The sequence below is a fragment of the Equus quagga genome, chromosome 11, assembly GCF_021613505.1.
Source record: "Equus quagga isolate Etosha38 chromosome 11, UCLA_HA_Equagga_1.0, whole genome shotgun sequence".
NCBI lineage: Eukaryota > Metazoa > Chordata > Mammalia > Perissodactyla > Equidae > Equus > Equus quagga.
Window position 1 is genome coordinate 70,288,092 of NC_060277.1, and position 61,719 is coordinate 70,349,810.

The 61,719-nt window shown below is 38.1% G+C and overlaps 1 protein-coding gene and 1 pseudogene across 1 annotated transcript; both read left to right on the plus strand.

Moving 5' to 3' along the window:
• Window positions 1-16,190: 16,190 nt before the first annotated feature.
• On the plus strand, window positions 16,191-18,532 carry LOC124247207 (olfactory receptor 1A1-like; annotated as a pseudogene).
• A 26,505-nt stretch (window positions 18,533-45,037) lies between these two features.
• Window positions 45,038-45,988, plus strand: LOC124247513 (olfactory receptor 56-like). Its single transcript, XM_046676875.1, has one exon. The coding sequence runs from the start codon at window positions 45,038-45,040 to the stop codon at window positions 45,986-45,988; it is 951 nt and encodes a 316-aa protein (XP_046532831.1).
• Window positions 45,989-61,719: the final 15,731 nt, after the last annotated feature.

Below are 61,719 nucleotides of genomic sequence, written 5' to 3' on the forward strand. Positions count from 1 at the left end.
CCAAATAAATGAAGAAAAAGGAGCAGTATTGAAAATGATGTGGTCATTTTTCTCCAACATAGCCCAGGGAACACGAAGCTTTGATTCAGGATGACCAACCCTGATTATGTATGTGGTTTCCCCAAACAAAGATAGTTAATCCAGCAGGTCACTAAATACCCATTAAGGAACTCCACTACCTAATATTGGATTCTGTTCATGAGAAAATCATAAAACATTTTCAAAACATTAGTAATGTATGTGATTGTACTTAAATATCATATTTCCAAACAGGATCATTTTTTGAAAAGATGGGTTGAATGTATCTTAGAACAGTGTGCAAGTTGTTCTATCATCTACTACTTTTAACTGCCAGTAAAAACATGAAATTTCTGTCTTCTATAGAAAATTCACATTACCAAGAATTTATCCATGGATGTTGGAAGATGACATTATTCACCTTTTAGTGCTTTCTGGGTCTCTAGAACACCAAGGATGAGAACTATCAAAAATATCTTCTTTTTAACCAGAAAGTATTTTATTACAAATGCATGTGAACCTGTGTGAATGAATGTCCAAATCATGGAGGGAATGAAGGTATTTCATTTAGGGAATTTTCAAGTTTGGCCAATGAAAATGTTACATAGATATGTTGTCTGTCTCTCCCCACAAGAATGTGAAGATTTGGCATCCGATTTGTTCACTGTTATATCTTCAGCACTTAGACAATGCTGACGTTAGTAACTACTTAATAAATTTGTATTAAATGAATAAATTAATCCTGCAATATTATGTTTAAATAATGAATGCCACAAGGTTAATTTTGCTGTTATGGGTAAATTCAAGAAGGCCAAATCATATGAGATATGTAAAACATTTCCCATAGTGAAATATTAAGTGTCAAAGAGGATAATATAAAAGAAGAGCAGAGGAGGTAGACTGTTAGGAGAACTCCATACAATGTGACTGCTCTGTCAGTCTCACGTTATTCCTCTGTTTTAATTTAGATGAGGGATATTGACCTCCTCTACTATATTTCCAAAATAATCATAAGAATCTATATGTGTCTGTAACTTTAAATGCAAATAAAAATCATTTCTCCTATATGTCAAGTCTTTGTCTCAGCCATCTCCCTTTGATTCTGTCAAACATGCTGTCCTGGAGTCATTTTAACACCATAACTTAAATTACTTCATGTACCAATGTCCAGGAATTGACTAACCCTGGAAAAGACTCTATAGCTGGAATGCCAGTTTGGGTCAGTAAGGGTCCATTCAGGAGACAGAAATCACATCTAGTATTTTTAAACCAAGAATTAGTACAAGAAAGTAGACACTTAGTGTGTCCTGAAAGAGACTAAAGGAGAAAAAAGGTCGATGCTAAAGTAACTGGAGATTATTAACTTCAGGAAGAAGTTACTTCCCATAGTTAAACAAGGGAATAATGGTGAGATCAGAACCTAGGAGCTCAGAGGAAGTACCCATATCTGATACCCATATCCTGAAGGCAGGTGCCAAACAGCTGCCACTCAGTCTTCACCTGTTGAGGTGACCCAAACTTTCATTCTTGAGGGTTCTGAGTCCTCAATAGTACTGTCTGTTTTCTTTTTTTTTTGGTTGCTGTAGTCATTATTAATCTCTGCCATTGGGCATGGAAACACAAAAAGCATCCCAGGCATAGTTATAGACATCGTCCTCCACGCCCCTCATTGTGTAGTAGCAACACAGTGTCCTTGGTAATTTGATCAGTCACTCCAACCAGTAGAGAAATCCCTCTTTTTCTGAATGGACCACAGAGACCTGCTACAATTTGGCTGAATCTTAACAACATAATAGTAATATCTGAAAAACGTAAGTCCAAAAAGACTATTATTGATACCCTTTTATAAGGTTGTAAACAGCTAAGGCAACCAAAAAAATAAACTTTTAGGGAATAGATATATATGCATTAAAAACAAAAGCAAGGCAAAGATGAACACAGGATTCAGGATGAGAGGAAATTCAAGAGGTGAAGAGTCAAGAGAGTGCAACTGAAGGCGCCATGTAGTCAGATGCAAGCTAATACTGAAGACCTAACTTTCAGGTTGCATGGTGGGTCTAGGGGTGTTTACAATATTACCCACATAGACAGATGATAGATAGATAGATAGATAGATAGATAGATAGATAGATAGATAGATAAAAGCTCTGCATGAAGCAATGATGAGAGTTTGTCTTGCATTAAGATTAGACAGACAAGGAGAAGTAAGGGGGCAGGGAGGAGTGGTAAGACCACGAGTCTAATTAGGCAGCTCTTAGAGAAAGCGAAAGAAACAGTGAAGATATAGATAAAGGAGCTTGAGGCAAAAGTAATGTGGAAATAGAAACAATAGAATGTGGTAATTTTTATGAAAGTAGTAAGCAAGGAGTTGTCTTCAAGGTTTGCTTTTTTTTTTTAAGAAGGTTAGCTCTGAGCTAACATCTCCACCAATCCTCCTCTTTTTTGCTGACATCCGTGCCCATTTTCCTCTATTTCATATGTGAGATATCTGCCACGGCAAGGCTTGACAAGTGGTGCATAGGTCCACACCTGGGATTCAAACCAGCAAACCCTGGGCCACTGAAGCAGAATGTGCTAACTTAACCACTGTGCCACCAGGCTGGCCACTCTTCAAGGTTTTGAGGTTGAGCTACTAAACGGAAAATGATGTTTTTAATGAAAATAGTGAACAAGAGAGTAATTTTAAAAAATTAGTTCTTTTAGAGGCATAATTTCAAGGGTTCCTGTGGGACATTTTCATGGAGGTATTCAACTAAATAAAGAATGAAGACATTAAACTTTGGAGTAAAATTAACAGAGCATGGGTCACTGTGAGATTGATAAGTAAAGTTACAGAAATAGATGAAATCATTTAAGAGTATGAGACTGAGACCCAAGCCTGAGACTCTTGTGTACAAGGTTAACTACATTTCAAGAAAGGGGGCCATGATGCAGAATGAGGACTTCTGTGTGGGAAGTAAGACACTTGTACAATCTAGAGCTGATGTAAAGCTACATGTTTGTCTCATTTTTGTATCAGTCAAAGCACATAGCATAGTGTATCATCACAGTAATTTTGAGTGGGCACTCAATTGAAAAATATTGAAGCAATATCTAACAAATGAATGCTACAAGGGAAATTCAAGACATGCCATGCAGGTTTAGAAAAAGTAGATGTTTCATTAAATATCAAATATACATATATGTGTAGTCATGTGTATTTACCATATTACATACATTATTATCTCTTTTAATTTTCAAGATAGCCCAGTAGCATAGATGGAAATAGCCCTCCTTTACAGATAAGAAAGCCATATCTCTGAAAGGTGAAGTGACTTAGTCAATGTCTTTCAATTAGTAAGATGCAGGTCTAGGGTTTGAGCTCAGTTTTCTCATGACTAATGCTCTTCCTCAACTCCACAGCTGACCCATAGGGGAGATACAAAATACCAAGGGATAACTAAGTCAGTCAGATGTGTGCACTAGCAAGAGACATGGCTAGAACTTTGACAGCAAAAAGCACACTCCGCCCTTAGTAGAACACGAGCTATAGGGCAGAAATGGGAAACATCGACTCATATAGAAGTTATCAAACTCTGAAGCAGAAGAGAGAGATTATCCTTCACTGTTTCCATCCCGACCACCCTAAATCAGTCGATCCAAATTTGTCCAGTGCAGTCTGAAGGAGATGCCGAAGAATTCCACAAGTAACACATGATTGTAACATAAATCACAGCTGTCTTACTCCATTTGTGCTTCTGGTTTTCCAAGAAGTCATGGGAAAATTTAAAATATGTGGCATCAGGCCATGAGTTTAGGCAAAACTCAAAGTAGAGAATGCATTCCTTCTCTAAAATTATGCCTTCCCTATTCCTGAAGAGATAGCAAGACTCAGGTGTCCTCTGAGGACAGTTGCTCATTGTCTGGAGTTAGTAAGGAGCAGTGGGGATGTACTCTCAGATGGTCCCAGAAAGCCTTGAAAGATCTCATGTTGCCTCAACCCCTAGCCCTTCCCTGTCCCAGGGGCTATGAAATAGGCTCCTGTTCCTCAGTGATCCCAACCTTTTCCACACCAGGAACTCACATATTTAACAAAAATACATATAACATTGAGCTGTGTGACAAGCACTTTACAAATGTTAGCTTCCTTTGAGAGTTAATTATTACTGTTATCCTGATTTTACACAGGGAACCTCAGACATGGAGAAGTTACATAGCCTACCCATGGTCACTCAGGTAGTAAGTGGTGATGCTGTGATTCAAACCCTGGTGGTCCGACTCCAGAATCTATGCTCTCAACCGCTATGGTTTGCTGCCTCTCTAGCTCCAACTGAAAGGGAACAGTTGTGGGCTCCCTTATCACCTTCTGGCTGTTCATTTCCCATCATCTGTAGGTACAAATGGAGGCATCAGAGCCAGATCTTTGTGACAAGCATCTCAAACAGACACAAGGAATGAGTAAGATCTGAGTGGTAGGTGGGGCAACAGGTACTTTGAGATGTACATATCCATCTCTCCTCCTACGGTTGTTGTTTAAAAGCAACAACCACAGAAATATGAGATGGTTGTGATTTTTGAGTATTTAGAATCTGTCCACTATCAAAGGGATTATATTTATTCTCTGTAGCTTCAGTGTGCAGATTTATGACTAATTCCACCTCAACCAATATCTCTTTACCTAATATTTGTTTACCTAATATTAGGTACTATGCTCTGCTGTGGAGTTTTCATCCAGGATAGGACCAAGCAAAGGAAGTTAAAGTAGCAGAGACATTGGTTCTGTACATGAAAGAGGAGAGGATTCTAACTATAAATGTGTTGTAAAAGAATAGGCTAGTTCACTGAGTAACAAGTTCACCAGGCAGGGATGTCACAAGAGAATATCTTCTCCAGGCAGGAAAGTATTCTAGAGCCCTGCTATTTAAAGTGTGCTTCACCGTTCATCAGCACCCCATCACCTAGGAGCTTGCTGGAAATGCAGAATCTCAGGCCCCACCCCAGACCTGCTGAACCAGAAGCTGCACTTCCACAAGGTCCCTGGGGGTTGTGTGCACATTACAGTTAGAGAAGCACTATTCCAGGTGACATATGCATCTGCCTCAATTCTAGGATTTTCCTTCTGTAGCCCTACAAAAAGGGGTAGAAAATAGCTCTGCACCAATGAGGCCAAATCCCTGTGTTCAGCTCCCAGTTCTTCCTTTAACCAATTGCAATGTATGACTCTCATTTAATTCTGATTCCAACAGTAAATGTTTTTTTGGAGAGGAAGATTCGCTCTGAGCTAACATCTGTTGCCAATCTTCCTCTTTTTTTTTTCTGATTGAGGAAGATTAGCCCTGAACTAACATCTGTGCCAATCTTCCTCTACTCCATATGTGGGTAGCCACCAAAGCATGGCTTGACACTGGTGTAGGTCCATGCCTTTGATCCAAACCTGCGAACCTGGGCTGCCAAAGCAGAGCACACAGGACTTGAGCACTATACCACGGGGCCCCTACTATAAATTATTTTTAAGTGTATAAGGCAAATGGAGAAATGTGAACCGTAACTGGATATTTAATTATATAAACAAATCAAGGGGTTTTTTAGGTGATATAAAGGTCTGGTGGGATTTCTTTTAAGTCCCTATTTTCACAGGTACACACAGAAATATTTACCAATGAAATCATACAATGTCTGGGATTTGCTTCAAAGTAATGCAAAAGGATGGTTGGGTGGGATGCAGTAGAGGTTGTAGATAAAACAGGCAAGTTTGGTCAAGAGTCACTGACTGTTGGCTCATTCTTTTGTACTTAGCTAAATAAGGATACCCACGAAATTATGGTGCTATTTTTAGGAGTATTTTCTAGTACATGCTTGAATAAATATATCCTTATATAAACAATATATAACTTTAATGTATAAATTATACAATAAAAATATGTGTATTAAAATATAATATATGCATATTCAGTATAAAATATAAATAAAAGAGTTTCATGTAGCGTTCTACTTTTATACATGTGTAAAATATTGTATAAGAAGAAATTCAAATAAATGTTTTAAATTCAGGAGAGAAAGTGGTGGTCTTCCAAAGTAACCAGTAAAATTACTCCTGGACTTTAGGCATCATCCTTGATGCTCTTTGCTCTCCCTCACTCATCTCCATCCAATAAGTCACTAATTTCTGTGGATAAACCTCTTTGTCATTCTTGTATCTTTCTCTATTCTCCATCCTAGTAAATGCAGCCATAATTCAGGCCCTCAACACATACATCAGTTTATCAGCCACGTGGTCCCAGGGCAACTTTTCCAAAACGCATACCTAATCCTGTCTCTCTCCTGCTTAAATTCCATCAAGGTCTCCTCCACAGCTTTCAGAACTCTGCCCTTTCTGCTCCAGCCAAATTGAACCAATTGCAGTTCCCTGATCAGGCAATGCTCAGACTGACCTTGGGCCTTTGTTCATCTTGCCCACCACTGTTTAGCACTCCCTTTTTATCTCTTTTCTTCTCCCATCTCCATCCAAATAATTTGTCCTCCATAATTCAGTTTGGGCATCATCTTCTGAAGAAAGCCACCGATGACGACACATTGTCGGGGGCTTTATTTTCATACCATTAATCATGCTCTCCAGCTGCAGTTTTCCAAGCACAGTTCCCGGATCCATCAGGGTCCCATGACATCAAAACTGTTTTCCAAATAATATCAAGACATTATTTGCTTTTTTCACTGTGTTATATTTGCACCACTGATGCAAAAGCAAGGGTGGGTAAAACTGCTGGTGTCTTTCCATGAAGCAAGGCAGTGGGACCAAACCATACTGGTCATCATTGTATTCTTCACCATCGCACATTTTCAGTAAAAATCTTTTTTTTTAATTTTTAAAGGCCAGTTTCACTTTAAAAGGTCCTTGATGAAGCAGTAAGAATTATTACTTTCGTTAACTCTACGTACACATCATTTGAAATATATATACTTAATGTGAAGTTCACGTAAAGCCCTTCTGCTGCCTGCTGAATACAAAGCTTGTCTCGAGGAAAAGCACTTTTGAGACTGAGTTAGGAGCTAGATGAGCCACGTTTTTCCTGAAATACTATTTTAGTTAAAGAAACAACTGACAGACTATGGTTATTTAGACTTGCGTATTTGACAGATATTTATTAAAAATGAATGCAGTGAGCCTAACCTTCACAGAAAACAACAGTATTTGTGGCCAACAATAAAATTCAAGCTTTCAAGAAAATAAGATTTTTGAAAACTTGTATCTGACACTGTAACCTTGATAGCTTGTGAATAATTAAAGACTTTTGTGATGAGATTGGTGATGATTTTAACAAATGTGATTTTTTTATATTATATAATAAAATGTTTAAACGTTTGGAAGATCTGCGTTAACACAGTGAAACTACATTTTCTATGTGACAAATGCATGATGTGACAAAAGCATGTAAAGTTCAAGATATAGCAATAGAGTTTAATGTAACATTGGATGAAAAGTTTATTGATATGAAGTCGGATTCCACATTGCACTTAACCTTTAAGAAATTATGATTCATTGAGCTTTGGTGTAATGCTGACAAAGAATATCCAAAATTATTTGAAAAGACTATTAAAATACACCTCGCTCTTCCAATTATATGTAAGGCCAGATTGTCTTCACATTTTTCAACCAATCCAAGATAATGCAAGCAGACTGAATGCAGAAGCAGATATGAGAATCCAGCTGTTTTCTATTTCTTCTTTGATCCATGCAGTATTCAGAAGAGTGTTAATTTCCAAATCTTTTGAGTTTACTCAATATCTGATTCTTGATTCCTAATTTACTCCATTGTTGTCAGAGAACATATCTATATAACTCAATTTCTTTTTTTCTTTTCTTTTTTTTTATCATTTTATTGAGGTTGCATTGGTTAATAACACTGTGTAAAATTCAGGTGTATACCATTGTATTTCGGCTTCTATATAGACTGCATCTTGTTCACCACCAATAGTCTGGTTTCCATCCATCACCATACATACAAACCCGTTTATCCCTTTCCCCCTCCTCCCACCTCTCTTTATCCATATGTTTGTTTGTTTGTTTATCTTCCACATATGAGTGAAATCATATGGTTTTTGTCTTTCTCTGTCTGACTCATTTCACTTAGTATAATACCTTCAAGGTTCATCCACATAGTCACAAATGGCACAATGTCATCATTTTTATGGATGAGTAGTATTCTATTGTATATATATACCACATCTTCTTTATCCATTCATCTGCTGATGGGTACTTAGGTTGCTTCCAAGTCATGGCTTTTGTGAATAATGCTGCAATGAACATATGGGTGCATATACCTTTTCAAATTAGTGTTTTCACATTCTTTGGATAAGTACCCAGAAGTGGAATAGCTGGATCATATGGTAGTTCTATTTCTGTTTTTTTGAGAAGTTTCCATACTCTTTTCCATAGTGGATGCAGGAAATTGCATTCCCACCAATAGTGTATAAAGATTCTCTTTTCTCCACATCCTCTCCAACACTTGTTATTTCTTGTCTTTTTAATAATTGCCGTTCCGATGGGTGTGAGGTGCCATCTCATGGTAGTTTTGATTTGCGTTTCCCTAGTAATTAGTGATGTTGAACATGTTTCCATGTGCCTGTTGTCCACCTGTATATCTTCTTCGGAAAAATGTCTGTTCATATCCTCTGCCCATATTTGAATTGGGTTTTTCGGTTTTTTGTTAAGTTGCATGCGTTCTTTAAATATTTTGGAAATTAACCACTTATTGGATGCATGATTTCCAAATATTTTATCCCAGTTGGTGGGTTGTCTTTTTGTTTTGTTCATGGTTTCCTTTGCTATCCAGAAGCCTTTTAGTTTGACGTAGTCCCATTTGTTTATTTTTTCCTGTGTTTCTCTTGCGTGAGGACACATGATATTCAAAAAGATACTGTTAAGACCAGTATCAAAGAGCATACTGCCTATGTTTTCTTCTAGGAATTTCATGGTTTCAGGTCTTACATTCAACTCTTTAATCCATTTTGAGTTCACCTTTGTGCATTGTGTAAGATAATCGTTCTCGGGGGCAGCTCTGTGGCTGAGTGGTTAAGTTCACGTGCTCCGCTGCGGCGGCCCAGGGCTCGGATCCTGGGCAAGGACATGGCACCACTCATCAGGCCACGCTGAGGCTGTGTCTCACATCCCACAACTAGAAGGACATGCAACTAAGATACACAACTGTGTGCGGGGGGGTGGGGGGGGTTGTTGGGGAGGTAAAGCAGAAAAAAAAAAAAAGATAATCGTTCTCATTCATTCTTTCCCACGGGGCTGTCCAGTTTTCCCAATACCATTTATTGAAAAGACTTTCTTTTCTTCATTCTATGTGCTTGGCTCTTTTGTTGAAGATTAGCTGTCCACAGATATATAGTTTGATTTCTGGGTTCCCAATTCTGTTCCATTGATCTGTGTGCCATTTTTGTCAGTACCATGCTGTTTCCATTACTATAGCTTTGTAGTAGTCCTGGACTGTGATGCCTCCAACTTTTTTCTTTTTTCTCAGGACTGCTTTGGCTATTCAGGGTGTCTGGTCATTCCATATAAACTTTAGGATTCTTTGTTGTGTTTCCATGGAAAATGTCATTGGGATTCTGATTGAGATTCCCTGAATCTGTAGATTACTTTAGGTAATGACATTATAACTATGTTTGTTGTTCTTCCAATCCATAAGCATAGAATATCTTTCCATTTCTTCACATCTTCTTTTATTTCTTTCAATGATGTCTTAGAGTTTTCAGAGTGTAGGCCTTTCACCTTCTTGGTTAAGTATATTCCTAGGTAGTTTATTCTTTTTGTTGTGATAGTAGACAGGACTGCATTCTTGATTTCTCTTTCTACTAGTTCATTGTTGGTGTATAGAAAGGCAACTGATTTTTGTATATTGATTTTGTACTCTGCAACTTTACTGTATTTGCTAATTATTTGCAGTAGTTTTTGGTGGATTCTTTAGGGCCTTCTATATATAGAATCATGTCATCTGCAAACAGCAAGAGTTTCACTACTTCCTTACCAATTGGGATACTTTTTTTTTCTTTTTCTTGCCTAATTGCTCTGGTAAAACTTCCAGTACTCTGTTGAATAAGACTGGTGAGTGTGGGCATCCTTGTCTTATTCCTCTTCTCAGGGGAAGGGCTTTCAGTTTTTCTCTGTTGAGTATGATGTTGGCTCTGGGTTTGTCAAATATAGCCTTTATTATGTTGAGGTACTTTCCTTCTATGCCCATTTTGTTTAGAGTTTTTATCAAAAATCGATGTTAGATCTTGTCAAATGCTTTCTCTACATCTCTTGAGATGATCATGTGAATTTTGTTCTTCATTTTGTTAATGTGGTGTATCACACTGGTTGATTTGTGGATTTTGAACCATTCCTGCATCCCTGGAATAAATTCTACTTGATCGTGGTGTATATCGTTTTAGTGTATTGGTGTATTCAATTTGCTAACATTTTGTTGAGCATTTTTACATCTATGCTCATCAAGGATATTGGCCTGTCATTTCCTTCTTTATGTCATCCTTGTCTGGTTTTGGTGTCAGGGAAGTGTGGTCTTATAGAATGAGTTAAACAGCATCCTGTCTTCTTCAATATTTCGGAATAGTTTGATAAGGATAGGTATTAAACCTTCTTTGAGTGTTTGGGAGAATTCACCAGAGAAACCATTTATCTGGTCTTGCACTGTTGTTCTGGGGGAGGTTTTTGATTACTGTTTCAATCTCTTTATTTGTAAATAGCCTATTCATATTCTCTATTTCTTCTTGATTCAGTTTTAGGAGGTTGTATGATTCCAAGAATTTATCCATTTCTTCTATGTTATCCAATTTGGTGGCATATATTTTTTCATAGTATTCTCCTATAATCTTTGGTGTTTCTGGGGTATTCATTCTAATTTCTCCTTTTTTGTTTCTTATTTTATTTATTTGAGACTTCTGTTTTTCTCAGTGTGTCTGGCTAAGGGTTTGTCATTTTTGGTTTCTTTTCAAAGAACCAGCTCTTAGTTTCCTTGATCATTTCATTTTGGGTTTTTTTTTCAGTCTCTATTTTGTTTATTTCTGCTCTGATTTTATTATTTCCTTCCTTCTACTGACTTTGGGCTTTGTTTGTTCTTCTTTATCTAGTTCTTTTAGGTGTAAGTTAAGTTTGTTTATTTGAGATTCTTCTTGTTTGTTGAGGTAAGCCTGTATTGCTATAAGCTTCCCCCTTAGTACCATTTTTGCTGCATGCCATACGTTTTAGTATGTTGTGTTTTCATTTTCATTTGTCTCCAGGTATTTTTTATTCTCCTTTGATTTCTTCTTGATCTAGTGGTTCTTCAGTAGCATGTTGTTTAGTCTCCACATATTTGTGACTTTTCCAGCTTTCTTCTTGTAGTTTCATACCATTGTGGTCAGAAAAGATGCTTGAAATTTATTGAGACTTGCTTTGTTTCCCAATATGTGGTCTATCTTTGATAATGCTCCATGTTACTTGAGAAGAATGTATATTCTGCTGCTTTTAGATGGAAAGTTCTCCATATATCAATTAAGTCCTATTGGTCTAGTGTTTCATTTAAACCACTGTTTCCTTGACTTTCTGTCTGGAAGATCTATCCATAGATGTAGATGTGATGTTAAATTATGTTGCTGTCAATTTATCCCTTTAGGTCTGTTAATAGTTGCTTTATATACTTTGGTGCTCCCATGGTAGGAGTATATACATTAACAAGTGTAATGTCTTCTTGGTGGAATGTTACTTTTAGCATTATACAATGTCCATCTTTGTCTCTTGTTATCTTTTTTGTCTTGAAGTCTATTTTGTATGCTCTGGGTATAGCTGCACCCACTTTCTTTTGGTTGCCATTTGCTTGGAGGATCATCTTCCATCCCTTCACTCTCAGCCTATGTTTGTCTTTAAAGCTGAGATGGGTCTCTTGGAGACAGTATATTATTGGGTCTTGTTTTTTAATCCTTCCAGCCAATCTGTGTCTTTTGATTGAAGAAGTCAGTTCATTTACATGTAGAGTGATTATTGACATATGAAGGGCTAATACTTCCCTTTTATCTTTTGTTTTCTGGTTGTTCCATAGTTTCTTTATTTCTTTTTCCTTGTATTTCTATTGGCCATATCAGTTTAGTGGCTTTTTCTCACATTTTTCTCACTTTTCTCTTTATTTATGATTTGTAACTCTGCTCTGGTTTTTTGTTTTTTGATTACCATGAGGGTTGTATAAAAGATCTCACAGATGAGATAGTCCATTTTATGATAGCCCCTTGTCTCCATTAGTCCACATAAGTTCCATCCTCTTCCTCTTCCCTTTCTATGTTTTTGTTTTCACAAATTATCCTTGCTTGTGTTGTGAGTTTGTGACCAAAGTGAAGTGATTATAGCTATTTTCAATGCTTTCTTTCCCTTTAGATTTTGTGCTATAATTTTATATTACCTATTCTAAATAGAGTTGCAATTTTCTGATTTTTGCCTGTTTATTTATCACTTTGCTTGAAGTTCTATAGTCCTTTGCCTTTTTGTTTCACGTAGGAGGGTTCCTTTCAACATTTCTTATAAGGCAGGCCTAGTGATGATGAACTCTCTCAGTTTTTGTTTTTCTGGAAAAGTCTTAATTTCTCCTTCATATCTGAAAGATGACGTTGCTGAATGGAGTAACCTTAGCTGATGGCTTTTGCCTTTCAGTATTGTCAATTTATCACTCCACTCTCTCCTAGCCTGTAGAGTTTCTGCCAAGAAATATGCTAATAAACTGATGGGGATTTCTTTGTAAACTATTTTTGCCTCTCTGACCACTCTCAATATTCTTTCTTTGTCATTGACTTTTGACAGTTTTAATATAGTATGCCTTGGAGAAGGTTTTTTTGTGATGAGATAATTAGGAGTCCTATTAGCTTCATGTACTTTGTTTTGGAGAAAAAGAAGATTAGCCCTGAGCTAACTGCTGTTAATCCTCCTCTTTTTCCTGAGGAAAGCTGGCCCTGAGGTCACATCCATGCCCATCTTCCTCTACTTTATATGTGAGACGCCTACCATAGCATGGCTTGCCAAGTGGTGCCATGTCCGCACCCGGGAACTGAACCAGCGAACCCTGGGTCACCAAAGCAAAACGTGGGCACTTAACCACTGTGCCACCAGTCCAGCCCCAGCTTCATGTACTTTTATATCCAGTGCCTTCCCCCGATTTGGGAAGTTCTCAGCTATTGTTCCTTTGAATAAGCTCTCTGTTCCTTTCTTTCTCTCTCTTCTCCTTCTTGGATACGTATTATCATGATGTTGCTTTTCCTAACTCAGTTGGATATTTCTCATGGAATTTCTTTATTGTGTTTAAATCTTGGTTCTCTCTCTTCTTCCACCTGAATCATTTCTAGATGTCTATCTTTGAGCTTGCTAATATTCTCTTCCATATGGTCTGCTCTATTTTCAGTGCTTTCTACTTTATTTTTCATCTCTTTAATTGTGTTCTTCATCTCCAAAATTTCTGTTTGGCTTTTTTCTTAGAGTTTCAATCTCTTTGGTGAAGTACTCCTTCCATTAATTCATTTTATTCCTGAGCTTATTGAACTGTCTTTCTGAGTTTTCTTATAACTTGTTGAGTTTCTTCATAATAGCTATTTTGAACTCTCTGTCAGTTAGATTGTAATCATCTGTGACTTCAAGACTGGTTTCTGAAGAGTTGTCATTTTCTTTCTGTTCTGCCATGTTTCAAAGTTCTTAGTGGTTTTTGATGACTTGATCCTCTGCCAGCACATTTGTGGTAGCAAACATCTTTCATATTTGGGTAAGGCTTTGGTTACTTTGGTTCTGAGCTGCTTCTGGTTGTATTTGAAAGCCTGTACTTTTCAACCTCCACTTCCTCTACTAGAGGCATAGTCAGTGCCCTCATTGTGCTGCTTGTGCCTCTGAGATTGCTGGTGTATTTCTGCTTCCAATGTCACTGCAGTCTCAGTTGTTGCCGCTGGGGTCACCAGGCTGCAAGAACTTCTGCTGCTTTTGGGATCACCTGAGACTCATGTTCCCCCATTGGCTCTCTGTAGACTCTCCACAGGCTGAGGTGCTACTGTCCTGTGCATCACCTGTGCATCTGCCTCCTGGGTTAACTGGGTGTACTGGTAGCACTGCTGCCAGGGATGCTGGGTTGACAGGTGTCACTGTCACTGCTTGGGGCCTAGGGTTTTGCATGCAGCCCCCACTGCTGGTAGAGCAGTTTCAGGAGTGCCACCACTGGAAGCTGTGTCACAGGTTCTACTGTGATTACTGAAGCCTCAGGTCGCAGGTGCCACCTGCCACTGCTTCAGGAGGAGCAGGGGGCTAAGCCATGAGTTGCTGGTTCTGTATACTCTGGTCACGGGTGCATACTGTTGTGCTTTTAAAACCTCAAGTCATGGCACCCAGCCCCTGCTGGGAAAATCCACATTGGATGTTGCCCCTCTCCTGCTGGAACGGCCAGCGCCACTGCCAAGGGAAGGGGAGGTGGCTGGGTCACTGGCACTGCTCTGTTGTCTGAAGCCTCTGGACATGTGCACCACCCACAGCTGGAGGGTGGGGGCAACGGCTAAGCTGTGAGTGCTGTGTCTGCCCCTTCAGCCTCTGTTCACCAGTATGCACCAGATGAGAATCCACATTTTGGAGAGCCCCTGCCAGGGGAGCGGGAGGGAGTTGCTCCCCTAGTTCCACTACCTCCTAGGGATCCAGCCCACCCACCTTCAGGTGTATAGATGCATGGAGCTCTCAGGCATTCTGGTGTGCTGTGCAAGTTTCCTTTTGGTCAATGGATGTCCACCTGGTTGTAACTTAGAGAAGAGAGACAAAGGGAACAACTCACTCCACCATGATGCTGGCAGCACTCTCTAATTTCATTTCTTTTAAATTTGTTGATAGGTATTTAATGGCTCACTGTATGCTCTATTTCAGTTAACATGCCATTTTCACTTTAAAAGAAGGTGTATTTGGCAGTTGTTGACTATAGCATTATCTAAACATCAATTAGGTTGGTATTTTTGTAAATCATATATGTGTCTTCACTGTTTTTGTTCTTTGTTTTAGCTGTCCTATAAACTTCTGTGGGGGTGATCTGTAAAAGTCTCCATTGTGGATTTTTCCATTTCTTCCTTTAATTCAGTCACTTTTGCTCAAGGTACTTTGAAGCTTTTTTATTAGGCCCACCCACATTTGTGTGTTGTGACTTCCAGAAGAATTGACTATTTTATCATTATGGAATATCCCTGTTTATAAACTGATCATATTTTTGTCTCCAAGTCCACCTGATATTAATAGAACCATTTGAGCTTTCTTATGCATATAATTTGTATGATATATCTTTTTCCATTCATTTATTCTCAACCTGCCTGCTTCTTTTCATTTAAAATGTTTCACTTGTAGGCAGCATATAATTGGGTCTTGCTTTTTTAACCATTATTTGTTTAGTCAATCACTGTCTGCACTAATTATTTTCGTAGTTGAATTTTGGTCTCCCTTTTATTTATTTGTCTTGTTGACCTCTTTGTTTTCAGTTCGGTTGCGTTCTTTGTTTTCAATGAACCTTTTTCTTGATGGTGAACCTCAAGAGGCCACCATAGCATCTGCTCTGGCTTAGAACCCTTCATTTGAGCTTTCTTTTTATTTCTCATATCTAGGTATTTCTCTTTATTTTATGTTGACTACAAGTATTTTTTGTTTTACTTTTATAATTTTCAGAAAGTCTATGCATTTTAATAAGAATGTGACCTGTCAACATATATTTAGTCAGGCATGTTGCAAAAGCCCTCCTCTTAATCTTATACTTCCTTACCAAATGAGCTAACCATATAGTCTTTGAGGCCTCCAGTTTTACTGAACCTATCAATTCTGAGATATTACGATTCTGTGGCAATATAAGGAAAGGCATTTCAAAAGAGAAAACAAAATTCATTTAGGTGCAAAGATGAAGAATCACATCATATCTAGGGGAAAGATAATTTTACCTGCCTTCCCTTTGGCTGGTATATAATTCCCATGTGTACTGTAAGAGACACTGAGAATTGGTGGTTGAATGAATTACAGATGGAATCAGTTATTGAGCAGAAGTCTCTTTAGAAAAATTAGTGAATTACATAAGATATTCTGGACTACAGTAGCAAATACATGGCAAAATGTGTAACAGTTTAAGAAAAATATGTTTATTTTTCCTCTATGTCCTAATGTGTCTTCTTGGTGTATGGAGACTCCCCTGGATATGAAAAACTTGGAACACAGGCTCATTCCACCATGTGACTCCACTATTCCATTCAGCCTCTTGGCCATTTGTGTTCAGCTGACAATAGAGGAAAGAGAGTGTAGAGGAAGCCCAGAACTGGAACACATGGATGGATTGGCTGAAAATAAGTTACATAACAGCACCTTAGTGCAAGGGAGGCTGGGAAATGTGGTATAGCTGAGTGCCCAAGAAAAGAGTAATGTGGATTTGGGTGAGGAGCTAGTAGTCTCTGCTACAATTATTATGCCTAGATATGGATCAAAGAGGAGGGAACCAGTGGTCAAGTGGTTAAGGGAGCATTATAATATTTGAAGTAGAAAATGATATGATAATGGTCAAAACTAAAGCACTGAGACAATGAGTATAAAAGTTATGTACAAATCATTTTAAATGAAGAATAAACAAGATCAAATATAGAGGTGAGGGATAAACTGGATGAGTGTGCCCATGAGCACCCCAAATATGGGAAACCCATAAAAAATCCTGAATATAATTCAAGAACTGTTGACTGCAAACTTATTGGTGCATGAAATGAACAATATGCCATGATAATCTCTCTGGAAGAGATAAAAATAACAAGATATTGTTCTCATCCTCAAAAAAGGTTGCAGTCTACTTAGGTTGGATGTAGAGAGTATGGGCTTTGGTCAGACATGTTGGTGAGGTGACTGAACATGGAAATACAGGGAAAAGAGATCAAGCCTATAGATAAAGACCTGAAAGTCTACTAAGAAGCAATTGAAGCCATGATGGAGTTGGATGAGTCACCAAAGGAAATCACCTGATGCCAGTGTAGACACATTACCTCATGGGCTCTGGGCTTATTCAGTGTTTGGTCAGAGGACAACTTCTAATTTTCCAGGGTGCTCCTTGCACTGAACATCCTTTGCAGTGGAATGTTTTTTCAAAGACCCCAAAATACTGTCCTTTCCTTTTCATGTGTAATAAAAATTAGTGTGTTATTAAGGCTTCTCCATTAAGTTGTAAGACCCTTGAAAGCAGAGATTATGACATATATGAATAAATGGATGAATAAATTGTATTTTTCACATATTATGATTTGTTCATGAGATATAAGAAAGTATCTAGCATATAGAAGATGAGCTTTTATTATTTGTAAAATGATTAAACCCTAGAAGTTTGGGTAATGATGCTGGGGATAGGGATGAGGAGCACTTGTGATTCACAGATTGCTCAATTCTTAGACGTGAGTGTCAAGGGCTAATAGTCAATTAGTCCTACTCATGAACAGGGATTTTCCCCCCATGTATTGGCTATCTCTGGATTTGGTAAACCCAGGTATAGACACAGCAACCGTGGGAATCAAAAATTATGGTTTAGGATGATCATAACACATAGCACTTCACTAATAATTCTGGTTTCCTGTCCTCTTACATGGATTTCATCATTCTTGGAGTTATTGGTGAGCAAGAACAGGAAGATTTCTTCTTCATCCTCTTCTTATTCATTTACCACATCACATTGATTGGTAACCTGCTCATCATCTTGGTCGTTCACTCTGACATTCGCCTTCACAACCCCGTGTATTTTCTCCTTGCCAAACTCTCCCTGGTTGACATCTTCTCCTCTGTAACCATTCCTAAGATGCTGACAACCATATCTTGGGCACCAAAACCATCTCCTTTGGAGGATGCCTAACACAGATGTGTTTTGTGTTGGCCTTGGGTAACACAGATAACTATATCTTAGCAGCAATGGCATATGATCGTGCTGTGGCCAACAGCTTCCTGCTTCATTGCACAACAATTATGAGTCCACGGTCTTGTGTCCTGCTAGTTGTTGGGTCTTGGGTGATTGGAAATACCAATGCCTTCCCCCATACTCTGCTCACAGCTTGTCTGTCCTTCTGTGGAAACTAGAAAGTGGCCAACTTCTACTGTGACAATTTTCCTTTTCTTAAGCTATCCTGTTGTGACATCCAATTCAATGTGAGGATGATTTATCTAGGGGTTGGTGTTTTCTCAATGCCTTTACTATCCATCGTCATCTCCTATGTTCGAGTCTTTTCCACAGCCTTACGGGTTCCATCCACCAAAGGTGTGCTCAAAGCCTTCTGCACCTGTGGTTCCTACTTCTCAGTTGTTTCTTTGTCCTATAGGATAGTCATGGGCATGTATTTCTGCCCTCTGACTAGTTGCAGCCTAAAGGATGTTGTGATAACTGTGATGTACACCGCAATGACCCCAATATTAAATCCTTTCATCTATAGTCTGAGAAATTGAGACATGAAGGCTACCCTGGGGAAACTTTTCAGCAGGAGAATCTCCTCATCACCAATGTGAAGTCATATATCGCAGACTGCAGTGAACAATTAGGATGCACTTGAAAATCCATCCCCATTCTCTTCCCCCTCCAAGAAGCTGGCTTTGTTCTTTCCAGCCACTAAATTCCTCTTCTCAGAAATCTTGCAATAGTTGGACAAGATATCCTATTGATATTATCACTTTGTAGACATTATTGCCCCTTTTGACAGAGTGGAAACACAGGAATATTAAGTGTCTGTCCCAGCTATGCTACTGACTAGCAGAGTAAAGTTGAGAAGGGAAGAACCTTGGCTTCCACATCTACTAATAGAAAGAACAATATCTACATTTTCTCTGTCACAGAATTTGAGTATCATAGTAGTTCATGCTTTGAAGGCTATAAATCACTAATCAAATGTCAATTTTTTGGACTGTTACATTTAATAATCTCTACCATACTTGCAAACCTTGAGGGTGAGAGATATCTTAACGCATCACTGTACTTCTTCTAATGTTGGTCATTAAAGTGCATCCAACAACAATTGGTGGAGATGCAATGAATGAATATAAGTGAATAATTATAATCTGATCATGGTTAGATGTGATAGATTCAATGTTATTTCCACTCCATCAAGTACCTGGCATGTCATAAAGTCAATTTGGGTCTGTTCAGGAAACAGAAATCAAACCCATTATTTTTAAACAAAGATTTAAAACAAGGAATTAGATACATAGATCTATTCTGAAATTGACTAATAGAGAAAAAAGATGGATTCTGATGTATCTCAAAGTTATTAACTGCAGGAAAAAGTTACTTCCACTAGGTCTTGGACAACTAAAGGAAAGGTGGAGTTACAGGAACCTAGGAGCTCAGAAGAGGTATGACTGCATACCTGATGCTTGGATCTCTGAGAAGAGTTGCTAAACTGATGCCACTTGGTCCCCTCCTGCTGAGGTGACCCAGACTTTCACTCCTGAGTGTCTGTGTTCTCAGTAGTACTGCCTTTTTTTTTTTTTTAGTTGATGTAGTTTCTACTCTTTTCAATTGGGCATGGAAATACAAATATATCTGACATAGTTGTAGACATGGACCTCCTGGAACCCCATTGTGTAATATCAACACAATGTAGTTCTGATTGGGATCAGTCACTCCAGCCACTAGAGAAATTCTTTGTTTTCTGAATGGCCCACAGAGTCATGCTATAATTTACTTGATCATACCATAATAATATAAGTTGAAAATATGTAAATTCAAAAAGATTATTATTGATAACCTTTTCATAAGGGTATAAACAACTAAAACAGCCAAAAGATACACTTTATGGGAATAAATATAGATGCAGTAAAAGTGTATTAAAAACAAAAGTAAGAGAAAGATAAGTATAGGATTCAGGGTGAAAGGATATTCAAGGAAGGAGAGTTAGAGAATGGAAATAAGGTACCATGTCATTGATATTGGTTGTTACTAAAGTCCTAATTTTCAGGTTTGCTGGTGTATCAATGGGTGTTTACAATATTTTCATTATGAATAGATAAATAGGTAAATGACACCTAGGTGGATGGACAGATAGATGTAGATAGGCAAAAAGTAAGGAGCTCCTCATGAAGCAATAATGAGAATATTTCTTTAATCAAGGATTGGATAAAGAGATAGAGCAGTAGGGAGAAGTGTGAAGTGGTGAGACCAGAGTTTAATTAGTCATCTCAGAACAGTCTAAGGAAAAGAGAGTGAAGACATAGACAAAGAATCGAGATACAAAAATAGTGTGGAAATAAAAACAAAAGAAGGTAGTAACTTTTATGATAGTAAAGGATGTTTTTAATGAAAATAGTGAAGAAGAGGGACATCAGAAACATAGTGGACTGAGCTGTTCCCTTCCTCTCTCCCTCTTTTGAACTACAACTAAATGAACACTCACTGACCAATGGAGGAAGCCTACACAGCACAAGACAATACCTGAGAGACACATGCAGCTACACCTCTGAGGATGGATGCACTGGCCCCCCAGGAAGTGGTGGACACAGGTGAGCACACCCTGCTTTCTCGCCTGTAGCCCTGTGCATGCACACAAATGCTTTATAACCTGGTAGAAGTGCCCAGAAAGTGAGAACATACAGTGGGGCCACCATAAGAGGAGGCGGTGGTAACCCTTAGCCCATGCTTGTGGTCGCTCTCCCAGTGGAGAGAGGGAGCCCACCATGCCCCTGTGCCATAATGTAGCAGGCATAGCGTGGGTCCCAGCAGAGAAGCCCCACCAGCCAAGTTCAGTGGCCCCTCAGACTGCAGATGGTAAACAGGGACCTCAGCAGATTTCCACACTGGGGCAAACACTTCCCAGGCATGTGCGAGTGCTCACTGTGGAGCTGCAGTCCTAAAGAGGGAACATCTCCTGGATGGCTGTGGGAATAGACCCTGAAGTTTTGAGCCCACTGGTGATCACTTTCTGGCTGGGAAGGGGAGCTCAGAGTAACCCTGAGGCACCCTAGCCTAGTCAGGAAGACCCGCCCAACAAGGACAGTCCACACAAGTGCCTAAATGCATCCCAGGATAGGGCAAGCACCCATAATACCCTCAAAGGTTCCAGCAGATGGGGTGGGGCCAGAAACACTGCTCCAGCTCCTCCCTAGCAGTAACAAGGGGAATCTGCATCTTAAGAATACCACAAGAGCCCCAACAGAAGAATAGTTCATCAAACACAATGAGAAACTGCAGCAACAATTCAGGCCAGAAGGAAAATGACAATTCTGCAGAAACCAACACTGAAGACATAAAAATATACAATCTAAAGGACAGAGAATTCAAAATAGCCATCATAAGGAAATTACAAGGGCTTACAAGAAAACACGGAAAGACAATTCAAGGAGCTTGGTAATAAAATTAATCTCTTCAGCAAATAGATTGCAACCATAAAAAAATCAAGCAGAAATTCTAGATATGAAAACACAATTAATGAAATAAATAATAATCTAGAATCATGAAGAAATAGAATTGAACTTGGGGGAAGGAATTAGTCTTCCTGAGGATAAAAATGTAGAAATTCTACAGGTGGAGGAGAAGACAGAACTAAGATTTTTAAAAAGTGAAGAATTTCTTTGAAAAGTTTGACTCAATTAGGAAAAGCAAAATAAGGATTATAGGTATCCCAGAGGGAGAAGAGAAGGAGAAAGGAGCAGAGAGCTTGTTCAAAGAAATAATTGCTAAGAACTTCCCAAATATGGGGATGGTTTCAGATTTACAGATAAATGAAGTTAATCAAAAGCACAATTTTATCAAGGTGAAAAGACCCTCTCTAAGTCACATAATAGTAAAAATGGCAAAAGTTTGTGATAAAGAAAGAATATTAGGAGCAGCAAGGCAGAAGAAAATAACCTACAAAATAAACTCTATCAGGCTTTCAGTGGATTTCTCAGCAGAAACTCTACAGCCTAGGAGAGAATGGAATGATATATCAAAATACTGAAGGACAAAAACTTTCAGCCAAGAATACTCCATCTAGCAAAACTTTCCTTCCGATACAATGGAGAAATAAAAGCTTTCCCAGATAAAGAAAAGATGAGGGAGTTCATTGCCACTAGATGTCCCCTACAAGAAATAATTAAAGTGCCCTCATACTGGCAACAAAAAGGCAAAGGTCTACAAAGCTTTGAGCAAAGAGATAAAGAGACAGACACGATCAGAAGCCTTCGGATGTCTACTAGAACACGGAGGCAAAGGCTCAATTACAACTTAAAAGAGAAAAGGAAAGAAAGCATCAAAAGTAATGATAAACACTTCAACTTAGGCACAAATTCACAAAATTAAAAACAGAAAAGTATGTAACAGCAATTACTCAGAAGGGGAGAGGAAAGGGAAGAAACCTGCTTAGGTTGATGGAGATAAGAAGCCATAAGAAAATGGACTATCTCATCACCAATATCTTTCATACAATCCTCATGGTAACCAGTAAACAAAAAATAAGAGCAGAGCCACAATTCACAAAAAGAGAGAGAACTGAGAAATCCCTCTCAGAAAACCAATAAAATGAAATGTATAGTCAGAAGTACAAAGGAAGATAATCGGTGAAAACATAGAACAAGCAGAAAACAAGATTAAATGGCAGCCTTAGGCCCTCATATAACAATAATCTCTCTAAATGTAAATGGACTCAACCCTCCAATCAAAAGACACACAGTAGCTGGATGGATTAAAACTAAGACCCAACAATATACTTCCTCCAGGAAATGCACCTCACCTACAAAGACAATCAGAGGCTTAGAGTGAAGAGACAGAAGACAATACTCCAAGCTAAGTACTAACAAAAGAAAGCAGGTTTTGCCATACTTTTATCAGACAAAGCAAACTCCAAATTAAAAAAGACAATGAGAGACAAAGAGGGACAGTATTTAATGACAAAAGAGACATTCCACCAAGAGCACATAACACTTATTAATATATATGCACCTAACACAGGGGCACCAAAATGCATAAGGCAATTACTAACAGACCTAAAGGGAGAAATTAACAGCAACACAATAATAGTAGGGGACCTTGACACCCCACTTACTTCAATAGACAGATCATCCAGATAAAAAGTCAATAAGGAAATAGTAGATTTAAATGAAACACTGGACCAGATGGACTTGATAGACATATATAGAGTAATCCATCCAAAAACAGTGGAATATACATTCTTCTCAAGTGCCCATGGAACATTCTCAAAGATAGATCATATGTTGGGAAACAAGGGAAGCCTCAACAAATTCAAGAAGATTGAAATAATCCCAACCATCTTTTCTGACCACAATGCTATGAAGCTAGAAATCAACCACAAGAACAAAACTGGGAAAATCAGAAGTATGTGGAGACTAAACAACATGTTATTGAACAACCATTGGACCATTGAAGAAATCAAAGAAGAAATTAAAAAATACCTGGAGACAAATGAAAATGAAAATGCAACATACCAATTCTTATGGGATGCAGCAAAAGCAGTCATAAGAGGGAAATTCATAGAATACAGGCCCACCTCAACAAGCAAGAAAAATCTCAAGGAAGTATTCTTAAAATAAGCCTAACAGAGATAGAAAAAGAAGAACAGACAAAGCCCAAAGTCAGCAGAAGGAGGAAAATAATAAAAATCAGAGCAGAAATAAATGAAATAGAGACTAAAAAAATAGTAAAAAGGATCAATGAAATTAAGAGCTGGTTCTTTGAGAAGATAAACAAAATTGACAAAGCCATAGACAGACGCACCAAGAAAAAAAGAGAGAAGACTCAAATAAATAAAATTAGAAATGAAAGAGGAGAAATTACAACAGATAGTGCAGAAATACAAAGGATTATAAGAGAATACTATGAAAAACTATATGCCCACAAATTTGATAACCTAGAAGAAATCGATGAATTCCTAGAATCATACAAGCTCCCAAAACTGAATCGAGAAGAAACAGAAAATCAGAACAGAACAATCACAAGTACAGAGATTGAAACAGTATTCAAAAACCTCCCAAAAAACAGTCCAGGACCAGACGGCTTCTCCGGAGAGTTCTACCAAACATTCAAAGAAGATTTAGTACCTGTTCTTCTCAAACTATTCCGAAAAATTGAAGATGAAATGCTTCCTAGCACATTCTATGAGGACAACATTACCCTGATTATAAAACCAGATAAGGACAACATGAAGAAGGAAACCTACAATCCAATATCACTGATGAACTTGGATGCAAAAATCCTCAACAAAATATTGCCAAACTGAACACAGCAATATATTAAAAGCATCATATATCACAATCAAGTGGGATTCATTCCAGGGACACAGGGACAGTTCAACATCTGCAAATCAATCAATGTGATACACCACATTAACAAAATGAGGAATGAAAATCACATGATCATCTCAATGGATGCAGAGAAAGCATTTGACAAGATCCAACATCCATTTATGATAAAAATTCTCAATAAAATGGGTATGGAAGGAAAGTACCTTAAGATAATAAAGGCCATATATGAAAAACCCACAGCCAACATCATATTTAATGGTGAAAAACTGAAAGCCATCCCTCAGAACAGGAACAAGACAAGAGTGCCCACTCTTGCCACTCTTATTCAACATAGTACTGGAGGTATTGGCCAGAGAAGTTAGGTAAGAAAAAGAAATAAAAGGAATCCAAATTGGAAAGGAAGAAGTGAAACTTTTGCTATTTGCAGATGATATGATGCTATATATAGAAAACCCTAAAGAATTAACCAGAAGACTACTAGAAATAATCAACAACTACAGCAAAGTTGCAGGGTCAAAATAAATTTTAAAAAATCAGTTGCATTCCTATACATTAACAATGAACTAGCAGAAAAAGAAATCAAGAATACTATCCCATTCACAATTGCAACAAAAAGAATAAAATGCCCAGGAATAAACTTAGCCAAAGAGTTGAAAAACCTGTACACTAAAAACTGTGTCATTACTGGAAGAAATTGAGGAAGATACAAAGAAATGGAAAGATAGTCCATGTTCACGGGTTGGAAGAATAAACATAGTCAAAATGTCCATACTACCTAAAGCAATCTACAGATTCAATGCAATCCCTATCAGAATCCCAACGACATTCTTCATAGAAACAGAACAAAGAATCCACAAATTTGTATGGAACAACAAAAGACCCTGAATAGCCAAATCAATCCTGAGAAAAAAGAGCAAACCTAGAGGCATCACAATCCTTGACTTCAAAATGTACTACAAAACTATAGTAATCAAAACAGCAGGGTACTGGCACAAAAACAGACAAACAGATCAATGGATCAGAATTGAAAGCCCAGAAATAAAACCACCCATCTATTGACAGTTAATGTTTGACAAAGGACCCAAGAACATACAATGGAAAAAGGAAAGTCTCTTCAATAAATTGTGTTGGAAAACTGGACAGCTACATACAAAAGAATGAAAGTATACCATTATTCTTGCACCACACACAAAAAATAACTCCAAATGGATTAACTATTTGAATGTAAGAACTGAAACCATAAAACTCCTAGAAGAAAATATAGGCAGTACACTCTTTGACATTGGTCTTAGCCACATCTTTTCGAATACTATGTCTACTCAGGTAAGGGAAACAAAATAAAAAGTTAACAAATGGGACTACATCAGACTAAAAAGCTTCTACAAAGCAGAGGAAACCATCAACAAAAAGGAAAGACAATCCACCAACTGGGATAAAATATTTGCAAATCATTTATCAGACAAGGGGTTGATATCCAAAGTATACAAAGAACTCACACAACTCAACAACAACAAAAAAAAACAAACAACCTGATCAAAAAATGGCAGCAGATATGAACAGAATTATTCAAGGGAAGATATAAAAATGGTCAACAGGCACATGAAAAGATGCTAAACATCACTAATCATTAGGGAAATGCAAATCAAACCTACAATGAGATATTACCTTACACCAGTTAGAATGGCTGTAATGACTGAGACCAAAAATGGCAAATGCTAGAGAGGATGTGGAGAAAAAGGAATGCTCATACACTGCCAGTGGGAATGTAAACTGGTGCAGCCACTATGGAAAACAGTATGGAGAATCCTCAAAAAACTGAAAATAGAAATACCATATGATCTAACTATCCTGCTACTGGATATCTACCCAAACAACTTGAAATCAACAATCCAAAGTAACATATGTACCCTTATGTTCATTGCAGCACTATTCACAATAGCCAAGACTTGGAGACAATCCAAGTGTCCATTGACCAATGATGAGATAAAGAAGATGAGGTATATACATATATATATATACAATGGAATACCACTCAGCCATTAAAAAAGACAAAATCATCCCACTTGCAACAACATGGATGGATCTGGAGGTTATTATGCTAAGCGAAATGAGCCAGACCAAGAAAGACAAACACCATATGCTTTCACTTATATGCAGAATATAAACAAACACACGCACAAAGAAAATAGTTCAGTGGTTACCAGGAGAAGTGGGGTAGGGGTGGGCACAGGGGGTGAAGGGGAGCACTTATGTGGTGACAGACAAGAAATAATGTATAACTGAAATTTCACAATGATGTAAAGTATTATGAATATCCATTTAAAAAATATATATGTATTAAAAACAAAAAAATTAATGTTAATTTGAATTGCAAAATGTTAGGTTTATGAGCATTGAGATTCAAATTTTGATCTATATTAAATGTCTCTGAATGTTTACTATGTCAATGCAAATGAAACCTGTTTGCACAAACACATTTTATTTTAACTTCCAGGTTTTTTGCTGCCAATTTTACATAACCAGAAAAGAAAAGAAAAAGAAAATAGTGAAGAAGAGAGCAATTATTTAAAAAATTAGTTCCATTTTGGGCAGAAAGGGGTCATGTGGGACACTTTCATGGAAGGATTCAATAAATTGTAGAATGAAGATATGAAACTTTGCAGCAAATTTAACAGAGCATGAATCAGAGTGGAGTTGATAAGTAAAGTTTGGATATAGAGATGGAATCATCTAAGAGACTCTGTAGAATGACTGAATTTTGAGACGGGGCCACAGTGGAGAGTGAGGATTCTAGTGAGGAGAGTAAGAAGCTTGTACAATCTTGACTTGGTGACCCTACAAGTCATGCCCTGTGTCTCTCTCAGTTTTCCATCAGTCCAAGCACATAGCACAGTGTATTTTCAGTGTGTTGTCATAATACTATTGAGTGGGCATACACATATTTGTTTTTGAAAAAATGAGACAGTAGCCAACACAAGGAAGAAACTGATGAGTGCTACAAAGGAAGATCCAAATGTGCCACACAGTTTAAGAGAAAGTAGATACTTCATTAAATGTCAAATATACAAGTGTGTGCATATGTGATTTTACTATATCACATGTATTATTGTCTCTTTTAATTTTTAAAATAGCCCCACAGCACAGATAATATTACCCTCTTTTACAGATGAAGAAACCAAATCTCCAAAAAGAGAAGTGACTTATTTGATGTGTTTCGATTGGAAAAAAGCAGATGAGGATATGATCCCAGTTTTCCTCATGCCCAATGCATTCACCTGACTCAACAGTTGGCCCATAGAGGAGATATAAAATAATAGGGAGCAATGCCTAAGTACGTCGGGATGTGTGCACTAGCAGAAAACATTGCTAGGTTTTTGACAAGCAGAGAGGACACTCCAGCCATGACAATAGTTGAGCTATAGGACAGAAGTAGGAAGTGTGGCCATAGAAGTTGTCAAACTTTAAAGCAGGAAAGAGAAGTGATCCTTCTAGTCTCAGTTCCCATTCTCATCACCATCACTCAGTCCATCCAAATGCATCCAGTGCCACTGAAGAGGATGCCAAGGAATTCCACAAGGAGATAATCACAGCTATCACACTCCTTTCGTGCCTCTGGTTTCCCAGGAAGTCTTGGGAATGATTAAATAATGTGGAGTTGGGCCATGATCTTGGGCAAAAATTAGAGCAGAAGAAGTATTTCTTCCCTAAAATCATCCCTTCCTTATCCTACAGAAAAAGATAGTGAGAATCTGGTGCCCTCTGAGGAGAGCTGCTCATTCAGGGTATAAAAAGGGAAGAAAACCTTCCAAAATCATTTCATAAAGCAAGTATAATATTGATTTTAAAGCCTGATAAATTTCACAAGCCTAAAACCACAGCAGAATCTCACTTGTGAATATTAATACAAAAATTCTCAGAAAAATATGAGCAGGAGCCAAGAAAACATGAAAAGAACATGATCGAAACCACATGGAGATGATTCCAGGAATGCAAGGTTGGTTGAATATTAGGAAAATAGTATCATCATCCTTGGGAATGCTGAAAAGGCATTTAAGAGCATTCAAAATCCATTTCTCAGTTAAAATAATCATTAATTGAGATATCAATGGATATTTCACTAACTAGATAAAATATTGTATATCTTTATCAAAAGGCCAACTTCATAATGGGGGGGGGGAATGATGCATTTATATTAAAGGCAAGAATAATATGAGGATATCCATTGTTTAAATTACTATTTAACATTGTATTGGAGGATAGGCGTCATGCAGTTAGCACATTCAATTGGAGGCATAAAAATTGGAAAGGAAGAGGTAAAATTCTCTTTGCTTACAGATGAAAAGATTTCTGGCGAACCCAAGAAAATCAACTGAGAAACAATAGGACAATTTGGAAAAGTAAATTATATAGAATCAACTTTCATAAATACATCATATTCATATATACAAACACCCACTTAGAAAATGTAATAAAAGAAAAAACTCTTGTACAATAACAACTAAAAAAATTACAAAATAGGTAGGGGGAAATACCTAAAAAGGAGTGTTCCAGATCTATATGAGGAACACTTTAAAAACACTGATTAAAGTATCAATCCATGCAAAGATGAAAAGCATATCAAATGATCTTAAAGCCATTCGGTGAATGGTTGATGGAGACCTGGATATTTATATGACACTAAAGTAACAACACACAGATTACTTCCCGGTCACAGGAATGAGAATACGACTTCCAATAAAAATTGAAAAAAATTCCAAATAGTGTGCAGATAATATTAACATAGAGACTTGGAAAATGGAGGGATTGGGTTATCATATCATAAATCCAGTGGTGAATCTTACCATCAATCAATGGCACACAATATAACATGATGGATTTTTGCCCCCAAATTTTAACTTAAATGTAATAAAACAGCTAGCAGTAAATTCCACTTACAGGAATACAGCATTTCAAGGAGCAAATTACCTCCAACAAAAGGAAACAATCACATAAATCATAAGGTGGGACACTGTACAGCAGTGCCTCCCAAACATTAAAGTGCATGTAAGTCACCATTGGCGTACAAGTCAATGCAGATTTGTATTCAGTGAATCTGGGGTGGGACCTAAGAATCTGCATTACTAGCAAGGTCCAGGTGATGATGATGCTCCTGTCAGTGGAAACTTGACTTTGAGAAAGAGGAGATTGGGGCAATCTCTTCAATCAGTTACTGTTCTGAAAAACTGAATCATTAGAGATGAAAAAAGACCCAAGACTCATAAGAACCAGTTGTAATGGAAGGTCTGAATTGGATTCCCATTTTGACAAACCAAATGAGAAGGACAGTTTGAGGATAAGTGGAGAAATTTGAACAAGAACTACTTGTGGATAATAAGAAAGTATTATTGAGTTGTGAAAATGCTATTTGGGGCATGTAGAAGAGGATTACTTTAGAGATGTATGCTGATATTTAGGGATGTAATGTCATGATATCTATAATATGCATTACAATATTTCAGCACAAAAATGTGAATTCAAACAATCTACATAATATAGAGTTTCAGTTTTACAAGAAAGTTGTAAATGGATGGTGGTGATGGTTGCACAACATTATAAACACAGTCAATACCACAGCGGTATACACTTAAAAATGGTTATGATAGTAAATTTTATATTTTGTGTATTTTACAAAATAAAAATTTGAAAAAGTCTACATAGCATGAAGATAATATTAATATAAAGACTCCAGAAAATATCCTCTTTTTTGTAGAGTACAAACTTAAGGTTTTCTCAAAAAATTCTGAGGAAAGACAGAGAGATAAAAAATAAGAAAAGAAATTATAGTTATAGAGAATAGAGACCCAAAACCCAATCCAAGAATTTTAGAAACTCTAATGGAACACAGCAAAATATTAGATCCTGATGCAAATTTTACTAAATTGAAAAGTCTTGCATTTGAAAATCTAAGTGATTCTCCATATTCTGCATATACTCACTGAGAGATTTTTAAAATGCATCAATTTCAAGTACAAGAAGTTTTTAATTTCAAAGATAAATGTTTATGAAATTATCTTAATATTAACAACATATGAGAACTTACTCCCCAAGACACTTTCCAAAGTTCTTAACCTATATTATCTTATATACTCGTCATGTTACACTATGAAGTAGAAGCTATTTGCTATCTCCATTAAAAGATGAGGAAATTGATGTTCAGAAAAATTAAGAAAAATAACTTGTCTAGTGCACACAGCTTAAATTGGTAGAGTCAAGACTCAAGCCCAATTCTCTCAAACCCCAAAACACATTCTTCTCAAGGTCACATGGGTCATTTTCCAAGATAGACCATATGTTAGGTCACAAATAATTCTCAATAGATCTAAAAAGATAGATACAATACAGAGTGTCCTCCCTGACCACAACAGGATGAAATTAGAAATCAACAGCATAGAGAAAACTGGAAAATTCACAGAATTGTGGAAATTAAAGAAGACACTTTTAAAGAGCCAATGAATCAAAGAAGAAATAATAAGGGAAATTAGAAAATACTTAAAAACAAATAAAAACACAACATAGCAAAACTTATGGGATGCAGCAAAAGCAGTGCTAAAGGGGAAATTTATAGCTATAAATGCTTACATTAAAAAGAAGAATGATCTCAAACAACAACTTAACTTTGCAACTTAAGAACGAGAAAAAGAAGAACCAACTAAACCCAAAGCTAGCAAAAGAAAGGAACTAAGAGGATTAGAGCAGAGAAAAATGAAATAGAGAATCGATAAGCGATAGAGAAAATTAACAAAACCAAAAGATGGTTTTCCAAAAAGATCAACAAAATTTACAAACCTTTAGCTGATGGACTAAGAAAAAAATAGAGAACACTCAACTTATAGCAACATTTCAGTCAGTGACAGACTGCATTTACAATGGTGGTCCCATAAGGTTAGTACCATATAGCCTAGGGGTGTAGTAGGCCCTATCATCTAGGTTTGTGTAAATACACTCTGACGTTCATACAATGACAAAATTGCCTAATGATGCATTTCTCAGAATGAATCCCCATCGTTAAGCAACATGTCTAAACTAAAAAATCAGAAAGGCAAATGGTGTAATTACTACCAATTCTTCAGAAATAAAAAGGATTATAGGAGTATTATGAATAATTATATGGGTAAATTCCTGGAAACACAAAATCATAAGGAAATAGACAATCTGCAGAGAACTATAACTAGTAAGGAAATTGAATCAGTAATCAAAAATTTCCCAAGAAACAAAAGCCCAAGACCTAGTGGATTGGTGAATTCTAACATTTAAAGAGGAACTAATACCAACCCTTCTCAAACTTTTCAAAAAAATTGAAGAGGAGATGACACTTCCTAACCCACTCTATGATGCCAGCATCATGCTCATATCAAAGCCAAAGACACTTCAAGAAAAGAAAACTACAATATCCCTTATGAACATTGATGCAAAAATTCTCAAGAAAATACTAGCAAACATAATTCAGCAGCATATTAAAAGGATTATACACCATGATCAAGTGGTGTTTATTCCTGTAATGCAAAGATGTTTCAACATACAAAAATCTCTTTTTCCCACCCCCAGGCCCTGGTAACCACTCTTCATGCTGTTTCCATGAGTTTGATTTTCTTAAATTACATATGTAAGTGTGATCATTCACTATTTGTCTTTCTGTGTCTGGCTTATTTCACTTAGATCCTCCAGGTTCATCTCTGTTTTTGCAAATGGCAAGATTTCCTTCCTTCTCAGGGCTGAATAATATTCCATTGAATATATATACCAAATCTTCTTTATTCATCTTGGCTATTGTGAATAATGCTGCAATAAACAAGGGAGTGCAGATATCTTTTTGATATCCTCTTTTCATTTCCTTTGAATTTATACCCATAATTGGGATTGCCGGATCATATGGTAGTTTTATTTTTAATTTTTTGAGGAAGCTCTGTACTATTTTCCATAGCGGCTGAACCAATTTACATTTCCATTGACAGTGCACAAAGGTTTCCTTTTCTCTACATTCTTGCCAACTTTTGTTATCTCATGTCTTCTTTATGATAGCCATTTTAACAGGTATGAGGTGATATTATGATTTTGATTTGCATTTCCCTGATGATTGGTGATGTTGTGCATCTTTTCATGTACCTGTTGACCATTTGTCCATCTTCTTTGGGAAAACGTCTTTTCAGTTCCGCTGCCCATTTTTTCATCGGACCGTGTTTTTGGTTTTTTGTTTCTTATGGAGTTGTATGAGTTCTTTAGATATTTGGGATATTAATCCTGTATCAGTTATATGATTTGCAAATGTTTTCTCCCTTTCTGTAACTTACCATTTCATTTCATTGAATGTTTCCTTTTTTGTGCAGAGCTTTTTAGTTTGATATAGTTCCACTTGTTGGTTTTTCATTTTTCTTTTTTTGTTTGTGCTTTTGGGGTCACATCCAAAAAATCATTGCCAAGACCAATACGAAAGAGCATTTTCCCTATATTTTCTCTATGAATTTCGTGATTTCAGGTCTGATGTTTGTCTTTAATGCATTTTGAGTTAATTTTTGTGAATGGTGTTAGAGCGTCCAATTTCATTTTTCTGCATGTGGTTATTCAGTTTTCCCAACACCTTTTATTGAAGAGACTATCCTTTACCCACTGAGTATTCTTTACTCCCTTGTCAAATATTAGTTGTCCATATATACAGTGATTTATTTCTGAGCTTTCTATTCTGTTCCATTGGTCTATGTGTATTTTTATGCCAGTACTATACCGGTTTTGTGTTTTTTTTAAAGATTGGCCCTGAGCTAACATCTGTTGCCAATCTTTTTTTCTTCTTCTACCAAAGCCCCCCAGTACATAGTTGTATATCCTAGTTGTAGGTCCTTCTAGTTCTGCTTTGTGGGCTGCCGCCTCAGCATGGCTTGATGAGCGGTGCTAGGTCCACAACCAGGATCCAGACCAGCAAAACCCTGGGCTCCCAAAGTGGAGCATACAAACCTAACTACTCAGCCACAGGGCTGGCCCAGTACCATATTGCTTTTACTATAGCTGTGTAGTTAGTCTGAAATCAAGAAGTGTGATGACTCCAGCTTTCTTCTTCTTGCTCAAGATTGCTTTAGCATGAGGTTTTTGTGGTTCCATATGAATTTTAGGATTTTTTTTTCTATTTCTGTGAAAAATGCCATTGGAACTTTGATAGGGATTACATTGAAACTATAAATGACTTCGGGTAGTATGGAAATTTTAGCAATATTAATTCTTCTGATCCATGAACACAAGCTAGCTCTTCATTTGTTTGTGTCTTCTCCAATTTCTTTCACCAAAATCTTGTAGTTTTCATTATATAGATCTTTCACTTCCTTGGTTAAATTTCTTCCTTAGTATTTTAATGGTTTTGATGTTACTGTGTATGGGATTGTTTTCTTTTTTGATATTTTGTTGTTAGTGTATAGAACAGCAACTAATTTCTGTATGTTGATTTTTATATCCCACTACTTAACTGAGTTTGTTAATTAGTACCAACGGTTTTTTGGCTGAGTCTTCAGGATTGTCTCTATATAAGATTATATCATCTGCAAATAAACACAATTTTGCTTCTTTATTTCTGATTTGGGTGCTATTTATTTCTCTATCTTGTGTGGTTTCTCTAGCTAGGACTTCCAGTACTATGTTGAATAAGGCTGGTGAGAGTGGAGACTCTTGGCTTGTTCCTGATCTTAGAGGGACAGCTTTCAATAATTCACCACTGAGTATGATGTTAGCTGTAGATTTGTTGTCTATGGCCTTTACTACGTTGAGGTATGTTTCTTCCATATAGAATCTGCTGAGAGTTTTTATCATGAAAGGATGTTGTATTTTATCAAATGCTTTTTCTGCATCTTTTGTAAATATTTAAGCTGTACAACTTGATGTTTTCGTATATGTATACATTGTGAAGTGATTATCATGATCAAGCTAATTAACATGGCCATCACCTCACAGTCACCTTTTTTTGTGGTGAGATCTCTTAAGATCTACAATACTGTATTATTAACTATAGTTGCCATGCTGTACATTTGATCTCCAGAACCTATTAATCTTGTAAAACTGAAACTTTGTAGACTTTGACCAATGTCTCCCCCTCTTTATATGTAGTTCACATTTTCTATTTTTTCTTAAGTTAGTTTTGGTAGTTTGTGTCTTTCTATGAATTTGTTCATCTCAGTTATCTACTTTTTTATGTAAAATTGTTCATAGTATTGTTTTATAATCCTTTTTATATCTATATGGTCTATAGTAATGTCCCTACTTTCATTTCTGATTTTAGATTTTTTGTCTTCTCTCTTTCTTTGTTTGCCAGTCTAGCTAAAGTTTTGTCAATTTTGTTGATCTTCAAAGATACCACATTTGGTTTAGTTGATTTTCTCTACTATTTTTCTATTCTCTACATAATTTATCTCCAGTCCAATCTTTATTTCCTTCCTTCCAATAGCTTTGGGTTTAGTTTGCTCTTTCTCTAGTTTCTTAAGGTATAATGTTAGATTATTGTGTTGAGCTCTTTCTTCTTTTTTCATCTAGGCTATAAATTTACACCTGTAAATTTCCCTCTGAACATTGCTTTTCCTCCCATATTTTAGCATATTGTGCTTTCATTTTTATTTGTCTTGAGATATTTTCTAATTTCCCTGTGATTTCTTCTTTGATTCATTGGTTGTTTAAAAGTATGTTAATTTCTACACATTTTTGAATTTTCTAGTTTTCCTTCTGTTATTGATATCTAGTTTTAATCCATTGTGTCATAGAAGATACTGCATTATTTCAATATTGTAAGTTTATTGAGACTTTTTTGTGGCCTAACCTGTGGTCCACCCTGAAGAATGTTCCATGTGCACTTGAGAAGAATACATATTCTGTTGTTGATGGGTAGAGTGTTGTATACGTGTCTAGTAGCTCTAGTTGGATTATAATGTTGTTCATTCCTCTATTTCCTCACTGACCTTCTGTCTAGATGTTCTATTCATTAATGAAAGTGGAGTATTAAGTCTCCAACTATTATTATAGAACTATATTCTCCTCAATTCTGTCAAAGTTTTCTTCACACATTTTTTGGCTCTGTTTCATGAAAAACAGAGCCAAAAAATGTGTGAAGGTGAATTTATAACTGTTATATCTTCTTGATGAATGACTAACATACCTTCTCTCAAGAAACTGTTTTTTTCTTAAACTATATTTTTCCTGATCTTAGTATTGCCACTTCAGCTCTTTCGTAGCTATATTTGCATGCACCATCCTTTTTCCAGCTTTTTATTTTTAATTTATTTGTATACTTGAATCTAATTAAATCTCCTGTAGACAACATAGAGTTGAATCATGTTTTTAAAAGTTTATTCTGCCAATTTTTGCATTTTAATGGAAGAGTTTAATTCATTGAAATTTAAAGTAATTATTGATAAGGATAGACTTCTATCATTGTGATATTTATTTTCTGTATGGCTTATACATTTTTAGTTTCTCATTTCTTCCATTACTGCCTTCTTTTGTGTTTAATTGATTTTTGGGAGTTGTGTACTGTTTTGGTTCCCTTCTCATTTCCTTTTGTGTATATTTTAAAGATGCTTTCTTAGTGTTTGACAGAGGGATTATGATTCATATTCTAAATTCACAATAATCTAGTTTGAATTAATATTAACTTAGCTTGTATAGCATACAAAAACTCTGCTCCTACATAGCTCTATCCTTCTTTATTGTTGTCACAAATATTACAACTTTATACATTGCATATCAGTTAACATAGGTTTATAAATGTTGTTTAATGCATTTAGCTTTAAATCATGTAGGAAATAGAAAGTTAGAAACCAAAAATACAATAATACTGGCTTTTATATGTAACTATATTACTTTTACTAGAGCTGTTTGTTTCTTCATGTGGCTTCAAGTTACTGTCTAGTGTCCTTTCATTTCAGCCTGAATGACTCCCTTTAGCATTTCTTGTAGAGAAGCCCTACTAATAATGAACTCCTCCAGCTTTTGTTTGGCTAGGAATATCTTAATTTCTCCTTCACTTTGAAGGATAGTTTTGCCAGACATAGACTTCTTAGTTGACAATTTTTTTATTTCGGTAGTTTGAATGGTCAACTCACTCTCTTCTGGTACCCATGGTTTCCAATGAGAAATCTGCTATTAATCTTATTGAGCCAATCTATATGATGTGTTGTTTCTCTCTTGCTGCTGTCAAGATTTTCTCTTTGTCCGTGGCTTCCAATACCCTGATTATGATGTGTCTCTGTAAGGATCTCCTTGCATTTGTGTTTCTTGGAGTTCATTGAATTTCTAACACTCTATTGATTCATGTTTTTTATCAAATGTGAACAATTTTCAACAATTATTTCTTTAAATAATCTTACTGTATCTTTTTCTCCTTTCTTGGATTTCCAAATGCCTATGTTGCTGTGCTTGATGGTATCCCACAGGTCTCTTAGGCTCTGTTCATTATTGTTCATTCTTTTTCCTTTGTGCTTCTTAGACCCAATAATGTGAACTAACCTATCATCAAGTTTGCTGATTTTTTTCCTCTGCCTTCTTACATCTTCTCTTGAAAGCCTCTTGTGAGTTTTTCATTTCAGTTATTGTGCTTTTCAACTCCAGAATTTCTGTTTGGCTCCTTTTTATAATTTTATCTATTTATTGATATTCTGCATTTATTCATACATTGGTCTCCTAGTTTCCTTTGGCCCTTTGTTTATGGCTTCCTCTTGCTTTTTGTGAATATTTAAGTCAATTGAGTTAAAGTCTTTGTCTAGTAAGGCTGATGTCTGTACTTTCTCAAGGACAGTTTCTGTTTATCTCTTCTGTGAATGGATTATATTTTCTTAATTCTTTCCATGATTTGTAATTTTTCATTGAAAACTGGACATTTTGAATATTACAATGTCGTAACTCCATGCATCAGATTCTTCCCCCTCCTCAGCATTTGATTTGTTCTTTGCTATAGGCTTCAGCTATCTATTTAGTGAGTTTTATAAACTATTTTTGTAAAATCTGTATTTTTGTCTTTGCTTTTGAGATTGAAAGAGAATGGACGTCAATGACACTAGTAACTACATTCTTAAAACCTATAACAGGGAAATGACTCTAGGTTGTCTATTCAATTTAATTCTCACAACAAATATTTTGTAGTGAATATCATTTTTCCAGTTTACAGATGAGGACACTGGGATTCAGATTGGTCCCTTGCCCAAGGTCATGTCTAAATAAAATTCCCACCCAGCTCTGTCTTAATTCAAGGACAAGCGTCTGTGCTATACTACAGTTATTTGGTAAATTTATTAGTATGAGAGAAACTCAGCTGGGTGGGAGCTGATAGGAGAGTAGGCAAGAGGTAGTCAGTGCCAGAGACAGATGACCTCATGGTCATAGCATAGTGTGTTTGCTGAATCCTGAACCTCTTGGGGACTGTGTTGATTTCCAGTAGAATTGAGCTCTAAAGTCAGAAGGGTCAGTGTGATCTCAGATAGGAACCTCCTCATTTAGCTCAGGTAATGGGAGATGGTAGGAGAATGTAGAGGGGGGCGATGGTCTGGAAGACTCTGGAAGGTGCCCTGTTGGCTTTGCCTACGTAAGTTGTTTAACGGCCATCCCCAATGACCACATCACAGAGCAAAAGCCAACATTTCCTATTCCCTTTTACAGTGGAGTGAAAGCCAATTCTTCCCAGGTTGACCCAGAGAAACTCTCCCCAGTTTTCCTCTCCACCTCCCCTGGGAGAGAGTTTGTTTGTTGGAGTGGCTGAGATTCGTGGAGAAATTTGCCAGAAACTTTCTTCCTTGAGATGTTTAATTGTCAGAGACTGGGGACAGAGGTGTGGCAGAGGAGGGCTCTCCAAGGATTTGTGAAAACAGAAGCAAATTTCCTTTGTTACATCAGAGGGGAGAACAGGAGGTGGCAGTGAGAAGCAGCAGAGAATAAAATCTCTCAGCAGAGCACTGGGCCTGGCTAGAGGCCCTGCGATGGTTCCCAACAAGTAACCCCTCCCCTCCTGGGAAAGCCCACTCCCACCGTGCTGTCCTTTTGGATGAAGGATTATGATCTTTCTGTACCATAATCATTGTTTCTGGAAGGCTTTTTCTTAAACCCAAAAGATCCTGCCAGGGTTTTAACAGGGTTTTCTCTTCCAGGGTTTTCTGCGTTCCTTCTTTCAGAACCCATATTTCCATTTTATCCAATCTTAATGCATTTCTTAAAAACCTTTCCACAGCCCTTGTGGGAGACATTGGATATTTTCTGCCTGTGGATGGGGAGTGCCCCAAGCAATTCAGTCAATTCTTATGTTCTCAAGATAGGAGGAGATTCTTGAGGAGTTCTGAACACAGAAACCTGTGTTTCTTTTGGAAATTTTTCTTCTCTACCTTTCCTAGATCCCTTCTGCTTCCATTTCAGGACCATTTCCTTCAAGGAGATGGAGGTGCGCTGGCTTCCATGGACTGAGAGAGACCCCATTGCTGACTCCACTGACTGATCAGAGCATCCTTCCCTGGGTGCTGGAGTCTCTTCACCAAGGACATACAGCTCCAGATTGGGGTGTGCCTCGGACTCTCCAGCCCTTCTGGTGTCATTGATTACGTGTTTTCAGGTAAGGTTTTTCCTCTCTGTGTCTTGTATTTCCCTTCTCTCTTATCAAGTGCTTAAAAAGTTCATTCATCCCACAACTATCCCTGTCTTCTCCTGTTTTCTATTTCTCTTGAGGTAGAGAACTCTTGACTGGTTAGATTTGGTTTCTAAAGTATCGTGTTTTTTCTCCTAATTCTTTTTGTGTGTGTGTGGGTAGAACTAGAGAAGACCTGAGGATTGTTTCACCCAACCTGACATTTGACAGTTTGGGAGACTGAGAATCAGAGAGGGGAAGTGACTTCCACAGGGTCTCATGCCAGGTTTTAGGAGGGGTGGGCACTATTTTGTCTTTTTAGGTCTAAGGAGGATGTAACAATGGCCAGACCCTCTGAAACAATCCCCCTCAGGGTACTGGGAGAGTTATCTGTTCCTGATGGTATCTGGCTGTTAGATTTTGAAAGGCAGTGGTGAAGTCCTTCCTGCCCACCCACCACATGTGCTTCTATCTCCATCACTTGAAAACAGGTTTCTGCTTGCTGCTCTCCTGCGCACCATGTATTTTTTTCTGTTTGGATATTTTCTCCTATACTTCTTCTTGAAGGACAGTCAGGGTTCTGCTCTTATTTGAAAACACATATTTTGGTGTGTTTTCTCCCTTCTCTTCCCACCCTGCAGTTATCTTTGTCTTGGAGAAAGTTGTCCCATGGGTCTGACTTCTCCCCTTTCTGCTGCAGGGCTCTCTGAGAAATTCCCGCCTCTGCAGGAGTCTCTTATGCATAGCCTAGGGCTCTGGCAAGTCTGATCTGAGGGGTGCAGGAAGGCTTTCCCGCCCTAAAATATCTGCTGCTCATTGCCCAAATGAAGCTGTAAGTGCTGTAGCCACCTGGTAAGGCTTTGTCAGGAGAAATTTGCACCTCTTTTGGTAGCAGGGTCATATATTACATTGGAATGGGTCCTCCTTCATTAGCAAAAAGTAGTTTGTCTGATAATTGATTAAAACGCATTTTTTGAAAGCCAGTTGATGCATCCATAAGAATCAGAGTAAATTGTGTCCAAGTTCCCTTTCAACATGAAAATTCTAATTCCCAATGCAATAAACTTAAAAAAAAGATCTTACTCTTCCTTTGCATTCCTCCTGCTACCACCTTCGTCTACAGCATAATAAGTGATAGAGGTTGTGGACATCAGAATATCTGCCACTATGTGTTGGGAACTTCCTATCTGTGAGGCACTAGAGTAAAGGCTTTTACATACATTATCCTGCTTTATCCTCACAGCCACCATAGATGATGAAACTGGAGTTCACAATGGTTAAGGAACCTGCCCAAGGTCACACGGCTGGTGTCCATCTCCTGTTTGGACCATCACAGCTGCCTCTTAGTAGTTTCTCCCCTTCTCAAGGTCCAGCTCGCCTCCCCCATCAGCACTGTGCCTTCTCCTCTCCACCTCAGGCTCTTCTTCTTCCCTCTGCCTGAAATATTCTGCTCATCTTTGGATATTCCAATTATCCTTCAGGATCTAACTTTACCTCCTGGGCTCCAGGAAGCTTCTGTGGGTTCCACCAAACAGATGAGTCACCCTTAAGGGCAGGGAGATTGCACCCATGGCACTATTTGAGCTTCCACTTCTCCGAGTGTCACATGCACTGTGTGAATAGGTAATACATGGAGCACACAGAGACCACCCTCCAGGCCTTTGTGCTCAGCACACATACCATAAGTTTGGGGAAATCCATTCTGGAAAGTGTAAACAACACCACCAGATAAATAACTTCAATTCAACCATAAAAGGTAGGTCTTTTCACTCTTCTAAGGAATATAATAAAAACTTTGGTCTTTCTGTCTAGAACTATGCACCTAAGCACTAGGTTTTGCAGACAATTTCAGGATTCATAGACCCCTATATTAGGGATCTTTGATGTTCTCTTGGTCAACAAGACATTACTTGACGGACCAGCATTTGTTGATTCTGGACACCAAGTGCCATAAGAAAGGGAAGAAATCTCTGAGGAGGAGGGACTTGATGGAAGAGTGAAGGTTTCAGGAGTGGGAGTAGAGGGTCGTTTGGAGTTTCAGCTCCCAGGAGGAAACTGTTATCTTTTTGTTCACTCTATTCCCACCACCTAGCACAGTGCCTGGCACACAGTAGGTGCTCAGTAAAAATCTGTCAAATGAATGAAGGATTAGAGAAGACATTCTAGGCAAATGGGATGATGTGAGTGCAAGCACAGAGTCTGGCCAACAGAGACATGGGTGGCCTTTGGCATACTGTGATCGAGAGGAAGGCTGGATTGAACGGATAGGCCTGGACTGTCTGTATCAGCTGAGGTTGGCCTTGCAGGCCACGTGGACCCCTGGTCACCTGGAGAAGGCTTTCAAATATGGGCACAGAATGTTCCAATGGTGTAGGAGAAAGCTGGGGAGGGTTAGACCATGACCACTGTCTCTGTCCAGACTGGAAGCAGCTGCCTCTGGTACCTGGTGAGCCAGAGGCAGCTGTGAGAAGACTCTGAAGGGGGCAGGGTTATCCAAGAGAGCCAGAGGGGTTGGACGCCATGCAGTCTACTCCACAGCCCTTCTCTACAGGATGGGGAGAGCCGGGGGTACTAGGCTCTCACAGCCTCCAGAGTCCTGGAAGTCAGAGGGCTCATGATGGCACTGATAATGGGAGTGCTCTGTCTCTCTCTCTGGCTGTCCACTTCACTCAAGTGCCCCTTCTCTTCCTGTCCCTTGTCCCATCTGTGTTGTCTTTCTCCCAATCCTTCTCCCTTAGCATCTGCATTCTCCTTTCTCACTATGTCCATGTTCTCTGCCCTCTGTTGCATTGGGTCTTTCTTTTCTGACTTTCCGTGTCTTCTGGGGAAACATTTCTGGTATTCTAACAGTTTCCCTCTTTATTTTTGTGGATTTTTTTATTGCTGTAACATTGGTTTATAACGTTATATAAATTTCAGGTGCACAGCATATTTCAAATTCTGTGTAGATTACATCATGTTCACCACCCAAAGACTAATTACAATCTATCACTGCATACATGTCCTCATTTGCCATCCTTTCACCTCCCTTCCCCTCTGGTAACCACTAATCCAATCTCTGTTGCTATGTGTTTGTTTGTCATTGTTTTTATCTTCTCCTTATGAGTGAGATCATATGGTATTTGACTTTCTTCCTCTGACTTATTTCACTTAGCATAATACTCTCAAGGTCCATCCATGTTGTCACAAGTGGCTGGATTTCGTCGTTTCTTATGGCTGAGTAGAATTCCATTGTGTATTCCTCTTTATTTTTCTACATTTTGTCACTTCTCCTTATCTTGTCTCCTTTTCCTTGACGTTTTCCCACTGCTCCTTCATCTCTCCCTTCCACTTTTGGTCTTGTTTAATGTTTCTCCTCATTCCTCTCCTTTCTAATCCCCCATCTCTTTCTCTGGTACCTCACTCACACTCTATGCTATCACATTATGTGGGTCACCGTCACTCCCTGGGATGGGATGGGAGTCTCAATCTGCTCCTACATTCTATGACTGTGATTTGTATGGCCAGGTAGCTTTGGCAATAAAGAGATCCCCCACAACACCCGAGAGGTGACACTGAGAATAGTATCTGATCAATCTTGATTTTTCTGAAAAAAAAATATGAAAAATATGAATTAATACTTTTAAACATTTCCTTTGAGGATGCAAACTTTGAAGAGATGTCCACTTCTCCTCAGTTGTCTGCTCAGATTAAAATATGGGGTAATAAAAAACAAACTGGGTGCTCTGAGCCTGTGGCTGGGGCATGCTCATTTGGCTTCATTTTGGGTGAAGTGACTGGGTTTTTATTTATTTATTTTTTAAACTTCCAATGTCAGTATCTTTAGATGTTCCCTGGACCAGTCAGATTCCTGGATTGAGGGAGAGTCTCATCTATTTTCATGCCTGAAGGGAATAAATCTGGGTCCCAGGAGCTCAGTGGGAGACCATGCCAGGCACCCCGCTTTCTTCCCATATACCATTGGGTTCACAGCACCCTCCCCTGAGCCTGGGATTCTCAGCTTCACATTCCCTGGAGAATTAGTCTACTATCTTCTGCCAGGGTGAGGGGCCAGAGCCCACATCTGTGGAGTAGGGAGGGATTTGTGCTTCTTCAGCAGATTTTCAAGCTATCCTCATTTTCGGTCTTGCCCCGACCATGGCTTAATCAGCTCCTCAGCCTTCTTAGATCTGCAAGTACATTACCCCGACTCGTCTGGTTTCAGCTTCCAAATAACGTTGTTGTTTTCTTCTGCCTTGTTCTCATTTTCCCTGTGGTTACTCGCTTTCTAGTGGGACTTTTGGAGGGCACAGTCGTTGAGTATGTTCAATCAGCCATTTTAACCCAGAATCGGAGTTCTTTGTACATCATGGTTCTCACGACCCTGGGTGTTAAGGATAACCTTTAGTTATTCTCAGGCTACTGAGATGGAGAGCTGCAGGGCTATTCTTAATGCACATCCCCTCTTCTCTCCCTGCCACCAAGACAGAATTCTTCCTGCGAATGAGGCTAGTCTGTTTGATTCTTTGTTCATTTCTTTCTCTGCTCTTTGGAGAAACTGGGTCCCAAGAGGTTCCTTGCTTCCACTGGCACAAACAAGCAATTTTGGTTTTTCCCTTCTTTTTAGAGAAGACACTTTGGTCTATGCTCATAGGTGCCCTTTTTCCACTTTCTCCTTCACTCCTGCTCGGTTTCTACTGCTTTTGGTGTCCCTTCCAATTTTATCTCGAGGGTTCCGCTTTCAGGTATCCCAACTTCATCCAACATGGACTGTGCTTCTGCTCTCAATCTCTCACTGCTTTGGGGGGACTTCTCAGAGAATTGTAACTCTACACTGCCATTTCCAAACTGCAAGTGTCCTATTGGGATTTTAATTGGGATCATGTAGATTTTATAGATTAATTTTGGGGAGAATTTACATTCTTACAATGTTGGACCTGTCTATCCAAGAATATACATAGTTTCTTCAGGTCTTCTGTTTTGTCTTCGGTAATACTTTATAATTTTTAGCATGAGGGTTCTTTCCTAGGTACTTTACAGCTTTTGTTGCAATTGTGAATAAGACATATTTTTTTCCTACTACTTTCACTAGTTGGTTTATAGTATTGTATGTGAATACTGCTGATTTTTAGTGTTGATCCTATATATAGTATAACTTTGGGTTAAAAATTCAATTATATTTCCACGTTCCTCATAGAAAATGTGTAAAATACAAAGAAATTGGGAGGAGATAACCCTAAATCCAACTACCAAGAAGGAACCACACTGTTGATATCTTGGCATATGTTCTCCTAGGCTTCAGAAATGTATCAGTAGATACATATATATTTTTGTGCAATATCTATTGAAATGTCATAAATATCCCACTGACTACATATTCTTTATCACGTGACTGTACCGTAATTTACTTAGTGTTTCCTTTGTGTTGGGCTTTTGGATTTCCTCTAGTCTCTCATTTACTAAGCTACTTCGGAAATACTTTAAGCTTTCATATAGGAAAAGAAAAAATTAATAAACCTCCCTCTGTTTACGTTTCCCCACTTGTGAAATGGGGGTAATGATCAATTTTTCAGGGCAGTTATGAGGGTTAAATGCAAGGTTGTGGCAGAGTGCTCACTGGGTTCCTGGCACATGAGAAATACTCAAGTCATCTCAGCTGTCATCACTTCTAAACTACTGGACATTGCTTGCTATCATCTTCAATCTTTGCAATCACCTCATAAGATAATATTGTTATCTCAATTTAATATAAGGGAATGATATTCAGAAAGGTTATACAAGTGTCCCATTCACACAGCTGGTAAATGTCTTTGCCACTTTAGTACCTTTTCCTGAAAAATCAAATCCTTGGGTAAGGCTGGCCTAGAGCTTTCTAGGAGAAGCAATTATGAGGGCTGGAGAACAGAACAGCTCCTAGCAGAGGCAGAAGCAGTGCTCGTTTTAGCAAGAAATAGCTTAAAATTTGCTTCTCACTTACGTGCAGAAAGTCGTAGAAGTTAAAACAGCAACAACAACCTGCATCTCTGTTAGAGATCCTTTTTCTTAATGAGGGCTTGCCTACTATTCTAAACCGAGTACCAATTAAAGAGGGCAGTGCATTGGGTAAAGTTGTAATGTCCTCAGTAGTATGGCCCTAAACTTAAACCTCCTGTTTCCAGATCCCAACTCTGCCTCTGGTGCATCCCTCTGCAGGATCAATGGTCTGGGTGGGAAACCAGACTCTCATCTCCCACTTCATTTTCCTGGGCCTCTTCACCCACTCGCCACTCCACATCTTCCTCTTTTCCATCACCATGATCATGTTTTTGATGGCTCTCTCTGGCAACGGGCTCATGATCCTCCTCATCAATGTCAGCCCCCACCTGCACACCCCCATGTACTTCTTCCTCAGCTGGCTGTCACTCATGGACCTCATGCTCATCTCCACCATTGTGCCACGGATGGCCGTTGACTTCCTCATGGGCCATGGCTCCATCTCCTTCACAGGCTGTGGGCTCCAGATCCTCTTCTTCCTTACCCTCACAGGGGGTGAGTGCTTCCTGCTGGCTTTCATGGCCTATGACCGCTATGTGGCCATCAGCAATCCCCTGAGATACTCAGTGGTCATGAGCCGCCGTGTATGCTGGCTCATGGTATCAGGCTCCTGGCTCTTTGGCCTGGTAGATGGGCTCATTCAGGCTGTCTTCACTCTAAGCTTTCCCTACTGTGGCTCCCAGGAGATTGACCACTTCTTCTGTGATGTCCCTGCTGTGCTCAAGCTGGCCTGTGCTGACACCTCTCTCTATGAGACCATGATCTATGTCTGCTGTATCCTCATGCTGCTCCTGCCCTTCTCTGTCATCTCTGCCTCCTACCTGAAGATCCTAGTGGCTGTGCTCCATATGCGTTCTGCTGAAGGTCGTCAGAAGGCCTTTGCTACCTGCTCATCCCACATGGCAGTGGTCTCCCTCTTCTACGGGGCCGCCATGATCACCTACATGAGGCCCCAGACCTACCACTCCTCCAAACAGGACAAGGTGGTCTCTGTCTTCTATACCATGATCACCCCTATGCTCAACCCACTCATCTACAGCTTGAGGAACAAGGAAGTGGCCAGGGCTCTCAAACAACTCCTGCGGAGGTGTCTTTGTAGTAGGGGGCAGGGTTAGGTCAGCTTTGGTGCCAGGGGATGTGGGCTTTGGGACCTAGAACCTGAATTAGCCACCTGTGGTTTGGTTGGAGTAGAAACAAATGAGCCCTACTAAAAGTAAGTCATTCTCTAACTAGAGTTAATCAGATTAACACATCACTTCAATCTAGCATGTCCATGCTAAGTGTTTGCAATGTTGAAGGATGGCTGGGCCTACAGGTTGCAAAGAATAGAAGACACAGAGCCTATATCCCACAGAGTCAGCAGGTGATAGTTTTCAGCTGTTTCCCTCTCCAGGAATTGCCCATGGCTAAGGAGAGGCACCTTGCCTAAGGTTGAGTTTCTCCTTAGGGCGCTGCCTAAATCCCATTACTGGTCAAAAGAGAGTATAAAGGCCTGGCCACCTTGCCTCAATTTGACTCTGAAGGGCCATCTCAGCTCCAGAGCTCCCTGTAGGATCATCTCAGACATCACAGGCAACTTCTCCCTGCATCCAGTTTTGCTTCCGTAACTCCTTGCTCCCAGCATAGGTTTCAATTCTGAGAGCACTCTCCAATAAACCTCCTCCATTGTAAAGTCTGTCTCAGTCTGCTTCTGGGAAACTCGACCAGTGACACATGGAAACTCAGGAATGATGGTAAGTTAAAGTAGAGTTTAGTAAATATGGTTATCTACATGCACTCAAGGTACAATGTGGGTACCTGTTCCATTGTTAGTGTCAGGGAGAGTTCACATATCATATCAAAGACACATCTAAGACAGGTTTAACACAGGGGTTGCAAACTAAAATGCCCATAGGTCCAGAGAGGAGGCCTCAATGAGGTGAGTCATCTGGTCGGGACAAGGGCAGATGGGACACTCACTCCTCAAGTAAAGCAATTAGGCTTCTCTGCTCCCCACAGGATGGATGAGCTTTGAGTTGGGAAGGAGATTAAGTGATAGTTGGGTAGAGCTGAAGGAGCAACCATGGATGAGGCTGTTGGGCCCTGGGAACCCAGAAGGCAGCAGGAAGCACTGGACAGGGCAAAGGAGAGGAGAGGGAGGTGCGCACAGCAGGATGCCAGACAGAAGAAGGGCTTTTACATGTGCTCAATCTCTCCATGATGTCCTCTAAGATGATTCTCAGATCTCCGCCTCCATCCTGACCCTGGGGACAGCCTTAGGAAACCCCCTTCTTGGAGTTCCATGCCCCAAGAGTTTCGAGTTCTGAGAATTTTCTGCTTCTTTGAGTTTTGTTGTGTCCTACATCTCAACTTTGACCAGAGTAAGAGTTACCGAGAAGCAATGACAGCTGAGCAGAAGGGTATTCTTGTGGTCAAAGGAGTGTTGTTCTTGAGCACTGGTGCATCCTTGCAGAAGTGAGGGTGTGAGGAGGTTCTTTAGAGGAAGAGGTATGTAGGAAGAGTTAGGTGGGACCTAGGAGAAAGCTTTCCACTGCTTCTACTTTCCCTATATCTCCATTCAAGGAAGCCAATAACAAAATAACAAGAAAACTTTGATAGAAGCATTCATTCTCAAGACTCGGTTTAAATCAAAAGACCTGAAGTGTGATGATAATCTCAATGGCTTGTGTTTGAGAGAAGCAAATGTTATGGATATAAACTTTATATCCAACTTAGAGACATTACTTACCTCTTCCTAGTTGCCTTTTAAAGTGCTTATTGATGCTTCTAAGGCCAGGACTGGAAGATACAGAAAGAAGTGACGCAGAGGTAAGTCTTGGCCACAGGAACGCTAAGTATGCCTGGAGTCGATTTCCGGGGAGCTTGGAGAAGGCTGTGATTCAGACCAGTCAAGGCTACATGGAACAAAGTTTCAGGTTCAGCCTGCACTTGAAAATCATGGAGATTTTTGCTTGAGCTTCTGTCCAAATGGGATAGCCTATGTTTGCGTATCTCTCATTTCCCTTTCCTCATTCAATGTTGCATATGGGATGATAATGTCCTAGTTAATGGCTGCATGGGCTGAGCAGAAAGGCATTCAGGGAGGATTCCCAGGGAGTAGAGATATCTACTGTCAATGTTTGACCCTGGTAGACAGGGAAGGGTAGAAATGCCCATGATGGGGCTGGAGGAATTGAGTGATGATTTTTTACAGATGAGGACATCTGAGTTGTGAATCAAGATGGTGCAGTACATTCATGCATCATAAACCCCTCTCCTCAAAACATTTAGCAATAATGGTAAAATATAAAAAGATAAAACAAAGAAGATGCAACTGGTTTCGAATACAAGATAAAAAATCTGTGGAATAAAAACAGTAGAGAAGTGCCAAACAGTAAGCAGGGCTGAAACCACTGGCTTGTTGAGGTCTGGGATTTGACATGCCCTGGGGGCTAAAGTTCAGTCATGCAGAGTGAAGATTCCTACAGAAGTCCATGAAAGATGAGGAGCAGGAGGCAGGCTTTTGGACTGGAGCCAGAGGCTGGGGAAGGGCTCCATATCTGAACCTGAAAAGAAATTGAAAGACTGACTGCCAAGTGCCCCTGGAGCTCTGGTTCTTGTGAGCTGCAGGCCTGGGGAGGCACATGGGGCCCAGTGACCAGCCACTTAGCTCTGCCACACTGTCAACATCAGGTGGGCAGCAACAGCGAATTCTCACTTTAAAACTTCCTTCAATATGTGGTGCCCAGAAGCCTGGAAAGAAGCAATCACCAACCACAGAGCAGAGCAGCGAGGTGGGGGCACATTTTTGCAGGGGGACATGCATGAAAGAGACAAAAAATGATAATAATTAAATAAGAAATTTAAATCTCCCCTTCCAAAGAAGTCTGAAAACAAACAAGAAACTAAAACGTAAGTCTGATCAACACAATAGTTCACTCAAGGCAAAATTAGTATTAGTGTAGAAGAATTAGACGAAGAATTTAAGATAGTATCTTGAAGGTGTATAAAGAGGCAAGTGAAAGTGTAACTTCCACCAAGGTAGAATACAAAATAGTAAAGCAAAAATAGTCAGAAATGAACCAGGATTTGGGACTGTGAGAAAGAACCAATGAAAAATATGTGGGATAAAAATATTGGATCAAAAATTTTAAAGTGCCATAGTTGAGATAAACTCTAGACTAGAGCTAAGTGAAGAGAAAATTGGTTAACGGAAGGCTGGGACCAATCTGCACTCACTCAGAATTAAGCATAAAGATTCACAGATTATAAACAGATGAAGAATCAGTTCAGACATCCAGAATATAGACTGAGAGGCTTCAAATTAGCCTAAGATGAGCTCTAGAAGAAGGCAATGGAGGGAACAAATGTTGGAGAAGTGGCATTTGAAGACGAAATTGCTGAGAATTGAAGACAGACCTGAGTTCTCAGGATGAAATGCTCTTGAATTGTGAGTAAGATCAATAAAGAGAAAGTGTCTTGGTTATACTGTAATGAGACCGCAGACACTAAGGACAACGAAAGAATCATAAAAGCCAACAGAAAGATAAAGAAGGGTCAACCATCAATGACTGACAGTCAGCATCCTCACATTCCTCATCATGACAGTCAAGAGCAAGACAGTGGGGTGGGATCTACAGTTTCCCTACAGCTGTAGGGAAACTGTTTACCTGGAAGTTGCATTTCATCACATTGTCATTTAAAAAAACACAGTCCACATTTTCAGGCAAATAAAAACAGAGAGGGTGTTCACCACCCACAGACTCCCACTGAAACAGCTATTGAATGATGTATTCCAGCGAGAAGGAAGTGGAACACAGAGGGAAGGTTACAAGATACTAGAGGGAACTCAGTTATTACTAAAATATATCTGAAAGTGTAATTAGCTACTGATTTTTAAAAATTCAAAAACTATTTTTTTGTGCGTTTAATGAAAGCATAAAATGAAATCTCCAAATAACAACACCAACTTTTGGCATGATCAGGAAGAAGACAAAAGTGCTGATTTAAGTCGAGAGTCGAGGGAGATGCTCTTGGTGGCCCACCCATGGGCTCTGGGCGTTCACTGTTCCACTGCACAACATCAGCTCTTACTACAAACACCCATCCCCTTGTGCCTGAGTGCTTTCTCTGACTGGGGTGTGGGCTTGGCTGCCTGCAGGAAGGGCCAGGGGTGCTGGGGAGCTGAGGCCCCTGAGAGCAGCCTTCAACTCCTCCACCTGACAGTTAGTGAAGTAATGCCCCAGCTTTCTTGCCGCTGGTTTTGAGTCTGTAAACAACATGCAGGCATTCTGTGCACTCTCCCCAGTGTCCTCACAGGATTAGGCCTCGGCTGGCCATAGTGGCAACCCTGTATTGTCCTCATTCCTTCCTGTTTAATGTCCCCACTTTCCTCCAGGTGCTTTCTGGGATCACCTCCCAAATACATTACATGCCTGGAATCCTAGTCCAACGTATGGCAACCTGAGACAAATGGTGATGGTTGGGATGTGTAGGACTCTCTTCTCTTCTATTGATCTCAATATCCTAGCACATAATATGAAAAGATTTGGAAGAGAAAAAGAAGAAAGAAGGGAAAAACTAAAAACGAAAATTTTTAAATTAATTTTGAAAGGAAGGAGGCCTTTTTCACAGTCAAGGGAGAGAGAAAAGCTCAGAAAGATCCATATTTTACATGAATCTGGTCACATTCCTGGGATATACAAGTGATAACCAGGTTGAGGAGGAAAGAGAAGACTCTGATGAACCCTGTCATTTTATACCTTGACTCCCATAGACCAACTCACCTTTGATAACTTGCTGTCAAATTCCCCAAAGAACAGGATAAGGCTGCAGATGTCAGGACCCCACTGCAGGTGAGCCTGGCATTCATCCCCATCGTCTTTGTTTTAGATTCTAACTATGAGTTGATCCATCAGATGAACTTGATGTTGAATGAGATAATCCCTTTTTACCTGGATCCTATCCAACGGTAGTAGAAATGAACAGAACGTGGCAGCACAACCCTGGTGTCATCTGTGCCAACTTGAAACCTCAGAGTAGGGAAAGGTAGTTGAGAAGCCGTTTACTCATTTCCTAAGGAAAGTAGGCAAAGTGCAGGGCACGGCACATCAGGGTGATTCTTCTCGAGAAGGAGGCTTGATCTCTTTCCTCACATTGCTTTCTCAGAAGACAGATGAGAATTATGAGACAGCAATAGAGACCCTCTAACACGACCCTAATTGAGATAATAAGCAGCAGCATCCCTTCCCCAGCTCAGTGCTTCTCAGACTTTTCTGTGCCAAAATAACCACCTGTCAGATAGTCATCAATAATGCAGATTCCAGGTTCCTGCTTCCAAGGATGAGAAGTCAGCAGGACTACGGGTGTCAGTGGTTGAAGATGAAGCTGTGAGAAACATTTGCTGTGATTCTGAATCACATCACAGAGTGACTCTCATCCTGTCCTTCACAGTCTCTGGCTTCCTGCAGGTGCCTCTCCATCCTTAGGGAGATTTCTGACTTCTGCCAGGGATAACTCTCCTTACCTGAAAAGACCTCTCCCTTTACCTCTGCTAAACCAGGTCCCTTCCCTTCATTCAAACCTAGGAATTCTAATGTGACTCATGCTCTCTTTTTTGCATTTCTCTTTACCAAATTTAACTCATTCTGGAACCCATTTTTTACATTCTTTGGGTATAATTTACATATAAATGAGCATATTTTAAGTGTAAAGCTTTAAGAAATGTTTTGTTAAAATAAGTTTTCAACAAATGCATACATCCATGTGACCACACCCAAATGAAGATAAAGAACATCACCATCACCCCCATTCCTATTTCCAGGCAATCCCCCACCCCTACACCAGAGGCAGCTAGGAGTGAACAGAAGATGGGTAGCACAACCCTAGCATCATCTGCCCCAACCTGAAACATTTACTGTCACTATATGCTGTTATCATAACGTAATTTTGCCTATTCTTGAACTACCTATAACTGCAGTTATGCTGTGTATACCGTTTTGTTCTGATTTCTTTCACCAGCATGTTTTTGAGACTCATCCATGTTGTGTGATTCCTTTTTGTTGTTGAGCAATATCCCATTGTGTGATATACCCGAACTCATTTATTCATTTCCTTGTTGATGGACGTTGGAATGCTTACAGCTTTTAGCTACTATGAATAAGGTTCCTAGCATCATTCTTGTATATGACTTTTGGGATCACATACGTTCAATACTCTTTGATATATAACTAGGGGTGGAATTACTGGGTCTTAGCATGTGTTTATATTAGAAAATGCCAAACTTTTTTCCACAGTGGTTTTACTGTTTTACATTCCTGCCACTAATAAACAAGAGTTGTAGTTGCTCCATATTCTTGCAAACAGTTGGTATTATTTAGCCTTTTAAATTTTAGCCATTGTATTGAGGATGTAGTGGTATCTCATTGTGGTTTGAATTGCATTCTTCTGAACCTGTTTTCTAATGCTGTAGTGCACATTTTCATATACCAGTCAGCCGTCTGAATATCATCTTTTCTTTTAAAGCTTTGTTGAGATATAATTGACATACAATAAACTGCACATATTTAAAGTGTACAATTTAATGGTTTAAAATAATATATATTTGTGAAACCTTCAAGACGATGGAAAACAACAATCAAGATAACGAACGTATCCATCACCCCCTAAACTTACCTCATGCCCTTGGTAATTCTTCTCACCCTCCCTTGTCTATCCCCTCAACGTCCATAGGAAACCAGTGATCTGCTTTCTCTCACTACAAATTTGTTTGCATTTCCTAGAGCTTTATATAAATGGAATCATGCAATGGGAACTCTTTTTCTTGGGAGAGATCCTCTGGCTTCTTGCATAAATATTGGCATCTGGCCGTGTGGCTGTATGTTTCAATAGTTCATTCCTTGTTTTTGCTGTGTAGTATACCACATATGGAAGCACCACAATTTGTTTATCCAATCACCAAATGTTAGTGGACATTGGGGCTGTTTCCAGTTTTGGGCTATTGGAAATAAAGCTTCTGTGAACATGTGTACAAGGTAGAACATATAATTTCATTTCCTTAAGTAAATACCTAGGAGCTGAATGTCTGGGTTATGTGGTAGGTGTATGTTTAACTTCTTGAGAAACTGCCAAACTATTTTCCAAAGTGGTTTCACCATATTACATTTCTATCAGCAATGAGTGACATTTTCAGCTGATTCACATCCTCTCCAACATGTGGTATGGCCAGTCTTTTTAATATTAGCCATGCTAGTAAGTGTGTAGTGTTATCTCATTGTTTTTTGAATTCGCATTTCTTAGTGACTAATGATGTTCAACATATTTTCATGTGCTTATTTTCCATCCATATATCTTCTTTAAAGAAGTGTCTATTCAAATATTTTGACTATTTTTTGCTTAGGCTGTTTGTCGTCTTATTATTGATGTATAAAAGTTGTTTGTATATTCTAGATACAAGTCTTTCACCAGATATATGTTCGGCAAATATACTCTCTCAGTCTGTGGTTTGCATTTTCATTTTCATAAGTTTCTTTTGAAGAGCGAAAGTTTTTAATTTAATGAAGTCCAACCTATTGATCATTTCCTTTTGTGTTCACACTTGTTGTGTTGTATTTAAAAATCTGCTAAATCAAAAGTCAAAGAAATTTAATCTTTGCTTCTTCTAGAAATTTTATAGTTTTGGCTCTTAAATTTAGGTTCAGTACCCATGTGGAGTTCATTTTTCTACATGGCATGAGTAGAGGATGAATTTAATTTTTTTTCCTGACAGTTATTTTAAAACATCATGAATTAGGGGGCTGGGGCTGGCCCAGTGGTGCAATGGTTGCATTCACACTCTTCGCTAGGTGGCCTGACATTTGCCACTTCAGATCCTGGGTGCTGATGGATGCACCACTTACCAAGTCACACTGTGGCAGGCATCACCTCTCACATAAAGTAGAGGAAGATTGGCACAGATGTTAGCTCAAGGCCAATCTTCCTCAGCAAAAAGAGGAATATTGACGGCAGATGTTAGCTCAGGGCTAATCTTCCTCAAAAAAAATCGTGAATGGGGTATTAAATTACATCAAATGCTTTTTCTGCATCAATTGATATGATCATATGATTTTTCTTCTTCAGCCTGTTGACATGGTGGGTTACAGAGCTTGATTTTCAAATACTGAACCAGCCTTTCATCCTTGGAATATACCTCACTTGATCATTGTCTTTTTTATGTGTTGCTCAACTCTATTTGCAAACATTTTGTTAAGAATTTTTGTATTTATATTCATGAGGGATATTGGTCTACAGTTTTCTTTTTTTCTACCATCATCGTCTGAGTTTGGTATTTGGGTAATAACGGCTTCATAGAATGAGTTGGAAAGTGTTCTCTATTCTATTTTTGGAAAGAGATTGTGTAGAATTGGAGCTATTCTTTAAGCTTTGGTGGATTTCTCCAGTGGAAACATCTAGGTCTGGAGGTTTTGATAGCAAACCTGAAGTGAGTTCCCTCACTTGTTGCACAGCAAGCCAATCTCTGACACTGGAAGTGTCACCAGAAGTGGAAGAATGTAGGAATTTTATTATTGCACAGCGCTGAGCAAGGAGAGAGGGCAGCTAATGCTGAAATCCCAAACTCACCAAAAAGATAAAAGGAAGGGTTTCTATTTGGGGTTTTAGGTAGGGGAAGAAGAGCATGTGGCCTTGCTGGTCGGAGCTTTCCCACCAGCCTCTATCTCTTTGCAAGGAGGAGATAATCAATCCACATGCTTGTCCTTGGCTGTGTCTGTCTCCATGGAGGATAGCAAATTCTGGAGCCAGGAAGCCAGGGAGTAAGCAGGGAATGAGTGTTTTGGTTTTAATTCCACATATGTTGGATTTAACGTGGGGGAACTGATATCATGGTCAGTATCAGTTTCTTTTTGTGGGAGATTTTTAATTACGAATTTAATTTCCTTCATACTTATAATGTTCTTCAAATTATCTATTTCATATTGAGTGAGTTGGGGAAGCTTGAGCTTTTCAAAGAATTGGCCCATTTCATTAAAGTTTCAAATTTATGTGTATAGAGTTGTCTGTAGTATTCCCTTACTATCCTTTGGATGTCTATAGGGTCTCTAGTAGTATGTCTTAATAGTAGTAGTTTTGTCTTTGCTCTTTTATAATTTGTCTGTCTAGCTCAAGATTTTTCAGTTTTATTGATATTTTTAAAGAACCAGCTTTTTGTTTCATTGATTTTCTTTATTGTTTTTCTGTTTTCAATTTCATTGTTTTCTACTCTTCATTATTCCCTCCTCTTGCTTAGGTTTATTTTTACCCTCTATTTCCAGCATATTGAGATGGGAACTCAGATTATTAATATGACACTTTTACTCTTTTCTAATGTAAGTGTTTTGTGACGTTAAATTCCCTCTCAGCACTGCTTTAGCTGTATCCCACAAATTTTGATGCTACATTTTAATTTTCATTCATGGTAATATATATATATTTTTTTTAGAGAAACTGCAAGGCATTTTACTGGGCTCCTGATTCTAGATGGACGTGTATTTAAATATATTTCACGTATTTTTAAAATTGTTTTGTTGAGATCATATTAGCTTATAAGATTGTGTAAATTTCTGGTGTACATTATTATATTTCAGTTTTCGTATAGACTGCAATCAGTATGCTCACCACCAATAGTCTAGTTTTTATTCATACCATACATATGTTGCCCTTTACCCCTTTCACTATTCCCTTCCCCTCTGATAACACAAATCTGTTGTCCTTATCCTTGTGTTTATCTCCCACATACGAGTGAAATCATATGGCATTAGTCTTTCTCTGTCTGACTTACTTTGCTTAGCATAATACCCTCAAGGTTCATCCATGTTGCTGCAAATGGTACAACTTTGTCTTTTTATTATGACTGAATAGTATTCTATTGTGTGATATATATATATATATATATAATTCCATTGTGTGAGTTATATATATACATATAATTCCATATATATATATACACACACACATCCCACATCTTCCTTATCCATTCATCCATTGATGGGCACTCAAGCTCCTTCCATATCTTGGCTACTGTGAACAATGCTGTCATGAACATAGGGATGCATAAATCTCTTGGAATTGTTGATTTCATTCTCTTTGGATAAATACTCAGTAGTAAGATGGCTCAATCATATGATATTTCTATTTTTTAAGTTTCTGAGAAATCTCCGTACTGTTTTCCACAGTGGCTACACCAGTTTGCATTCCCACCAGCAGTGTATGAGGGTTCCCTTTTCTCCATGTGCTCTGCAACACTTGTTATTTCTTGTCTTGGTAATCATAGCCATTCTATAATTGGGTGTGAGATTATATCTCATTGTAATTTTTATTTGCATTTCCCTAATAATCAGTGATGTTGAACATCTTTTCACATGCCTGTTGGCCATCTGTATATCTTCTTTGGAAAAATATCTGTTCATATTCTCTGCCCATTTTTTGACTGGGTGTTCATTTTTTTGTAGTTGAGTTGTAGGAGTTCTTTATCTATTTTGGTAATTAACCCCTTTTTCGATATATGATTTGCAAATATATTTTTAATATCCTTGAGACTTCCTCTTAGACCCATAAATTATGTAGAAGTGTGTTGCTGAGTCAAAGCATTTAGAGATATTCCTCTTGTCTTTTTTATTATTGTTTTCTACTTTAATTCCATTGTGGTCAGAGAATATATCCTGTGTGATTTCACTTTTACTTATTTGAGCTTTGTTTTATGGCCTAGCGTATGGTTTATCTTGGCATTTGTTCCATGGATACTTGAAAAGAATGTGAATTCTGCTGTTGTTAGGTGGAGTATTCTCTAAATGTCAATTAGATCCTGTTCATTGATAGTGTTGTTTAATTCTTTTATATGTTTGCTGATTTTCTGTTTAGTTGTTCCAGCAATTGTTGAAAGAGGGATGTTGAAATCACTTACTCTAGTTGTGGAATTATCTCTTTCCCCTTTAGTTCTATCTTTTTTTATTTCACATATTTTATAGCTCTCTTGTTTGGTGCATATGCATTTAAGATTGTCATGTCTTCTCGGTGAATTGACCTTCTAATTATGTTGTGATGTTCCTCTTTGTCCTGGTAATTTTTTTCCCTGAAGTCTACTCTATCTGATATTAATATAGCACCTCCTGCTTTCTTTGAATTAATGTTTTCATGATATGCGTTTTTTCATCTGTTCCATAAAGGATTAACCTTGCCCAAAGAGAGGCTTGGCATTTACCCTCAGCTCCTGGGAGGTAATCTCTAAGACCTTGAAATGTCCTGTCTGATAAGAGTGTCTTTGTTTACCTGGGGGCCTTGGGCCAGGCCAGATAGTCTATGCTAACAAGGTGATTTATAATGATGGCTTTGGGCCACAATAGCTAAAACATACTAACAATATGAGGGGCCTCAGGCCACAAGTATCAGCTCAACTTTTGGATGTCTGGAGACTAAGGTCAACCATGCACATGGTCAACTATGTCTATGTGACCTGAGTCCCAGTGAAAACTCTACATGTCAGGATTCAAGTGAGCTTCTGGTTGGCAATACTCCATGTGTATTGTCACACATCATTGCTGAGAGAAGTAAACATTATGTGCACAACTTCACTGGAGAAGACAACTAGCAGCTCCATGCCTGAAATTCTCCTGGACCCTGCCTTATGTGCCTCTTCTCTCTGAAGATTTAGTCTGTATCCTCTTGCTGTAATAAAACCATAACCAGAGTATAATGGCTTTACTATGTGCTATGAGCTCTTATTGCAAATTATTGAACCTACGGATTGTCTTTGGGACTTCAAAACTTACAGTTGGTGTCAGAAGTAAGAGAGGTCTTGAGAACTCCCAAACTTTGTACCATTCTTAGTTTCAGTCTACCTATGATATATTTACATTTGAAGTGAGTTTCTTACAGGCAGCAATAGTTGAGTCATAGTTTCTAATCAATTCTTTGATTTTGGTACATTTAGACCATTTATATTTAATGTAATTATTGATATTTTAAAACTTAATTCTGATATTTTTATTTTTCTGTTTGTTCTCTGTTTTTAATTTCTGGTTGCTTTTTCATGCCTCCTGTGTATTACTTGAACATTTTTTAAGAATTTCATTCTGCTTTACCTGTAGTGTTTTTGAGTGTATTTCTTTGCATGGCTCTTTTAGAAGCTCCACTAGACATATTACAGATATACATACAGCTTATCAAATTCTATTGGTGTTAACATTTTATCAGTCTGAGTAAGTGCAGACAATTTACCTCTGTTTATATCCCTTTACCCACCTGATTTATAATTGCCTTAAATATTTCCTCTATATTCATTGTGAACTACATTAGACAATGTAATAATGTTTTCTCTGTCGAACAAAATTTAGAAAACTCAAGAGGAGAAAGAAAGTCCATTGTACTTACCAGTATTTTTACTCTTTCTTTACTCATTCTTTCTGTATCCTTCTTTTATCATTTTCTTTCTGTTCAGAGAACTTCAACTTCTTTTAGCCATTCTTTTAGGGCAGAATTTCTAAGAACAAATTGTCTTAGTTTTCTTTCATCTGAGAACATCTTTATTGCTCTTTCTTTACTAAAAGATATTTTCACTAGGTATCAAATTCCATGTTGACAGTTCTTTTCTTTCAGTATTTGAATAACATTGTGCTACTTCCTTCTGAGTCCTATGGCTTCTGATGAAAAATCTGCTGTCATTTGAATGGTGTTTCCCCTATAAGAAATCTGTCATTTATCATTCACTACTTTCAAGAAATTTTCTTTGTTTGGCTATGATTTCTTGGCTTGGATTTTGGGGGGTTTATCCTGTTTGGGATTCATGCAGCTTCTTGAAGCTGTAGATGTTGTTTTTTTTGGTGCCACATTTGATGAGTTTTCGGCCATTATTTCTTGCATACTTTTTCAGCCCCACCCTCTTTCACCTCTCCTTCTGGAACTCTAACGACACCAACGTTGGACCTTTTGTTGTAGTCTCAAATGTCTCTGAGGCCTAGTTTATCTTTTTTTCAATCAACTTTTTTTTTCTCTTGTATAGATTAGGTAATTCGTCTTGTTCTATCATATGTTCAATGATTCTGTCTGTCCTCTGCCCTCTGCAGTTTCCTCTTGAGCACAACCACTGAGTTTTTAAATTTTAGCTATTTTACATTTTAATTCTAATATTTACATTTGATTCTTCTTTACACCTTCCATTTCTTTGCAAAGACTTTCTATTTTTCATTTGCTTCAAATGTATTTATAATTGCCTACCGACTCATTTTTAAGATCTTTGCCAGATAATTTTGGCATTTCTGTCATCCTGATGTTGGCATCTCTTAGCTTTTTTCATTCAGTTTAAGTTCTTCCTTGCTCTTGACATGATATTTGATTGAAGCATGGACTTTTGGGGTATTATAAAACTACGTTTTTTATTTAAATCTTGTGTTTTAGTAGGCGTCCTCTGACACTGTCCCACTGGATAAACAGGGGACACCACCTCATTAGTGTCAGTTGGTTGTTGAAGTCCAGGTTCTGCACTCAGCCTTTATTGACACCCACGGGTGGTGGTGGTATCTTCTTCTGTATGTCTTTTTGAAGAACTGACACTTTTATAATTGTGAGATGAATCTGTTTGTTTCTGATAATACTCTTTTTCTGATACCTTCGTAACATTGTTATAATGTCACCAGAATTTTCATGATTAATGTTTGCAGGTTATGTCTTTTCCTATCCTCTTACTGTCCTATCTATTCTTTAGCTTTAAAGCAAGTACATTATTAAAAGTGGCATATCAAAGGCTCTTTTTATTTTTTAAACCTTTCTGGCAATCTCTTCCTTTTAATTGGAGTGTTTAGTCCGTTTATAGTTTATTGTAGTTATTGCTCTGATTGGATTTAAATCTAGCATTTTGCTCTTTGTTTTCCACTTGTAATATTTGTTCTTTTTTTAAAAAAAAATTATTTCTTCTATTTACTTTCTTTTAGATTAATCAAAAATGGTATTACATTTTATCTCCTCTACTGACTTTTTACATGTACAACTTTAATTTTTATTTTTTTAGTGGCTGTTTTAAAATTTAACCCATGCATCCCCTGCTTACTACAGTCTACTTTGATTTAAAATATATAATTTTACATGTAAATCATGTATGATATGGAAAATTTATAGTATTATAAAACCATTTATGGTACTTTCTAGCTATTGTGCAATTGTCATATATTCATTTCACATATGTTTAAATCCCCAATACATTTTTAGGATTTTTGTTTTAAACTGGCAGAAGTATTTTAACCCATTTAAGGAAAAATAGTCTGTTATATTTATTTGCATATCTACAATTTTTAGTGCTTTTCACTCCTTGTGCTTCCATCTTATATCATTTCCTCTTAGCCTGGAAAACTTCCTTTAGTCTTGTTGTTAAAATCTGATAAACATTAATTATGCAGCTTTTGTTGGTCTGAAAAATGTCCTTTTTTCCCTTCTTTCTTTAATAATATTTTGCTATTTATAAAATTCTAGATTCACAGATTTTTCCTTCAGTATTTTAAATCTTTCCATTGGTTTCTTGTGTCTGTTGTTTCTGATGAGAAATCAGCTGAATATTGTAATGGAGATCCTTAATTGTAATGTATCTTATTTCCTTTGATTACTTTTAAGGTTTTTCTCTCTATTTTTTGTTTCTAGAGACTTGATAATGATGTGGCTACGTGTGGTTTTCTTTTTAATCATTCAACTTTAATCATTCATTAATTTTTTTAATCAATTATTTCATCACTCAGTTTCCCTGAGATTGTTTGATACATGAGTTTGGGTATATCCTTAGAATTTTGGGATTCCAATTTTGGAAAAATTTAGGCCAATATCTTATTAAGCAATCTTTTTAAAAATCTTCCCTTTCCTCTTTCTGGGACTTCTTAGACACATTTGTTAGATTGCTTCATATTTTCCTGCAAGTCTCTGATACAGTTATGTTTTTTCATTCGTTTGTCTTCCTGTGCTTGAGTTTGGTGCTGTCTATTGACTAGTCTTATATTTCAGGGTTCAGCAAACTATGGTACATGGGTCAAATCTGGTCCACTGGCTGTTTTTATAAATAAAGTCTTATTGGAACAAAGTCCCATTCATTCATTTACATATTGTCTAAGGTTGCTTTTGCATTAAAAAGCAGAGTTGAGTAGTTGTGACAAAAATCATATGGCTTGCAAAGTTTAGAACATTTAATATCTAGTCCTTTATGGTAAAACTTTGCCAACCTCTGTTCTAGTTCACTGATTTTTTTTTCCTATTGCTATGTCCAAGATTCTCTAGTCCCATCTAAAGATTTCTTCATTTCATACATTGTATTTTTCAGGTATAGAATTTTAATTTTGTTTTTCTTAGGGTTTCCATTTCTACGCAAGTTCACCCATTCTGATAGTCTTATCCTCTAAATTCTTTAACCTATTTAAATAGTTAAAGATCTTTTCTTCTAATTCTAAACCTGGGTCATCAATGGGTCAGCCTGTATTGATAGTGCTATCTCTTGTCAGGTCACATTTTTTTTCCTGCCTTTTTATATGCTTCCTAATTTCTATTTTGTGTTGAACATTTTGAATAAAAACACAGGATACTGAACAAGATAATTTTTGGTTTTGTTTTGTTTTGTTTTCCCAGACAGGTAATGTCTTTTCTTCTGTCGGGCACCTAGGAGGAGGTGCTGCTAATTTAGAGCCCACTATTGCTAGAACTCAGTTGGGACTGGGCCAGTTTCAATTCCCCTGTGGTTTAAGATGTGATTGCTGCCCTTCGATCCAACCCTCGACTTTCTGTAATGCCACAGCCACTGAGGATCTTATTTCTTTGACCATATCAGGAGTTGAGCTACAAAAGGTTGGATTCCACCTTTAATAACATC

What these genes read in the sequence shown, in the direction of transcription:
- LOC124247513 (XM_046676875.1), top strand. Translation starts at nt 45,038, where the DNA reads ATGGTCTGGGTGGGAAACCAGACTCTCATCTCCCACTTCATTTTCCTG.